The 72089-nt window shown below is 31.8% G+C and overlaps 2 protein-coding genes and 1 non-coding gene across 3 annotated transcripts; 2 read left to right on the forward strand and 1 right to left on the reverse strand.

Moving 5' to 3' along the window:
- The first annotated feature begins 15349 nt into the window (after positions 1-15349).
- Positions 15350-16767, forward strand: LOC139840274 (probable LRR receptor-like serine/threonine-protein kinase RPK1). The gene has a single exon (XM_071830537.1). It carries the CDS (start codon positions 15490-15492, stop codon positions 16672-16674), a length of 1185 nt encoding a protein of 394 aa, XP_071686638.1. The 5' UTR covers positions 15350-15489; the 3' UTR covers positions 16675-16767.
- A 192-nt stretch (positions 16768-16959) lies between these two features.
- TRNAT-CGU (transfer RNA threonine (anticodon CGU)) lies at positions 16960-17031 on the reverse strand. The gene has a single exon. It is a non-coding gene; the product is annotated as a tRNA-Thr (tRNA).
- Positions 17032-17070: 39 nt separating this feature from the next.
- LOC139843514 (ubiquinone biosynthesis protein COQ4 homolog, mitochondrial-like) lies at positions 17071-57671 on the forward strand. Its single transcript, XM_071833613.1, has 3 exons — positions 17071-17197; positions 17722-17932; positions 57030-57671. Exons 2-3 carry the CDS (start codon positions 17750-17752, stop codon positions 57522-57524), a joined length of 678 nt encoding a protein of 225 aa, XP_071689714.1. The 5' UTR covers positions 17071-17197; positions 17722-17749; the 3' UTR covers positions 57525-57671.
- The last annotated feature ends 14418 nt before the right edge of the window (positions 57672-72089 follow it).

Consider the following 72089-nt stretch of genomic DNA (forward strand, 5'->3'; position numbering starts at 1 on the left):
TATCGGAAAAAAAAATCCTTTATCCAATCGTACGAAATGGAATTCGTCATCAGTTCAAGTCACTCAGATTTCGAAATGGAATCCCATTCAAGCTCCGAAAGCAGTGTGACCGGAATAGATCAACCAATCAGTCATCGCCTATTCTGGACGAATTGGGGATGGGTTCGTAGCCTCCTCAATCATTGGAGACAAGAAGAAGGTGATCCCTTCCATCCACCACATTGCCCTCTTGACGAAGAACCTGAAGCACTTACCGGCGAACCTGTCCGAAACACCATGTTCTTGCTCATTTCCAGAGTATCTCATCACGATTATATATTACATCAAATTTTAGATTTTATTTATCCGCTCGTCCGAACCGACAATCACCCCGGTGTAATAGAAGAAGTCAACGACCTTCGCGCTCGGGTAGTGGCTTTGAAGAATGTGGTGCAGAGATTACAAACACCAGCAGCAGCATCAGCAGCATAACCAGTACCACCATCATCAACGCCAACAGTACCATTACCACCTCCAACCACAACCGTGTCGTAAACCTCAACTTCACAATCTGTCCCACGAGCATCAACGTCATACGCACCATAGATACCAAGGAGTACCAACAACAATAACTGACGAAGTATTAATTCATAACTTTATTGGAGAAACATTCCGCGGCAATTATGTAATCTCTAAAGTCTTAGAGATTATCTAATCTAGCCCTAACCATAAATCAGTTAAGCGAACCAAAATGATAGAAGGAAGAGTAGAAACCCTGACAAAAATGGTGTGTGATTAACAAGCTAAACTTGCTTTACCAACAGCATCAACAGTACCGTCAGCGTTACCAGCATCGTCAGTACAGTCAACATCCGAATCAACAACACCGATAACATCACAAACTCCGTCAGTTTAAGAATCACTGTGGACATCATTACGAATCAATAACGTGTACATTGTATCAACGAGTTATGAAGAATTAACTCATTCCCTCTGAAAAAATTATATGTATATTATATTATATATATATATATATATATATATATATATATATATATATATTTTGAAATAAATCTTTTCGTGCTAAGCTATTGTGTGTGAATCTTAACTACTCGGTTAATTCATATTACAAATATGCAATAATGTACGTCCTTCGGCCGCAACTTAACCAGCGTTAACTACAATCTCTGTCGCAATTCAACAAATTCCAATTCATAATAAATCAAGTATATATTTGATTTTACACTTTCATCATCGATGTACCCGAAACTTTTCAGATAACATCATTCGTACTTTGCGAAATTCACAAGAATTCCACGAACCGAACATCATACATCAACAAATAACGAAGTATTGATTCATAATTTCAATGTCATTAAAGAAATACTGCGTAAAAGTTATGTACTTTTTAAAGCCTTTAGAGATTATTCAATTCTAGTTTCAACCGTAAATCAAACGAGTTTAATTTAACATTAACTCATTAAATCTATGTTACATCTGAAGAAAATATACATATATATATTTTCATAAAGACTGTAATAAAATTCTTTTGTACAAAATAATAATTGTGAAATTTTTTTTAACGGGTAGGTAATACCCGAGAGATATATAAATTCACAAATAATATGTTACATTCTTCGAATCTGATTCAGCAAATCATCTATTATACTCCCTACTTTCACAACAATATACATTCTTTTATAGAAATCAAAACAACCATACTCATTCAAAATTTAATTACATATTCTGATTTTGAAATCTCAAAATTCAACTCGAGATATGACCAAAATCATCACTCTTAGATCCTTACATCTTTCACAAGCTATATTTTGACTTCAAAACTGTGTTAGAACATCAAATGTATGTTAACGATTACAATCTGTGTTCAAACCCTTCGAAAATTTTTGAAGACACTTCGAATGATGAGCAATCTAGATGATGATCCAACCACATGTTACCCACAGTTATGTACCCGAAAAACTCTTGAAACCAAAGTAAAAGTTTAAACAGCGTATCCGCGTCAGATTCTTTGGCATTTATTAGCAAAAATAACTTTGCGACTCCTATTCAAAGTAGCAAGTTTTGTCACAGCTCCAGCAAGTCAACTTCGACTTTTCAGTCAGACTAACCTTATTATAACCTTGAGATATACACCATCATTACTAGGGAACCTTTTACATTCCACCACATTATTAGCAGATGTACCAACAACTTCATTACCCTTTGACTTTAGCCTCTCCAAAAAGTCATTATAATTATTTATTGAAACCCCATCATTTACTCATTCGCATCTTGTAATGAGAATTGCCATACGAATCATTGGGAATTAGCAATCAGTATTTTGAAATCCAGTAACATGTCTACGCCAACAGTTATATGTGTATATATAACGTCTATCTTCTGGACTTAATTTGAATGTGAAGTTTCTGAAAAACACTCCGAACTAAGAATTGGTTCTCCGAAAATGGAAAAAATGCTGATGAAGCAGCAAAAACTATAAACGACTTTAAACGGTAAAAGCTGGATGATAATGATGAAGTGTGCTGGCAAAGCGCAGAAAAAGAGAAGTTTTGGAACTGAAAAACGGATTGAGCAAAGTAGGAAGGAGGCTGTGGACAAATTACAAAGACTGAACCTGACTTCAAAGGATCCAAATGATTCAGTACCTGCTGAAGTCATTAACGAATACCTTGCTCCTGACTCTAAACCCCTGCGGACAATATTCTTCATCATCCTCTGATATTAGAAATTCTAAAATATCATCATATCTTTCATTATAAATATCCTCCATATTTCTGAAGATATTTTCTTAATTTTTCTTATTTGAAATCATTTACCTCTTCGCACTATCTGTATTACATCATAAAAGAAACTATTTTAGTTTCTAAATTCTAAAACATTCAAGTTTAAAATAGGAATATTTTGAAGTAGTGTTGGGAACTGAAGCATGAATTAGTATAATATAATGACACTTGATCAACATGATTATATTACAGTAAGTCATGCTGAGTTTCTAAATGGAACGTGATGATTCACAGATCATAACATCATCATGTGCCATGTTATACGACTCTTGTATTCTATTTAACCTTTAAAATATCAAGAAAATATTTCTTGATGATTCGACCTTTTCCAAGGTATTCTAGTAATTTGACAAGTCAAGATCGTGCCATCACAATTTCCTTCCTAGAACATTAACAATGTTCATTCCGAAATTCATATCTGTGAATTCTGGACCATTAAAAGTGGTGCTTAATCACAAGAAGAAGAAACAAAAGGACAAAACTCCGAAATAGAAATTGGGGTATAAATTGCAGCAAATAAAAGAGAGCATTAACTGTGAATGATAATGATTATAGAAGACAGAAGCAGAGACTTTGAAATATAAGGGAACATATAAAGCCCAACGATAAACCAGAAATTATAAACCATATATCTCGATGCATATAGCAATATAAAGATACGGGAGAACTAGAAACACTATAAACCCAAGAGTATAGTAGAAGTAAATAGATTCTTCCGGCAGTATATGAAAAAGAAGAATGACCGATATGAAAGTTAGAAGTATATCGAGAATCAGAACTGGATGGAGCATATTGATGAATACTTTAAAATATGAGTTGAGGGAGAAAGAATAGAAGGTGATGAAACATGACTAGGAACTTAGAAATCAACAGATTTAACTCACACAATGGCGGAATAAGTGAATCAAACCCTCTAGTGAATAGGTTAAGTTTTTTTTGATTAATTTAGTCAAACCACAACTAAATCAAGTATGATTAGATAAACACCTAGAGCTATTATTCACCACCTGGGTGATTTGGACTGAGAGAGAATCGGAGGAGCTCACTAGATCTGAGTGTGTGTAACAAATGAGAGGCTTAACCTAAAATGAAGAACATAAGACTTTATATACCCCTGCTGTTGACTCACCCATACGATTCATTCATCACACGTACGAGTTGGCTTCATCAGCCGTACGGGTGATCACTCACTCGTGTCTTCTCATTTAGGTTGTAATTGTGACTTAGCTCAGCATCAACCGTGCGTATGAGCCTGTCAGCCGTACTAGTGAGGCTTCACTCGTACGTCTGACTAAGTCTAACATAGTCAAACATCTAAATCTCGTTCCTGCAGTTCCTGTAACCACATACAAACACGGATAGGATAATAACGAGCAATCATGGTGGCCTGTAAACTGTTGTACCTGCAATGGACGTGGGTAGATGTCTAGGGACTTGCATAAAATGCATCAACAGAAGGTGTGAGTTGTAAGGAAACGAAGGAGGTGAATTTATAAGAAAATCTCCGACAGAACAATAAAAATGGACGATCGCATTTAAAGCGGATCCTAATTCCCTTGATTACCGGAGAGTCAAATCTTATTAAGAAGATTTTCTTCAAATCCCTTGAAATATGGGAATCAATCATATCTACGTCAAATGATAAGATGAATCTACACTTACTCATTTCACTCTTCTATGTTAGCTTCATTCGTACTCTTCATATAAATGGATTGTTTATCCAAATTTTTCGCTGATGATAAAACTCTAATTTTCAGCCCGTATGCATCATGAAAACATACTTATTATCGTTCACGACCTTTCCACTCAAATTTCGAGACGAAATTTCTTTAACGGGTAGGTACTGTGACAACCCAGAAATTTCCAACCAAATTTAAACTTTAATCTTTATATGTTTCCGACACGATAAGCAATATTTGTTAAGTTAAATTTCAAGAATTTTAAACTATGTTCATACATTCATTCAACCTCGACCAAGTTCCAACGATTCACGAACCATTAAACGAATATGATTATATATGTATATGTGTATATATATTATAACTTAAAACGTAAACAAAATATTAGATTAAATACTTTATATGATTGTATCTGTTTCAAAATGTTTATCAATGGAATTAGAAGATAAGATCAAATGATTGAATTATCAGATATATTGAATTATGATTACAAGTCTCTGTTGAAAGACCCACGTTGATTTGAGAAATCTTTCCATTTTAACAATATTTGAAAAATGGTAAAGTGATTTATAAATAAGAACAAATTATCAATCACTGAGAACTAGACAAAGGATAGTGGAAGATTGAATCTCATAAAGACTCGATTGATCTATTTAGTTTCAAACGTACAAAAACGTTTTCAGTTTAAAAAGAACTTTATTATTAAAACGTATATAACTTTTATAAATATCTAGAACCACTTTTGACAACTCATTACTTAACTAGTATGATAAAGATAACGATATTTATATTTTATTTTATTAAATATATATAACGATTTAAATTAATATTATATATATTTATGCGCGGATTATACGTACATAGTTTTATACTTTTACTATACTTAAACTTTACCTTTACTTTATTTTAACTTTAATAATTCACTTTAATAATTCATACTTTAATGGTTCACTTTAATAATTCATACTTTAATAATTCACTTTAATAATTCATACTTTAATAATTCACTTTAATAATTCATACTTTAATAATTCACTTTAATAATTCATACTTTAATAATTCACTTTAATAATTCAAAAATCTATTATAAATAGAATTTAATAGGTTTTATTATTTCATAGAAACTTGAAAATATTTTTCTCTAAACTCTCTCAATCGATTTACATATATATATTTACTCCGTATTATTTCAAGATATTATTAGTATACATAAAATATTACGACGGAGTGCTGTCTGAGTGATTTCGAAATTGTTTTTCGAGTGGGATAGGATTAAGAAAATTATGGGTTATAACTATGGAGGTGATTGAGTATGGTTCATGGGTATGCTCGTGAGGTCAATATAGTGTTTATCATTTCCGTTGCGTCTACGTACCTTTCCTGCAATATTGAATCTCAATATTGATACGTGAGTACTCATAATTTAACTTTTACATACTAATAGTGTATCCCTGACTAGTGCTCGAGTATTTAGAATTATGCATGCTTGTACTTTTGATATTGCCCTTAGACAGGTTAGGTTGAATCTTGAATTAGTTACACTTGCGGTTGAGATAAGGTATAAGATATGCATGTCCTTGGAAAGCTAGCGAAAAATTAAGAACTTTTCCTTTAGATATCGAATGGTTTCGATGAACGGATTAGAAGTTATAATCAATTGAATTTTCGATATTTTTATTTAAAATGATTATTATAATCATCGTTTTTATCGTCGTTCTAGTTTTATCTTATTATTATCATTATTATTATCTTTATCAATAAAAGGGATTTATCATTAAAAATTATTATTTTTTTTATTTATTACTATCGTTATTATCATTAAAGTTATAATTAGTATTATTATTATTATTATTATTATTATTATTATTATTATTATTATTATTATTGGTATTATTATTATTATTATTATCATTATTAATATATATATCATTATTTAAAAATGGTTATTGTTATTGTTATTATTATTATTACTATATTATCATTAAGATAATTATAATTATTAGTATTATCATTAATAATGTTATAGTAACTATCATTATTAATATTAGTGTAATTAAAACAAATATTTGTAACACCTAATTATTTTGATTACTATTATTATCATTATTATAAACACGATATAAAAGACGATTAAAAGCTATTAAACGAAACGATTAGGAAATAATGGGTAAGAGTATCATGATAAAATTAAAATATTATAAGATATTGATTTAGATAAAATTATCGTTCTTATTATTTTTATCATTACTATTATTATTAAAAGTATCGTTAGTATTAAAACTATCATTTTAACAAAAATTATCATTTTAATAGAAATGTCATTGTTACTATAAAATATCATTATTATTATTATTTTAAATAGAATTATTATTTTAAAGATAATTTTAAAAATTATCGTAAATATTAAAGTTATCATAATTAGAATTATCGTTTTATCATAATGTCATCTTAGTAATTATAAATGTTGATATTTTTATAATAATAATTATTATTACAAAATAATACAACTTTTACTTACTATCATTATAGATATTATTTTCTCAAATAAATATGTGATACAAACATATTTTACTACGTGTAATAACTTTCTTTAATAATACCTATCATATTATCTTTATGATATTAAATGAACCCTATAAATTTTATTACTTAATATATATAAAAGTATATTTTATTATATAAATTTAATATAAAATTTTATTTATTAATAAATAAATTATATTATTTACTCTAATAAATCTTTTAAAAATATTTAAAAATATAAAACGACGATATTTAAACTATATATTAATCATGTATAGATTTTTGGAAATTATTTTGAGTCAAATTTACTTTTGTTGACTTTTGCATATTATTCTCGAGCATTAGGATTGTGGTACACTATGACTTGACCTAATTTGTTAGACAAATATTGACCAACACATAAATATATATAATTAATTTAGGTTCGTGAATCCGAGGCCAACCTTGCACTTGTTCAATGACGTTATATGTATTTTTACTACGAAATACAGTATGGTGAGTTTCATTTGCCTTTTTACCCTTTATATTTTTGGGACTGATAATACATGCGCTTTTATAAATGTTTGACGAAATAGACACAAGTAATTGAAACTACATTCTATGGTTGAATTATCGAAATCGAATATGTCCCTTTTTATTAAAGTCTGGTAATCTAAGAATTAGGGAACAGACACCCTAATTGACGCGAATCCTAAAGATAGATCTATTGGGCCTAACAAACCCCATCCAAAGTACCGGATGCTTTAGTACTTCGAAATTTATATCATGTCCGAAGGAGGATCCCGGAATGATAGGGGATATTCTTATATGTATCTAGTTAATGTCGGTTACCAGGTGTTCACCATATGAATGATTATTTTTGTCTCTATGCATGGGACGTATATTTATGAGAACTGGAAATGAAATTCTCGTGGTCTATTAAAATGATGGAAATAAATGATTATGATAAACTAATGAACTCACCAACCTTTTGGTTGACACTTTAAAGCATGTTTATTCTCAGGTGTTAAAGAAATCTTCCGCTGTGCATTTGCTCATTTTAAAGATATTACTTGGAGTCTTTCATAACATATTTAGAAGAACGTTGCATTCGAGTCATTGAGTTCATCAAAGATTATTATTAAATCAATTTATAGTTGGATAGTGAATATTATGAAATGGTATGCATGTCAGTCAATTTTCAATGTAAAGAAAGATTGTCTTTTAAAAACGAATGCAATGTTTGTAAAATGTATCATATAGAGGTCAAATACCTCGCAATGTAATCAACTATTGTGAATCATTTATAATGTATATGAACGGGTCCTTTCACTAGATATGGACAAAAACTATTACTCGCCCTAGTCATAACTTTTCAAAATTCATCGCCGATATTTTCAAGTACTCGATCACATCATTCCAAATCCAGATGCCACATCATCGTCTACCACAACCACGGATACTGATCCCACCAAAACTGAATCTTGGTTTCGCCTAGATGCCATTATTCTACAATGGATCTATAGCACTCATTAATTATCTCCTTCATATAATTCTTGAACGAGACTCTATCACTCAATTCACTTGGGAAAGACTGCAAGGTATATCTCAAGATAATAAGAACTCACGAGCCGTCCACTTGAAACACCAATTCACAAACATATTGGATAACTTTCCAAATGCATCCTCTTATTACCAGAAAAATCAAGTCTGTTGCTAACCAATTATCAAATGTTGATCCCGCTGTCAAGGATAATCGTATGTAGGGGTGTTTATCGATTCGGTCTTCGGTTTATTCGGTTCGGTTTTCTCGATTTTGAAACTATAAAAATAAAAACCAAAAATCAAACCGAAACTGAATTCAAATATTAAAACCGAAACTTGAATTTCGTTCGATTTCATTTAAAACCGAATTCGACTTTCAAATCGGTCTTTTTACTTTTTTTTCACCAGAAGAACAAAGATTAAAGTATTAAAATTTTCAAATATAATCCCAAACTAATATACATAATGAAACATATATACAAATTTACAAAATATAATAAGCTTATTGAATATCATAATAGATTATCATAATACAATACATATTATATCAAGAAAAAACAAAACAAAACAAAATCACTAGTTTAATGGAAAGACTTAAAGTAATTTATATCTTGGTTGTTATAGCATATACTTTTCCAATAAAATATATTGAAAAGAAGTTGTATGTTGATTTTATATATTCAACATACATATATATATATATATATATATATATATATATATATATATATATATATATATATATATATATATATATATATATATATATATTGACTTAAACATAAAAGTCGACTTGAAATTGTTACAGTTAGAAAAATATAGAGTGAAAGAAATTTGAAACAATATAAAAATAAAGATTTAAATAAGATTTCAAATCCGAGTAAACATAATTTGACTTGAAAAGTTAAGATATTTACTGAAATCACATCTCGTACATGCATATAATGATATTAATGAGTTGATATATTTTTAAGTATTGTATAAATTAGATTCAGTTTGATATTCGGTTAACCAAAGTCAAAAATTTCAAAATCGAAAATCTAACCGAAAAGAAGTGGCGGAGTCACATAGTGGATAGTGGGTGCAAGTGACACCACTCACTAGCCCAATAACTATACCTGAAAATTGAGACTCAAACACTCAAATTCGGGTCAAATGGGTTAAGTTTTCGGGTCAATTGGGTCTTGAGAAAAATTAGGCCTAACAATGTAAGTCAAAACTTAAAAAAGGATTCAAATGGGTTTCTCTCCAACCTATTAAGTCCTGCACAAAAAATGAATGAATGGGTCTAATGGGTATCAATACTCAAAGATCAATAAATAGAAATTGGTTTAATGGGTTTTGTGAATTGGTCAAATGGGTCGAACATAAAAAGTTTCATCCGTCAAAAATTTATAAAGCATTCATGTTTATATCATTTATTATGTATATTAATGTTTCTTATGTATATTTAATAAATAATAATAACAAAAATAATGTAATAAATATAAAAAAGCGATGTAACCCGTTTGACCCATTTTATCCAATTGAACTGTTACCCGTTTTGACCCGTTACCCAAATCGACCCAACCTGACCCATTTTGACCCGTTTAAAAAATTGACCCGTTTGACCTATGATCCATTTCATCCCAAAACCATTTTGACCCGTTACCCAAACCGACCCAACCTGACTCATTTTCCAGGCATACCAATAACCTTTAAGCCCAACACAAATTTCTAGCTTTATATTTGGTTTTATATAAAGTGACCCCACATATTTTAACTCATGACCCCATAAATTTCTACAACCCAAATCCAACCGCCAAGCATATTTTTTAAAGCCCAATTACATGAGATGTGATTTCCCCTTGCTAATAGATAATTAGGTAGGCACAAATTACAGATAAGATGAATTATTTATTTATTATTATTACATATACCTCAAATTAATTAATCTATAAATAATAATAAAATTTTATAATGATGATGTAATTATTAGGCTAATTCATTTGTTAAGAAAAATCAAAAAAAAAAAACTAAGCATGGTGGGTGATTTCATTAATTTAAATAATTTTGAATTAAAATTAAATCATATTAATTAATTATTATTATTAAATCTTATTAATAATTATTTTAATTAATAAAATTTAAATAATTTTGAATTATTTTAATTAATTATTTTGAATTGAGTACGAGAAAGTATAAAAGCTAGGCAGAAGGAAACAATTCTAAATTTATATTTTAATTTACTTATTTAAAATAAAATGACAACCAGTACTATCTCTTATGATTGGATGTGGATTGTTTAATATGCATTTTAGGTGTTTGATGAAATATTCAGCTGACGAGTTTCTTAGTCAGACTATGTGGTTCCACGGGTCATTAAATTAAATGACTTTAGCATTTACGTTCACTTAATACCTAAAACATATTATTAAACTGTTTCATGTAAATAAACTCGTGGTTCCACATGTTATTTCACTAGTGTTTATTGTATAATCTCATAGAGTCATATGCTCGGCAACTATTATTTTTTATATCTAACTACGAATTATTTAATATATATTTCAAATTAAAATATTACTATCACAACTATATTCAATATCATTTAATTATATCATGTGTATCTAGATGCAAAGCACATAAGGAAGGACTATATATATATATATATATATATGAAAAAAAGTAAAAAACTATCATCCGATGAGAGAAGAACCTTCAAGTCCAAATATTTTTGACAAATCTGATATGCGAAACCAATGAATGATGAATGAAAGATGAATATGTGAACAAATGTCTTCTTAATGCCATTGAAAAAAAAATCATAGGAGACAATTGTGTTAGAAGATAAATTGAATTTTTTGCACTTGGAATTAATCATAGTTTGTCAATTAAATTTTCATGACTCGGTATATTCTAGTTTTATTATGTGACACCACTCATTCAAATTCCTGGCTTTTCCACTGCCGAAAAGACAACTTCAAATTCAGTTTTGGCTTTGCTCGATTCAAAAACCATATAAAAAAATCGGTTTGGTTTTTCTCGACTTGGTTTCGATTCGATATTTAATTAAACGGTTTCAAACCATATATTGAATACCCCTAATCGTATGGCCCTACAATAATTGCCGGTTAAACGATAACTATAATGAGGTTTGGGCTATCCTCTAAAGTACTAAACTTCTTCCCGCCTTTTATGAAGCCAAATCAATATTAATCCTTGAAGAATCCAAAAAGCAAAAACACGCATCTCATGCATCTCAAACATCCAACAACCACCAAAATGCACTTATGACTTCTACCGTTTCACTACCAACACAACAACATTCCCCTACTTGATACTCAAACAACAAAATCTATGGTTCAACAGAGGACGAAGCAACAACAGTTGTGGTCGTTAGCTCTATAACTGAGGTTTTCCCTCTCGATATTGAACGCATCCTCATTGCGCTTATAGCCCATGGGTCTGGCCGTCTGGCAACAACAGCCACAATGGGCTCCTGCACCCTGTCCTTACCCTACCACTTTGTGGATATAACCCAATAACGCATCAAAGGACAAAACACATAGAACTAGATATTCATTTTTTATGATAAAAGGTCGCATGTGGTCACGTGGGTGTTCTTCACGTCCCTACTCGTTTTCACTAGTTGACATTTCACCAAAAGGTTACCTTGAATATCGTTTGAAAAATTTAGGTCCGGTATTTGTCTTCATTCTACTTTGGTTGTGACTGAGGGAAGATTATAGTATATGTATATAAGATAGTCAAACAGTATTGTATATCCTATCCATAAGTAGTGGATAGTTTGGAAAGTATGTTATAAATTAGCCAGAATAAATGTTAACCGTATAATCATCTATTTATGTGTATATATACGATCATAGTTCTGAAATACAAGCATATTTGACTCTCTCTTTCATCTAGAATGTAAAGGAATTTCTAATGGCGAAACTACAACCGACGATAAACAAAAAGATTGTGACGATAAATTCATACGTAATAAACTTAGACGACTTGTATCGGTGGTAAGACACGACGTGTCTTGCCGATCTGGAGGGGAAGAAACGCAAGAAACAGGCGTATCAAGCCGTCACTTGCAGGAGTTTCCAAGCTTCGCGTTTGAATGAGACGAGGAAGGAGACGGATGTCACTTACACGTGGCATTCATTGATTGTTTTTTTTTTACCGTTGCAGACTAAAAAAAAATATTGTTTGTATTTAATTTTGATTTTCTATATATATGTACACGGATGATACATTTTAATCTCACACACTCCACATTTTCCTTCTTATTTTCTTATCAAAATACATACAATCTACTAATTTAATTAGTTCACAATGGATAAAACTTTCAAAATGCTAGAGTTTCTTGTGGATGATTAGGATGATGAAAAGATTGTTAGTTTTGTTAATAGTCTAGCGCAAGAAGAAGTCGATGGAGAGGCAAGCAGTCGAGTCCCTCGAACCCGGGTTATATTAATAGGGATCGTGAAGATACGGCTATAAGGTTATACAATGATTATTTTGCGGAGTCACTGATGTTTCCTGAAAATTATTTTAAACGACGTTTTCGAATGAGTCGTGAGTCATTTCTTCGAATTGTTGAAGGTATATCTAATTTTAATAGTGCCGTTATTCTTGATTATTTTATGTATTTTCAGGAACGTCCCGATGCAACGGGCCGTCAAAGTTTGACAATTCTCCAAAAATGCACAGCGGCCATATGTCAAATGGCATATGGAACAACTCCTGATTTGTTTGATGAATATATAAAAATTGGGGAGAAAACGGTTGCGTTATGTCTTGAAAATTTTTGTCAATGCGTATTTCATTTGTTTGCTAGACAGTATAGGCGAAAACCAACTGCCGAAGATATTGCTAGACTTTATAATTTTCATGCACAAAAACATGGTTTACCGGGTATGTTAGGTAGTATTGATTGTATGCATTGGGAGTGAAAGAATTGTCCTATTGCTTGGCAAGGACAATACACCAGAGGTGATCAAAAAAGGCCTTCTGTTATGCTTGAATCAGTCGCCTCACAAGATTTGTGGATATGGCATACATTCTTTGGTATGACATGTTCGAACAACGACATTAACGTTTTAAATTTTTCTCCATTGTTTAACACTATAAAAGATGGAACTGCTCCACCTTCACCATTTGAAGTAAACGGGCGTCGCCACGAAAGAGGGTACTTAGGTGATGGTATATACCCAGATTAGGCTATATTGGTAAAAGTGCCTCATAATCCAACTGACGAACTTCGTAAAAAATTTAAATGGTTTCAAGAAAGTGCAAGGAAAGATATTGAACGTGCATTTGGAGTATTACATGGTAGATTTGCAATGTTAAAAACCCCGACGAGAACTATTGACTTCAACAAAATTAGAAGACATATGTATGCTTGTATTGTATTACATTACATGATTCAAGAAAATAAAGGTTTTGTGATTGAACGGTGAGAAGAAAGAATGATACAAAGGAACCCACCAGGTCGGTTAGAAAGGAATTTGAGGGATCGAGATGCAAGGATTAAGGAAATAAAATATAAGCAAGTTCACAAACAGTTGAAGGCAGATTTAACCGAGCACGTTTGGAACTTATCACATTACTTTCGTACTGCTAATAATGAGTAATTTGTTATGTATTTTCTAGTTTCGTTTAGGAATTTTAAAGTTATGTAATTTTTCGTTTTAGTAATTTAAATTAATGTATATTATGTTTATTTATATTTATGAATTGTTTTTCTATTTTAAAGGTTTTGCCGTTTATTTCATTAATTCCTAAACGATTATATTAATTTCTAAAAAAAAGAACAACAACATACTTTCCTAAAAACGATTAATTTAATTCCTAACGGCTATCTTCAACAAATACATTCATCAATCTTCGTAATCGCGAATATCGTATTGCTTCTATGGCTGAGATTCAGGTACAACTTCATATTCACTTGCCTCAATGGCGTAGCTCTCATCAATTCATTCGGTGTAAAGCGTAATTGGTTGATTACGTAACAAGGCTCGCCCAATCACACCAAAACAATCGTGATCTTCTTCAAGTAGCGAGACAGGACCATTGGGTTTTTTGAAAAACCATACTTGTTTGAACATGTAAGGTATGTCATGCTGGAGCAACTCAAGCAGCTTCAAATAATTAGGACACTCACGCACATCTATGTAATAATCTCGTGTTTCGTACGGGGTATAATTCATCAATTCCTGATCAAATTCACCTCCGTAATGAATTTTAACGCAAACATTCAACGGGCTCATTTCGAAGTGTGTGTGTTATGATTTGAGAGTTTTAGAAGAGATGAAGTGTGTGTTATGATTTGAGAAGAGTGGTTGTATATATATGTGGGTAAAAACTAGCCTTTTTTTAAAAAAAAAAAAGAAAAAAGAAAAAACGGTTCAATAATATAGCCGTTATAATTTAAAAATATTTTTAAAATATAAATATAAGCATATAATAATAAAAATAATATAATATAAATATAAATAAATAAAACAGAAAAGGAAAACTAAAATGTCACTTCAGCATTCCACTAAAAGTAACATCAAAAAAGAAATATCACCACTACTTCACTCAAAAAAGAAACACGTCATACTCATTTAAAAAGTGTAAAAAAACGAGTGACACCACAATAAAGGCGTCTTATAAGTTGAAGTCAATTTGTTTAACGGTAAGCGTTTTTAAGTGAAATAAGGTAAGTCTAGTCAAAAGTCGTCTACTGTCGCCGACTTGTTCACCGCAATTAACACGTGTCGCATATTCTATGGTTAATGTAGCTGCCATTGTTGACTTTAATTATCCACGTACACCGGGCTTCCTATAACACAACCAATCAAAATAAGTACTCCTGTAAATGCAAATTTAAACGCGTGAAGAAATCAAACATTCAAATCCATGTAAGCCCGTTTTCAAAAACTTTCAATTTCGAACAAAAAAAGTCTTGATTTTGAATTCTGGGTATCAATTTTCTCGGGTGAAAACTGATGGGTTTATTTGCGTTGTTCAATCTTTTACCCGTTTCTACGGTTTCGGGTCATATCGAATTACCGCAACAATCACGGCGGATGCTTGTTGATTCGGGGTCGAAAGATGGGAATAAAACTGGTTTCAGCTCATTTGAATTGATATTAATTATAGTTGTATCACTAATTGTTTTAATTCTTATAGCTTTGATCGTTGTTTACTTTTGTTTTCGAAAACTTAAACGGAATTCATCACGAGTTAACGGAGTTCCGTCACCACGTCGTTCGGGCACCGAACGTCTCGTGATCTTTAGAGAGCTCGGTGTACCGTTAACTTTTGACTCCGTTATTCAAGCTACCGGAAACTTCACTATGAAATATTGTATTGGTAGTGGCGGTTTCGGGTCAACTTATCGGGCAGAAATAAATCCGGGCACGACAGTTGCCGTGAAACGGCTGACCGTAGAAATGTGTCAAGGGGTCCCACAATTCAATGCAGAAATTCGTAGTTTAGGCCGAATTAAACATCCGAATCTTATAACATTGATCGGATATTGTGCTAGTGAATCAGAAATGTTATTAGTTTATAATTATATTTCTGGTGGTAGTTTGGAGGATTTTATTAGGTTAAACAAAAATCGAGTTACCGGGGTGAAAGTAGTTACTAAAATTGCTGCTGAAGTGGCAGGCGCGTTGGCATTTTTACACGACGATTGTAGTCCACGTATACTTCATCGAGACGTTAAGCCGAGTAATATCTTACTAGATAATAATTATAATGCTTATTTGTCGGATTTTGGGTTGTCACGCTTGCTCGAGGGGTTCGAGACACACGTGACAACCGGGGTTGCGGGGACATTTGGTTATGTGGCGCCCGAATATGCTTTAGCATGTAGGGCGTCGTATAAGGCAGATGTGTATAGTTATGGGGTGATGTTACTTGAATTGATATCAGATAAGCGGGCTTTGGACATGTCTTTTTCGGGTCAAGAGAATGGTTTTACGATTGTGACGTGGGCGACTATGCTATGGGAAGAGGGGCGGATGGATGAGGTGTTTGCGGATGGATTGTGGGCCTCGGGGCCGGAAAATGTGTTGCCGGAGTTGTTACAATTGGGATTGAGTTGTACGATGGAATCGGCTCCCAAAAGGCCTACCATGAGGCAAGTTGTAAGAAAATTGAGGCAAATACAATGTTGTTTTTGATTGTTGACTTTGTCAAATGTATAGTTTGATTTTTTTTCAAGGTAACGAAATGTATGGTTCAAGTTGTCCATTATGTTATCTACTTTTTATGTTCATACTATGTATCCGTATGAGTTAGAGTATCGTTTTACAGTGAAAGTGAATGGAAGTTTCTGAGTGTCCAGCAGACCTTTGAATGTACTTTTCCAAGTGATCAAAATGATTACAAATTCCACATAAATGATATACTACGTGCTGTATAACTACTTGACATCTAAAAAAACGAATTTTTAAAACTGATATTAAAGCCCCCGGTGAGGATCGAACTCACGACCTTTCCCTTACGAAGGGAACGCACTACCACTATGCTACGGAGGCACATGTTTGTAACTCTTATTAATTTAAATTACTTATATAAATCTACAAGTGTTCTATGACCACGTTTTCAGCTTTGCAATCCAATTTTGTTATTACTCCGTACTATTTTTACCCGTGTACTTTCTTCGACGATTTATGCGACTTCCGTTTCTTCGATTCTATTCGGGTATGTATATGATTACTCGTTTCGTTATATAAACTAATGTTTAATGATCTTCTGTAACTGCAAATTTGAATTCTTTTAATGAAACCTTTTTCGCTTTATTTTTGTTTTATGTATTAAATGCCAAGTGTTTGATGAAATTCCCCAATGAGATTGTTTAAGTTTCTCAAGCATAGATTCCCACAAAAGCATCCAATTGATGCGTTGTTGCACATTTGATCTCTATTTAAAATAAAAAAAAAAAAATTAATTTGATTGTGATATTTAATACTGCCTACTATGTTAAGGGTTCGGTAAGGGATTGTTTGGGTAAGCTTATTGTCAGAGCTTATGTGCTTATAAAAATTCGAAAAAGCCACTCAAAGCCAGCTTACTGGCTTTTCGCACGTAAGCTTTCGATCGTCATTTATGTTGTTTTTTTTAATGTTAAATGTCTTAATATGTGTCTAGTTTAACTAACACTGTATTAATTCTTGGTAAAAACTAAACGGTAACGGGTCATCGATTATGTTATGCTTTTGAAACAGATCTTAGTTGAAGTTTTTAGCATACATCATGTTAGAAGGGGCTCGAGTTCGACTTAGAGGTTGGCAGCAGGCTGCAGTTGCTGTTGGGTCTGCAGTTGGTGCATTAGTAGATCCAAGACGAGCTGATTTGATAGCTGCTTTGGGGGAGACAACTGGGAAACCTGCTTTCGAGAGAGTACTTGAAAGAATGAAAAAGAGTCCTGAAGGCAGAGTATGACCCTTTCGCTAATTCTGTTATTTGAATGTTAATTTCAGTATTTATTGTAGTTGAAACTAATGGCTGGGCGGGTTACATGTCCTGGTTGAAATTGATCAATTTTTGGTACAGATCAAATGGACAGTGTTTGGTTGAATTGCAAACACGTTATATGTCTTATATCGGTAATAAATGTGTTGCATATGGTTACAAAGACAATACTATCATAGGAGTAAGCTTCTATTTTTTGAATGAAATGATATAGAAGGTTGTATTGTATGGCATAATAGCATATAAATACATTTTGGATGACTTATAATCCGTTTCACATTTCTCTTTTAGTTAATTATCTTGGCATGCTTGAGACATAATGGTAACCTAAACCGATCATGTGTAAGTAAATAGGTTGAAATTGCCTGCTGGTATTTGTCAGTGTTGTCTTGTTTTAATCCTTGAAATAGGTAAGACCTATGGTCAACTTGAAATGCCCCGTCCTAATCCATCTGGACGAAGTCATCATCATTTGATCCCAGAGCGATGATCGACTCCAAGTAACGTCCTTAAAATGAGCAAATGCACAGCGGAAGGTTTCTTTCATACCTGAGAATAAACATGCTTTCAAGTGTCAACCAAAAGGTTGGTGAGTTCATAAGTTTATCATAAATAATCATTTCATAATTCTAATAAACCACAAGATTTCATATTTTCATTTCTCATAAACATACATCCCATGCATAGAGACAAAAATATCATTCATATGGATTGAACACCTGGTAACCGACATTCACAATATACATATACGAATATCCCCATCATTCCGGGATCCTCCTTCGGACATGATATAAATTTCGAAGTACTAAAGCATCCGGTACTTTGGATGGGGCTTGTTGGGCCCGATAGATCTATCTTTAGAGTTCGCGTCAATTAGGGTGTATGTTCCCTAATTCTTAGATTACCAGACTTAATAAAAAGGGGCATATTCGATTTCGATCATTCAACCATATAATGTAGTTTCGATTACTTGTGTCTATTTCGTAAAATATTTATAAAAACATCGCATGTATTCTCAGTCCCAAAAATATATATTGCAAAAGCATTTAAAAAGGGATTAATGAAACTCACGCATATAAATATTGTAAAACAGTTAATAAAACAGTGCATGTATTTTCAGCCCAAAAATGTAATGAGTAAAAGGGAATAAATAAACTCACCTAATGTATTTTGTAGTAAAAATACATATGACTATATTGAACAAGTGTAGGGTTTGCCTCGGATTCACGAACCTATATCATTCATATGTATATTAATACATGTATTCGTAATCAAATAAATTTATATATTATATCTTAAATTATATATCTTATATATAAATTTGTATATATTTAAAATAGTTAATTTTATATAGTTTAATATTATATTAAAAATACATAATTTGTAATATGTAAATACTTATATAAATAATCTTAATATATATAATTATATGATATGAAATGTTAGGGTAGTTGTAACAAATATACTCTTTTATGGAAAATATTTATTTGTTATGATAATATTGTTAATATAAAAGTAATAATGATAATAATAATAATAACTTTAATACTAATACTTATGTTCATACTAAATATAATAATACTCATAATATTTATTTTAATTATAATAATGTAAACTAAATTAGTAAAAATCATGATAATAATAACTAACATAATAATAATAATAATAATAATAATAATAATAATAATAATAATAATAATAATAATAATAATAATAATAATGATAATTATAATAATAATAATAATTATAAGGAGTTACATATATTTATACTTAATATTTTTAATGATCGTGACCATACTTATAATTATCCTAATATCTTAATAATATTATTATATTATCATTTTTATTATAATAGTTATAGCCATATAATATCGTTTTAAATTCTTATCATTAATCCATTTTGTATTATACCTATCATGATATTGTATTAGTAACCATATTAACCACAATTTTAGTACTTTATTAATACTTAATCATAATAATAATAATAATAATAATTATAGTAATATGAATAATACTACCTTTAGAGTAGTCATCTTCAAAAAAAAAAATGTCAGTGCTCAGGCTTGAACCCAAGACCTCTCATGTAACACCAACACACCCCAAATAATCGTTTAGTGGCCTGCGGCCCAATACCTCAGTCCAATTGTGTAATCCAATAACTAAATAAAAGAAGTCCACTTTTAAAAAAAAATGATTTGTTGGGCAATAATAATATAAACAGCTTAAGCCCAAAAGTCTCGATGGCCTGCCTTATCATACGGTCCCCTATCATTTATCATTATAATTTTTATTTTTTTTATTCACAGCTCAGCTTCGTTTTCCCCAAAATCCTACGAGCTCCCAAATTTTCCAAGATCCCGTTCAATAATCAAGTCACAAGATCAATTGAAATTGTTTCCTAAACCCTCGATTAAGAAGTCTGTGAGGGAAATCAAGACTAAGATCAACAACAGCTCCGATTTTGTTAATAACAGAGGCGATGGTGATGATGGATCTGTAAGTCAGAAATTGAAATTCAAATCCATCTTATCAAATGTTTATCTGTTTAATTATTTATTATTATATTATTATTATATTTTTTATATGAACATGATATAGATGAAGGATAATGGTATTGGTAGTAATAGATGATTGTTTGTTTGATGGCGAGTCACAACAGAAACAGAGTAGTAGCAACTGAATGATGACGTATAGTTGGGGTATTGTCAAGCATTAACAAAGATAGTAAATATGGTTCTAACCTATATAATGATGGGTTGATAATGGTTTCTTGGTTTGGCTCGATTGAACAGAAAAATAGAAAGTAATTATGGTGTTAGTAATTTAATGGGTTCCGGTGGTTTGCAGGGGTGGTGATTGACAAGGTGAGGGTGTTGGAGACGACAGGTGGGGTGGTTCGATGATGATGGTTTTTGGTTTCTTTTTGGGTTTTGCCTGATTAATACGAAAAGTAAAAGATATTGATGCTCATTAGTCGGCTAAAATGAAGTCTGACCTTTTAATGAATTTGGATAGAACCCACAAACAGAAGTTGCTGAATAATCTTAATAATTGTTTCTTTATTCTCTTCTGTTATACTTTTCGAATAGCAGTAGTTGAGCAGTTGCAGCCAGGCGACTAGGAGCAGCTAAAACAGAATCAAATAGCAGTAGGAGAACGGGCTGTTATGGTGCTTGTGATATAAAGCGAAAGGTAAATAAGCATATAGCTGTAGCAGTAATCACATATATTAGTAATTGAGTTTTGATGATGGTTTACATGATTATCATGGTAGTGGTTGTTTGCTATGGTTTGAAGTGGTGATCGAAGTTTTATGAAGAAGAAGATGTAATCTTTTGTTGTGTCGGTGAATTAAGGAGTGAAATGAAGCAGAGAAGGCAAGTAGAGGAATGAGGAAAAGGAGAAAAGTGATGATTGATATTCATTATCCTCTTGGTATATGAATTTTTATGTATATAATTAGATAGAGGGTAGGTTGATTAAATGAATAACTAGGGAAACAATAATTCAAAGTTATCAATCATGCACAGTTATAATTTACTTTTCATATTAAATTAGAAATGTGTAATATGTGACGTTACTTATTAATAGTTATTAGTGATTAGTTATAGTCCTTGGCAAAAAGTCATAATGGTTGATGTCCTATATATACATGTATGTACGGTTATGTATGTGGTGTGGTGGAATTGCATCAATAGAATAATTAAAATATTTCCCACTCAATTTGGTTTTTCACCTGGTCAGTATCCCACTAAGTTTAAATCATAACATAATCAAAGTGGCATCAAGTTTAAACGGTATTTTGCATACGATGATTATTTGTTAAGGTGGTCAAATTTCAAGACAATTTCTTGAACATGCATACTATGTGGTACAAGTAACAAACATATTGTTAATTACACAATTTACTTTCTACAATGTTTACCAACGAATTAATGAAAGGAGAAGGGAGGTGGGTGTTCTCTATCTAAACCCATTGATATATATATACATATATAATATATAATATATAATAATTATAATATTAATGATAGTAATAATAATATTTTAATTAATCATATTATCGAGGATTGAAAGGAAATAGTATCAAACACACTAGCACGTGAAATTCTCGAATAGTAAAGCCACCAGTTAATATCTATCGACTTTTATTTAAAATCAAGGGTATTATATGGTTTATTATTTTACAATTTAGTTCTTACAATTAATTAATATATTATTTCAAATTATGTTTCAACTTAATATATATATAAATGTATATGTATCTATTTATAAGTAGTTGTTCGTGAATCGTCGGAACGGGTCGAAGGTCAAATGGTTTCTTAAACTAGTTTAAAAATTTTGAAATTCAATTTAATAGACTTTGCTTATCATGTCGAAACCATATAAAGATTAAGTTTAAATTTGATCGGAAATTTTTGGGTCGTCACAGTACCTGCCCGTTAAAGAAATTTCGTCCCGAAATTTGAGTGAGGTCGTCATGGCTAACAATAAATATGTTTCCCTGACGAATATGAGCTGATAAATAGAGTTTTATCATTATTGAATAATAAAAATAATTCGATTATTCGAAGAGCACGAATGAAGCTATCACAAAAGAGTGAAATGAATAAATGAAGTTTCGTTTTAACTTTTGACGTTGTCTTGGTTGAATTCCGGAATTCAAGGGATATAAAGAAAATCTTCGAAATCTAAAAGATTTGATTCTTCGACGAATAAGGAAAATAAAATTTCTATAATTAAATACGGTGATCTGCCTCGATTACTCTGTCTGATATTTCCATTATAAATTAAACTTTTTCCGTTCCATTATTCTCACCATTCCTATACTTTCTTTCTTAGTTCATACATCCAAAAGATTGTGAAAATGCTTAATCCATTTCTAATCCTTGATATTTTTCTAATTATCATTTCTGTCATCCCTCTTTTCAATCTTTCCACCAGAAAAATCTGTTTACTTCTATTATTACCTTGGGGTGATACTATTCTTAATTCTACCGTGTCCTTATATTGCTATTCATATTAATATCCATGGTTTGTAACCTATGTGTTGTTATTGGGCTTTATATTTTCTCTTATATTTTGGATCTCTTTACCTTTTTATTATCCTCTCGACCTTTAGTAAAGCGAGCAACGGTCCAGAATCCGTAAGTACGGAGTTTTCGAATGAACTTAATGTTCTAGCCAAGAAAGAACGTAATCGTACGATTTGATTAGTCAAATTATCAGAATCATTGAGAATAGAACTATCAAGAATATACTTTCTTGATATGTTCAGAAGTTAATCAGAATGAAAGAGTTATGTAACATGACACATGATGACGTTATAATCTGTGAATTATCATGTTCCATTTAAAAACTCAGCATGACTTATTGTAATATAATCACGTTGATCAAATGTCATTATATTATACTAACTCATGCATCAGTTCCCAACATTACTTCAATAACATTCATATTTTAAGCTCGGTAGTTTATAGAATATAGAAACTAATAGTTTCTATATGATGTAACACTGATAGCACGAAGAGATTAATGATTTCAGATAAGAATAGTTATGAAAATATCTTCAGAAATATGGAAGATATTTATAATGAAAGATACGATGATATCTTGAAATTTCTAATATCGAAGGATGGTGAAGGAAATTTGTCCGCAAGAGTTTGGAGTCAGAAGTAAGGTATTCGCTAAAGATTTAATCAGAAACAGAATCATCAGGATTCTTAATGTACAAGTTTAGTCCTTTTGATTTGTTCAGAGACTCCTTCGTGATTTCGCATAATCTGCTTTTTGGTACTATTTTTCTTTTCTTTCTATTGAGCGTTTCCAACACTCCATTCTTTTGTGACAACCCGGAAATTCCTAACCAAATTTAAACTTTAATCTTTATATGTTTCCGACACGATAAGCAATATTTGTTAAGTTAAATTTCAAGAATTTTAAACTATGTTCATACATTCATTCAACCTCGACCAAGTTCCAACGATTCACGAACCATTATACGAATATGATTATATATGTATATGTGTATATATATTATAACTTGAAACGTAAACAAAATATTAGATTAAATACTTTATATGATTGTATCTGTTTCAAAATGTTTATCAATGGAATTAGAAGATAAGATCAAATGATTGAATTATCAGATATATTGAATTATGATTACAAGTTTCTTTTGAAAGGCCCACGTTGATTTGAGAAATCTTTCCATTTTAACAATATTCGAAAAATGGTAAAGTGATTTATAAATAAGAACAAATTGTCAATCATTGAGAACTAGACAAAGGATAGTGGAAGATTGAATCTCATAAAGACTCGATTGATCTATTTAGTTTCAAACGTACAAAAACGTTTTCAGTTTAAAAAGAACTTTATTATTAAAACGTATATAACTTTTATAAATATCTAGAACTACTTTTGACAACTCATTACTTAACTAGTATGATAAAGATAACGATATTTATATTTTATTTTATTAAATATATATAACGATTTAAATTAATATTATATATATTTATATGCGTATTATACGTACATAGTTTTATACTTTTACTATACTTAAACTTTACCTTTACTTTATTTTTACTTTACTTTAACTTTAATAATTCACTTTAATAATTCATACTTTAATAATTCACTTTAATAATTCATACTTTAATAATTCATACTTTAATAATTCACTTTAATAATTTATACTTTAATAATTCACTTTAATAATTCATACTTTAATAATTCACTTTAATAATTCAAAAATCTATTATAAATAGAATTCAATAGGTTTCATTATTTCATAGAAACTTGAAAATATTTTTCTCTAAACTCTCTCAATCAATTTACATATATATATTTACTCCGTATTATTTCAAGATATTATTAGTATACATAAAATATTACGACGGAGTGCTGTCCGAGTGATTTCGAAATTGTTTTTCGAGTAGGATAGGATTAAGGAAATTATGGGTTATAGCTATGGAGGTGATTGAGTATGGTTCATGGGTATGCTCGTGAGGTCAATATAGTGTTTATCATTACCGTTGCGTCTACGAACCTTTCCTGCAATATTGAATCTCAATATTGATACGTGAGTTGTAGTGACCCGAACTTTTCCATGTTTATATATATTAATTGAGATTGATGTTTACATGATTAAATGTTTCCAACATGTTAAGCAATCAAACTTGTTAAGACTTGATTAATTGAAATAGGTTTCATATAGACAATTGACCACCCAAGTTGACCGGTGATTCACGAACGTTAAAACTTGTAAAAAAACTATATGATGACATATATATGGTTATATATATAGTTAACATGATATTATGATAAGTAAACATATCATTAATTATATTAACAATGAACTACATATGTAAAAACAAGACTACTAACTTAATGATTTTGAAACGAGACATATATGTAACGTTTATCGTTGTAACGACATTTAATGTATATATATCATATTAAGAGATATTCGTACATCATAATATCATGATAATATAATAATTTAAAATCTCTTTTGATATTATAAACATTGGGTTAACAACATTTAACAAGATCGTTAACCTAAAGGTTTCAAAACAACACTTACATGTAACGACTAACGATGACTTAACGACTCAGTTAAAATGTATATACATGTAGTGTTTTAATATGTATTTATACACTTTTGAAAGACTTCAATACACTTATCAAAATACTTCTACTTAACAAAAATGCTTACAATTACATTCTCGTTCAGTTTCATCAACAATTCTACTCGTATGCACCCGTATTCCTACTCGTACAATACACAGCTTTTAGATGTATGTACTATTGGTATATACACTCCAATGATCAGCTCTTAGCAGCCCATGTGAGTCACCTAACACATGTGGGAACCATCATTTGGCAACTAGCATGAAATATCTCATAAGATTACAAAAATATGAGTAATCATTCATGACTTATTTACATGAAAACAAAATTACATATCCTTTATATCTAATCCATACACCAACGACCAAAAACACCTACAAACACTTTCATTCTTCAATTTTCTTCATCTAATTGAACTCTCTCAAGTTCTATCTTCAAGTTCTAAGTGTTCTTCATAAATTCCAAAAGTTCTAGTTTCATAAAATCAAGAATACTTTCAAGTTTGCTAGCTCACTTCCAATCTTGTAAGGTGATCATCCAACCTCAAGAAATCTTTGTTTCTTACAGTAGGTTATCATTCTAATACAAGGTAATAATCATATTCAAACTTTGGTTCAATTTCTATAACTATAACAATCTTATTTCAAGTGATGATCTTACTTGAACTTGTTTTCGTGTCATGATTTTGCTTCAAGAACTTTGAGCCATCCAAGGATCCATTGAAGCTAGATCCATTTTTCTCTTTTCCAGTAGGTTCATCCAAGGAACTTAAGGTAGTAATGATGTTCATAACATCATTCGATTCATACATATAAAGCTATCTTATTCGAAGGTTTAAACTTGTAATCACTAGAACATAGTTTAGTTAATTCTAAACTTGTTCGCAAACAAAAGTTAATCCTTCTAACTTGACTTTTAAAATCAACTAAACACATGTTCTATATCTATATGATATGCTAACTTAATGATTTAAAACCTGGAAACACGAAAAACACCGTAAAACCGGATTTACGCCGTCGTAGTAACACCGCGGGCTGTTTTGGGTTAGTTAACTAAAAACTATGATAAACTTTGATTTAAAAGTTGTTATTCTGAGAAAATGATTTTTATTATGAACATGAAACTATATCCAAAAATTATGGTTAAACTCAAAGTGGAAGTATGTTTTCTAAAATGGTCATCTAGACGTCGTTCTTTCGACTGAAATGACTACCTTTACAAAAACGACTTGTAACTTATTTTTCCGACTAGAAACCTATACTTTTTTTGTTTAGATTCATAAAATATAGTTCAATATGAAACCATAGCAATTTGATTCACTCAAAACGGATTTAAAATGAAGAAGTTATGGGTAAAACAAGATTGGATAATTTTTCTCATTTTAGCTACGTGAAAATTGGTAACAAATCTATTCCAACCATAACTTAATCAACTTGTATTATATATTATGTAATCTTGAGATACCATAGACACGTATACAATGTTTCGACCTATCATGTCGACACATCTATATATATTTCGGAACAACCATAGACACTCTATATGTGAATGTTGGAGTTAGCTATACAGGGTTGAGGTTGATTCCAAAATATATATAGTTTGAGTTGTGATCAATACTGAGATACGTATACACTGGGTCGTGGATTGATTCAAGATAATATTTATCGATTTATTTCTGTACATCTAACTGTGGACAACTAGTTGTAGGTTACTAACGAGGACAGCTGACTTAATAAACTTAAAACATCAAAATATATTAAAAGTGTTGTAAATATATTTTGAACATACTTTGATATATATGTATATATTGTTATAGGTTCGTGAATCAACCAGTGGCCAAGTCTTACTTCCCGACGAAGTAAAAATCTGTGAAAGTGAGTTATAGTCCCACTTTTAAAATCTAATATTTTTGGGATGAGAATACATGCAGGTTTTATAAATGATTTACAAAATAGACACAAGTACGTGAAACTACATTCTATGGTTGAATTATCGAAATCGAATATGCCCCTTTTTATTAAGTCTGGTAATCTAAGAATTAGGGAACAGACACCCTAATTGACGCGAATCCTAAAGATAGATCTATTGGGCCTAACAAACCCCATCCAAAGTACCGGATGCTTTAGTACTTCGAAATTATATCATATCCGAAGGGTGTCCCGGAATGATGGGGATATTCTTATATATGCATCTTGTTATTGTCGGTTACCAGGTGTTCACCATATGAATGATTTTTATCTCTATGTATGGGATGTGTATTGAAATATGAAATCTTGTGGTCTATTATTATGATTTGGTATATATAGGTTAAACCTATAACTCACCAACATTTTTGTTGACGTTTTAAGCATGTTTATTCTCAGGTGATTATTAAGAGCTTCCGCTGTCGCATACTTAAATAAGGACGAGATTTGGAGTCCATGCTTGTATGATATTGTGTAAAAACTGCATTCAAGAAACTTATTTTGTTGTAACATATTTGTATTGTAAACCATTATGTAATGGTCGTGTGTAAACAGGATATTTTAGATTATCATTATTTGATAATCTACGTAAAGCTTTTTAAACCTTTATTGATGAAATAAAGGTTATGGTTTGTTTTAAAATGAATGCAGTCTTTGAAAAACGTCTCATATAGAGGTCAAAACCTCGCAACGAAATCAATTAATATGGAACGTTTTTAATCAATAAGAACGGGACATTTCAGTTGGTATCCGAGCGTTGGTCTTAGAGAACCAGAAAATTTGCATTAGTGTGTCTTATCGAGTTTGTTAGGATGCATTAGTGATTCTGGACTTCGACCGTGTTTTCTTTAAAAATGATTGCTTAACATTTTTGTTGGAAACTATATATTTTTAACATATGAATATTATGTGATATATTAATCTCTTAACGTGTTTGATATTATGTGATAGATGTCTACCTCTAGAACAAGTCCCATTGACTCACCTAATAATAATGAAGAGTCAAATGTAAATTGGAATGATTCGTGGACTGATTCACAAGTTCCCGAAGAGGAACCGGAAGAAGAGTCGGAACCGGAAGAAGAATCAGAACCGGAAGAAGAATCGGAACCGGAAGAAGAATCGGAACCGGTGGGGGAAATAATAAAACGGTTAAGTAAAAGAGAATCCTCAACCAACCGACCAAGGTTAATTATGGTCAATGGTGTTTCTGCCAAGGAAGCAAAATATTGGGAGGATTTCCAATTCTCCGATGAATCGGATTCCGACGAGAATTCCGATGATGTTATAGAAATTACCCCAACTGAATTTAAAAAGGCAAAAGAAAATAATAAGGGAAAGGGCATAAAAATAGAGAAATCTAATTCCAACCCCGATGAACTTTATATGTATCGTCAACCCCCAAAGTCCTTAAGTTGTAACAATGACCCGGGAACCTCTAAACCACCAGGTTTTTCTAAACCAATGTGGAAAATTACGGCTCGTATTAGGGGAACATCATATATCCCTAGAAACTTGGCAAAACGAACCAAAACCGAAGAAGAAGAAACAAGCGAGTCGGAATAAGATAGTTGTATTCGTGTGGTGTAATATATGTAATATAGTGTGCTTATGCTTTATGATATATGTAAAAATTGCTTGTATTAATAAGTATTTTTTTTTTATGAATCTAACTCTTGTCTATTTTACAGTATAAAAACACAAAATGGATAGACAACCCAATATTTTAAGAGACCTACCCGGAGACATGATTGATGAAATCTTGTCTAGAGTCGGTCAGAATTCCTCGGCACAACTATTTAAGGCGAGATCAGTTTGTAAGACATTCGAAGAACGTTCCAAGAATGATTTGGTTTATAAAAGGCTTTCGTTCGGAAGATGGGGGATATCACATTGGGAAATCCATAAGTTACGATGTGTTTACTTTGACGCATATATTGCGGGGAACCCAAATGCTATTTTACGCAACGGGTTAAGAAATTATTTTGACTCAGTATATCCAAATATAGGACTTCGTGATTTAGAAAAAGCGGCTAACATGCAACATAAAGAAGCATGTTATGCTTACGGGTTAGTAATGTTCGCTTCTCACCAAAGTGAGAACAAGAACATCGGGCTACAACTATTAAACAAAACGTTCCCTCAAGTGACGGAGTCGGTAATTGGGGTAAGAAATGAGGTTTTTAGGTTATTACGAGACTGTTGGTCATTACGTAACCCTCGTCCCTTTGACGACGTTACAACACGCTGTCTTATCAACGGCCATAACGGTTATGTTCCACAAGACCAAGGATGGGAAGTAGTCCTAGTAAAACCAGAATGCATGACTTGTTTCTGGACGTATGAATTACGTGTCTTTATTGCCTTTGCTGAACGACTTGTGTACTAGCTAGAATTATCTTCACAACTATCTTGTATCAAAGTTATTGTGTGCTATATTTCATGCTTTATGTAAAATAAGCGGTATTGTAAGTTTGTAAAATATTGTATAAAAGTTTGAACGCGAAATATTATTATAATCAGTTTTTCATATAGAATTGTAGTAGTTGAATTGTATATTAGCTACTAAGTATGAACTTAACGGGTAGGTACTACCCGAATTTAAACTTATAAAACGCTAATATGAAGAAAAAGCTTTTATAAATGAGTTCATATTATGCTATGAAATACTATTAACTACTCTTAATATTCTGTATGATTAACTTGTTCCATTTGACTATTTTGAAGGAAATGGCACCGACTACTCGACACACCGTGAATATGAATGAAGAGGAATTCCGTACTTTTCTAGCTTCAAACATAGCCGCAGTACAGGCTGCGCTATATACCAACAATAACCTTGGATCTGGCAGTACAGGAAATCGTGTAGGATGCACCTACAAAGAATTCACTGCTTGCAAACCTTTGGAATTTGATGGAACCGAAGGACCGATCGGATTGAAACGGTGGACCGAGAAGGTTGAATCGGTGTTTGCCATAAGTAAGTGTACTGAAGAGGACAAAGTGAAGTACGCTACGCATACCTTCACAGGTTCTGCGTTAACATGGTGGAATACCTATCTAGAGCAAGTGGGACAAGATGATGCGTACGCACTACCGTGGTCAGCATTCAAGCACTTGATGAATGAGAAGTACCGTCCCAGAACCGAGGTCAATAAGCTCAAGACAGAACTTAGAGGGTTACGAACCCAAGGCTTTGATATTACCACGTACGAAAGACGATTCACAGAATTGTGCCTATTGTGTCCGGGAGCGTTCGAAGATGAGGAAGAGAAGATCGACGCGTTTGTGAAAGGATTACCGGAAAGAATCCAAGAAGATATAAGTTCACACGAGCCCGCCTCCATACAACAGGCATGTAGAATGGCTCACAAACTAGTGAACCAGATTGAAGAAAGAATTAAAGAACAGACTGCTGAAGAGGCCAATGTGAAGCAAGTCAAAAGAAAGTGGGAGGAAAACGGTGATAAGAATCGCCAATACAGCAACAACAGCAATTACAACAATAATCGCAACAATTATCCCAACAATCGCAACTACAACAAACGGCCCAACAACAACAACAACAACAACAGCAACTACAACATTCATCCTAACAACAATAATAACCGCAACAACAACAACAATCAGAAGCAGCTATGCCAAAGGTGTGAAAAGAATCACTCGGGGTTCTGCACCAAATTTTGCAACAAGTGTAAAAGAAATGGTCATAGCGCGGCGAAGTGTGAGGTCTACGGACCAGGGGTTAATAGAACGAAAGGAACAAATGGTGTCGGAACGAGTAATGGCGGAGCAAGTAGTGTCGGAGCAAGTTATGCCAATGTAGTTTGTTATAAGTGTGGAAAACCGGGCCACATTATTAGAAATTGCCCGAACCAGGAGAACACGAATGGACAAGGTCGTGGAAGAGTTTTCAATATTAATGCGGCAGAGGCACAGGAAGACCCGGAGCTTGTTACGGGTACGTTTCTTATTGACAATAAATCTGCTTACGTTTTATTTGATTCGGGTGCGGATAGAAGCTATATGAGTAGAGATTTTTGTGCTAAATTAAGTTGTCCATTGACGCCTTTGGATAGTAAATTTTTACTCGAATTAGCAAATGGTAAATTAATTTCAGCAGATAATATATGTCGGAATCGAGAAATTAAACTGGTTAGCGAAACATTTAAGATTGATTTGATACCAGTAGAGTTAGGGAGTTTTGATGTGATAATCGGTATGGACTGGTTGAAAGAAGTGAAAGCAGAGATCGTCTGTTACAAAAATGCAATTCGCATTATACGAGAAAAAGGAAAACCCTTAATGGTGTACGGAGAAAAGGGCAACACGAAGCTACATCTTATTAGTAATTTGAAGGCACAAAAACTAATAAGAAAAGGTTGCTATGCTGTTCTAGCACACGTCGAGAAAGTACAAACTGAAGAAAAGAGCATCAATGATGTTCCCATTGCAAAAGAATTTCCCGATGTATTTCCGAAAGAATTACCGGGATTACCCCCACATCGATCCGTTGAATTTCAAATAGATCTTGTACCAGGAGCTGCACCAATAGCTCGTGCTCCTTACAGACTTGCACCCAGCGAGATGAAAGAACTGCAAAGCCAATTACAAGAACTTTTAGAGCGTGGTTTCATTCGACCAAGCACATCACCGTGGGGAGCTCCTGTTTTGTTTGTCAAGAAGAAAGATGGTACATTCAGGTTGTGTATCGACTACCGAGAGTTGAACAAACTTACCATCAAGAACCGCTACCCACTACCGAGAATCGACGACTTATTTGATCAACTACAAGGCTCGTCTGTTTATTCAAAGATTGACTTACGTTCCGGGTATCATCAAATGCGGGTGAAAGAAGATGATATTCCAAAGACTGCTTTCAGAACACGTTACGGTCATTACGAGTTTATGGTCATGCCGTTTGGTTTAACTAATGCACCAGCTGTGTTCATGGACCTTATGAACCGAGTGTGTGGACCATACCTTGACAAGTTTGTCATTGTTTTCATTGATGACATACTTATTTACTCAAAGAATGACCAAGAACACGGTGAGCATTTGAGAAAGGTGTTAGAAGTATTGAGGAAGGAAGAATTGTACGCTAAGTTTTCAAAGTGTGCATTTTGGTTGGAAGAAGTTCAATTCCTCGGTCACATAGTGAACAAAGAAGGTATTAAGGTGGATCCGGCAAAGATAGAAACTGTTGAAAAGTGGGAAACCCCGAAAACTCCGAAACACATACGCCAGTTTTTAGGACTAGCTGGTTACTACAGAAGGTTCATCCAAGACTTTTCCAGAATAGCAAAACCCTTGACTGCATTAACGCATAAAGGGAAGAAATTTGAATGGAATGATGAACAAGAGAAAGCGTTTCAGTTATTGAAGAAAAAGCTAACTACGGCACCTATATTGTCATTGCCTGAAGGGAATGATGATTTTGTGATTTATTGTGACGCATCAAAGCAAGGTCTCGGTTGTGTATTAATGCAACGAACGAAGGTGATTGCTTATGCGTCTAGACAATTGAAGATTCACGAACAAAATTATACGACGCATGATTTGGAATTAGGCGCGGTTGTTTTTGCATTAAAGACTTGGAGGCACTACTTATATGGGGTCAAAAGTATTATATATACCGACCACAAAAGTCTTCAACACATATTTAATCAGAAACAACTGAATATGAGGCAGCGTAGGTGGATTGAATTATTGAATGATTACGATTTTGAGATTCGTTACCACCCGGGGAAGGCAAATGTGGTAGCCGATGCCTTGAGCAGGAAGGATAGAGAACCCATTCGAGTAAAATCTATGAATATAATGATTCATAATAACATTACTACTCAAATAAAGGAGGCGCAACAAGGAGTTTTAAAAGAGGGAAATTTAAAGGATGAAATACCCAAAGGATCGGAGAAACATCTTAATATTCGGGAAGACGGAACCCGGTATAGGGCTGAAAGGATTTGGGTACCAAAATTTGGAGATATGAGAGAAATGGTACTTAGAGAAGCTCATAAAACCAGATACTCAATACATCCTGGAACGGGGAAGATGTACAAGGATCTCAAGAAACATTTTTGGTGGCCGGGTATGAAAGCCGATGTTGCTAAATACGTAGGAGAATGTTTGACGTGTTCTAAGGTCAAAGCTGAGCATCAAAAACCATCAGGTCTACTTCAACAACCCGAAATCCCGGAATGGAAATGGGAAAACATTACCATGGATTTCATCACTAAATTGCCAAGGACTGCAAGTGGTTTTGATACTATTTGGGTAATAGTTGATCGTCTCACCAAATCAGCACACTTCCTACCAATAAGAGAAGATGACAAGATGGAGAAGTTAGCACGACTGTATTTGAAGGAAGTCGTCTCCAGACATGGAATACCAATCTCTATTATCTCTGATAGGGATGGCAGATTTATTTCAAGATTCTGGCAGACATTACAGCAAGCATTAGGAACTCGTCTAGACATGAGTACTGCCTATCATCCACAAACTGATGGGCAGAGCGAAAGGACGATACAAACGCTTGAAGACATGCTACGAGCATGTGTTATTGATTTCGGAAACAGTTGGGATCGACATCTACCGTTAGCAGAATTTTCCTACAACAACAGCTACCATTCAAGCATTGAGATGGCGCCGTTTGAAGCACTTTATGGTAGAAAGTGCAGGTCTCCGATTTGTTGGAGTGAGGTGGGGGATAGACAGATTACGGGTCCGGAGATTATACAAGAAACTACCGAGAAGATCATCCAAATTCAACAACGGTTGAAAACCGCCCAAAGTCGACAAAAGAGCTACGCTGACATTAAAAGAAAAGATATAGAATTTGAAATTGGAGAGATGGTCATGCTTAAAGTTTCACCTTGGAAAGGCGTTGTTCGATTTGGTAAACGAGGGAAATTAAATCCAAGGTATATTGGACCATTCAAGATTATTGATCGTGTCGGACCAGTAGCTTACCGACTTGAGTTACCTCAACAACTCGCGGCTGTACATAACACTTTCCACGTCTCGAATTTGAAGAAATGTTTTGCTAAAGAAGATCTCACTATTCCGTTAGATGAAATCCAAATCAACGAAAAACTCCAATTCATCGAAGAACCCGTCGAAATAATGGATCGTGAGGTTAAAAGACTTAAGCAAAACAAGATACCAATTGTTAAGGTTCGATGGAATGCTCGTAGAGGACCCGAGTTCACCTGGGAGCGTGAAGATCAGATGAAGAAGAAATACCCGCATCTATTTCCAGAAGATTCGTCAACACCTTCAACAGCTTAAAATTTCGGGACGAAATTTATTTAACGGGTAGGTACTGTAGTGACCCGAACTTTTCCATGTTTATATATATTAATTGAGATTGATGTTTACATGATTAAATGTTTCCAACATGTTAAGCAATCAAACTTGTTAAGACTTGATTAATTGAAATAGGTTTCATATAGACAATTGACCACCCAAGTTGACCGGTGATTCACGAACGTTAAAACTTGTAAAAAAACTATATGATGACATATATATGGTTGTATATATAGTTAACATGATATTATGATAAGTAAACATATCATTAATTATATTAACAATGAACTACATATGTAAAAACAAGACTACTAACTTAATGATTTTGAAACGAGACATATATGTAACGTTTATCGTTGTAACGACATTTAATGTATATATATCATATTAAGAGATATTCGTACATCATAATATCATGATAATATAATAATTTAAAATCTCTTTTGATATTATAAACATTGGGTTAACAACATTTAACAAGATCGTTAACCTAAAGGTTTCAAAACAACACTTACATGTAACGACTAACGATGACTTAACGACTCAGTTAAAATGTATATACATGTAGTGTTTTAATATGTATTTATACACTTTTGAAAGACTTCAATACACTTATCAAAATACTTCTACTTAACAAAAATGCTTACAATTACATTCTCGTTCAGTTTCATCAACAATTCTACTCGTATGCACCCGTATTCCTACTCGTACAATACACAGCTTTTAGATGTATGTACTATTGGTATATACACTCCAATGATCAGCTCTTAGCAGCCCATGTGAGTCACCTAACACATGTGGGAACCATCATTTGGCAACTAGCATGAAATATCTCATAAGATTACAAAAATATGAGTAATCATTCATGACTTATTTACATGAAAACAAAATTACATATCCTTTATATCTAATCCATACACCAACGACCAAAAACACCTACAAACACTTTCATTCTTCAATTTTCTTCATCTAATTGAACTCTCTCAAGTTCTATCTTCAAGTTCTAAGTGTTCTTCATAAATTCCAAAAGTTCTAGTTTCATAAAATCAAGAATACTTTCAAGTTTGCTAGCTCACTTCCAATCTTGTAAGGTGATCATCCAACCTCAAGAAATCTTTGTTTCTTACAGTAGGTTATCATTCTAATACAAGGTAATAATCATATTCAAACTTTGGTTCAATTTCTATAACTATAACAATCTTATTTCAAGTGATGATCTTACTTGAACTTGTTTTCGTGTCATGATTTTGCTTCAAGAACTTTGAGCCATCCAAGGATCCATTGAAGCTAGATCCATTTTTCTCTTTTCCAGTAGGTTCATCCAAGGAACTTAAGGTAGTAATGATGTTCATAACATCATTCGATTCATACATATAAAGCTATCTTATTCGAAGGTTTAAACTTGTAATCACTAGAACATAGTTTAGTTAATTCTAAACTTGTTCGCAAACAAAAGTTAATCCTTCTAACTTGACTTTTAAAATCAACTAAACACATGTTCTATATCTATATGATATGCTAACTTAATGATTTAAAACCTGGAAACACGAAAAACACCGTAAAACCGGATTTACGCCGTCGTAGTAACACCGCGGGCTGTTTTGGGTTAGTTAACTAAAAACTATGATAAACTTTGATTTAAAAGTTGTTATTCTGAGAAAATGATTTTTATTATGAACATGAAACTATATCCAAAAATTATGGTTAAACTCAAAGTGGAAGTATGTTTTCTAAAATGGTCATCTAGACGTCGTTCTTTCGACTGAAATGACTACCTTTACAAAAACGACTTGTAACTTATTTTTCCGACTAGAAACCTATACTTTTTTTGTTTAGATTCATAAAATAGAGTTCAATATGAAACCATAGCAATTTGATTCACTCAAAACGGATTTAAAATGAAGAAGTTATGGGTAAAACAAGATTGGATAATTTTTCTCATTTTAGCTACGTGAAAATTGGTAACAAATCTATTCCAACCATAACTTAATCAACTTGTATTATATATTATGTAATCTTGAGATACCATAGACACGTATACAATGTTTCGACCTATCATGTCGACACATCTATATATATTTCGGAACAACCATAGACACTCTATATGTGAATGTTGGAGTTAGCTATACAGGGTTGAGGTTGATTCCAAAATATATATAGTTTGAGTTGTGATCAATACTGAGATACGTATACACTGGGTCGTGGATTGATTCAAGATAATATTTATCGATTTATTTCTGTACATCTAACTGTGGACAACTAGTTGTAGGTTACTAACGAGGACAGCTGACTTAATAAACTTAAAACATCAAAATATATTAAAAGTGTTGTAAATATATTTTGAACATACTTTGATATATATGTATATATTGTTATAGGTTCGTGAATCAACCAGTGGCCAAGTCTTACTTCCCGACGAAGTAAAAATCTGTGAAAGTGAGTTATAGTCCCACTTTTAAAATCTAATATTTTTGGGATGAGAATACATGCAGGTTTTATAAATGATTTACAAAATAGACACAAGTACGTGAAACTACATTCTATGGTTGAATTATCGAAATCGAATATGCCCCTTTTTATTAAGTCTGGTAATCTAAGAATTAGGGAACAGACACCCTAATTGACGCGAATCCTAAAGATAGATCTATTGGGCCTAACAAACCCCATCCAAAGTACCGGATGCTTTAGTACTTCGAAATTATATCATATCCGAAGGGTGTCCCGGAATGATGGGGATATTCTTATATATGCATCTTGTTATTGTCGGTTACCAGGTGTTCACCATATGAATGATTTTTATCTCTATGTATGGGATGTGTATTGAAATATGAAATCTTGTGGTCTATTATTATGATTTGGTATATATAGGTTAAACCTATAACTCACCAACATTTTTGTTGACGTTTTAAGCATGTTTATTCTCAGGTGATTATTAAGAGCTTCCGCTGTCGCATACTTAAATAAGGACGAGATTTGGAGTCCATGCTTGTATGATATTGTGTAAAAACTGCATTCAAGAAACTTATTTTGTTGTAACATATTTGTATTGTAAACCATTATGTAATGGTCGTGTGTAAACAGGATATTTTAGATTATCATTATTTGATAATCTACGTAAAGCTTTTTAAACCTTTATTGATGAAATAAAGGTTATGGTTTGTTTTAAAATGAATGCAGTCTTTGAAAAACGTCTCATATAGAGGTCAAAACCTCGCAACGAAATCAATTAATATGGAACGTTTTTAATCAATAAGAACGGGACATTTCATGAGTACTCATAATTTAACTTTTACATACTAATAGTGTATCCCTGACTAGTGCTCGAGTATTTAGGATTATGCATGCTTGTACTTTTGATATTGCCCTTAGACAGGTTAGGTTTAATCTTGAATTAGTTACACTTGCGGTTGAGATAAGGTATAAGATATGCATGTCCTTGGAAAGCTAGCGAAAAATTAAGAACTTTTCCTTTAGATATCGAATGGTTTCGATGAATGGATTAGAAGTTATAATCAATTGAATTTTCGATATTTTTATTAAAAATGATTATTATTATCGTCATTTTTATCGTCGTTCTAGTTTTATCTTATTATTATCATTATTATTATCTTTATCAATAAAAGGGATTTATCATTAAAAATTGTTATTTTTTTTTATTATTACTATCATTATTATTGTTAAAGTTATAATTAGTATTATTATTATTATCCAATTATTATTATTATTATTATTATTAGTATTATTATTATTATTATTATCATTATTAATATATATATCATTATTTAAAAATGATTATTGTTATTGTTATTATTATTATTATTACTATATTATCATTAAGATAATTATTTGTATTATCGTTAATAATGTTATAGTAACTATCATTATTAATATTAGTGTAATTAAAATAAATATTTGTAACACCTAATTAATTTGATTACTATTATTATCATTATTATGAACACGATATAAAAGACGATTAAAAGCTATTAAACGAAACGATTAGGAAATAATGAGTAAGAGTATCATGATGAAATTAAAATATTGTAAGATATTGATTTAGATAAAATTATCGTTCTTATTATTTTTATCATTACTATTATTATTAAAAGTATCGTTAGTAGTAAAACTATAATTTTAACAAAAATTATCATTTTAATAGAAATGTCATTGATACTATAAAATATCATTATTATTATTATTTTAAATAGAATTATTATTTTAAAGATAATATTAAAAATTATCGTAAATATTAAAGTTATCATAATTAGAATTATCGTTTTATCATAATGTCATCTTAGTAATTATAAATATTGATATTTTTATAATAATAATTATTATTACAAAATAATACAACTTTTACTTACTATCATTATAGATATTATTTTATCAAATAAATATGTGATACAAACATATTTTACTACGTATAATAACTTACTTTAATAATACCTATCATATTATCTTTATGATATCAAATGAACCCTATAAATTTTATTACTTAATATATATAAAAGTATATTTTATTATATAAATTTAATATAAAATTTTATTTATTAATAAATAAATTATATTATTTACTCTAATAAATCTTTTAAAAATATTTAAAAATATAAAACGACGATATTTAAACTATATATTAATCATGTATAGATTTTTGGAAATTATTTTGAGTCAAATTTACTTTTGTTGACTTTTGCATATTAGTCTCGAGCATTAGGATTGTGGTACACTATGACTTGACCTAATTTGTTAGACAAATATTGACCAACACATAAATATATATAATTAATTTAGGTTCGTGAATCCGAGGCCAACCTTGCACTTGTTCAATGACGTTATATGTATTTTTACTACAAAATACAATATGGTGAGTTTCATTACTCCCCTTTTACTCTTTACATGTTTGGACTGAGAATACATGCAAATGTTTTATTAACTGTTTTACAATAATTAGATGCGTGAGTTTCATTAATCCCTTTTTAAATGCTTTTGCAATATATATTTTTGGGACTGAGAATACATGCGCTGCTTTTATAAATATTTTACGAAATAGACACAAGTAATCGAAACTACATTCTATGGTTGAATTATCGAAATCGAATATGCCCCTTTTTATTAAGTCTGGTAATCTAAGAATTAGGGAACAGACACCCTAATTGACGCGAACTCTAAAGATAGATCTATTGGGCCTAACAAACCCCATCCAAAGTACCGGATGCTTTAGTACTTCGAAATTTATATCATGTCCGAAGGAGGATCCCGGAATGATAGGGGATATTCTTATATGTATCTAGTTAATGTCGGTTACCTGGTGTTCACCATATGAATGATTATTTTTGTCTCTATGCATGGGACGTATATTTATGAGAACTGGAAATGAAATTCTTGTGGTCTATTAAAATGATGAAAATAAATGATTATGATAAACTAATGAACTCACCAACCTTTTGGTTGACACTTTAAAGCATGTTTATTCTCAGGTGTTAAAGAAATCTTCCGTTGTGCATTTGCTCATTTTAAAGATATTACTTGGAGTCTTTCATAGCATATTTCGAAGAACGTTGCATTCGAGTCATTGAGTTCATCAAAGATTATTATTAAATCAATTTATAGTTGGATAGTGGATATTATGAAATGGTATGCATGCCTGTCAATTTTCAATGTAAAGAAAGTTTGTCTTTTAAAAACGAATGCAATGTTTGTAAAATGTATCATATAGAGGTCAAATATCTCGCAATGTAATCAACTATTGTGAATCGTTTATAATGTATATGAACGGGTCCTTTCAGTTGGTATCAGAGCGATGGTCTTAGCGAACCAGGTCTGCATTAGTGTGTCTAACTGATAAGTCGATATGATGCATTAGTGAGTCTGGACTTTGACCGTGTCTGCATGTCAAAAGTTTTGCTTATCATTTTGTGTCGAAAATTAACTACTTATCATCCTCAGGAAATTACCTGCTTATCATTTTTAGTCTAAGACACGTCTTGCTGCATTGATTGCATGAATAGTGTATAGACAAAAATTCATATCTTAGCATATCTGCTAAATCATATCTTATCGTATCTGTTACTTTAAACTTTGCCTGACATATCCCGCAAAGTCCTCCGTAATCTACGAAATCTTTTGATCTATATATATATATATATATATATATATATATATATATATATATATATATTCTATGTAATTAGAATAACATCCGTTAGCCAAAATCATTTCATATATATAAAAAAAATCCTTTATCCAATCGTACGAAATGGAATTCGTCATCAGTTCAAGTCACTCAGATTCCGAAATGGAATCCCATTCAAGCTCCGAAAGTAGTGTGACCTGAATAGATCAACCAATCAGTCATCACCTATTCTGGATGAATTGGGGATGAGTTCGTAGCCTCCTCAATCATTGGAGACAAGAAGAAGGTGATCCCTTCCATCCACCACATTGCCCTCTTGACGAAGAACCTGAAGCACTTACCGGCGAACCTGTCCGAAACTCCATTTTCTTGCTCATTTCCAGAGTATCTCGTCACGATTATATATTACATCAAATTTTAGATTTTATTTATCCGCTCGTCCGAACCGACAATCACCCCGGTGTAATAGAAGAAGTCAACGAGCTTCGCGCTCGGGTAGTAGCTTTGGAGAATATGGTGCAGAGATTACAAACACCAGCAGCAGCATCAGCAGCATAACCAGTACCACCATCATCAACGCCAATAGTACCATTACCACCTCCAACCACAACCGCGTCGTAAACCTCAACTTCACAATCTGTCCCACGAGCATCAACGTCATACGCACCATAGATACCAAGGAGTACCAACAACAATAACTGATGAAGTATTAATTCATAACTTCATTGGAGAAACATTCCACGGCGATTATGTAATCTCTGAAGTCTTAGAGATTATCTAATCTAGCCCTAACCATAAATCAGTTAAGCGAACCAAAATGATAGAAGGAAGAGTAGAAACTCTGACAAAAATGGTGTGTGATTAACAAGCTAAACTTGCTTTACCAACAGCATCAACAGTACCGTCAGCATTACCAGCATCGTCAGTACAGTCAACATCCGAATCAACAACACCGATAACATCAGAGACTCCGCCAGTTCAAGAATCAATGTGGACATCATTACGAATCAATAACGTGTATATTGTATCAACGAGTTATGTAGAATTAACTCATTCCCTCTGAAGAAATTATATGTATATTATATATATATATATATATATATATATATATATATATATATATATATATATATATATATATATATATATATATTTGAAATAAATCTTTCCGTGCTGAGCTATTGTGTGTGAATCTTAACTACTCGGTTAATTCATATTACAAATATGCAATAATGTACGTCCTTCGGCCGCAACTTAACCAGCGTTAACTACAATCTCTGTCGCAATTCAACAAATTTTAATTCATAATAAATTAAGTATATATTTGATTTTACACTTTCATCATCGATGTACCCGAAACTTTTCAGATAACATCATTCGTACTTTGCGAAATTCACAAGAATTCCACGAACCGAACATCATACATCAACAAATAACGAAGTATTGATTCATAATTTCAATGTCATTAAAGAAATACTGCGTAAAAGTTATGTACTTTTTAAAGCCTTTAGGGATTATTCAATTCTAGTTTCAACCGTAAATCAAATGAGTTTAATTTAACATTAACTCATTAAATCTATGTTACATCTGAAGAAAATATACATATATATATTTTCATAAAGACTGTAATAAATTTTTTTTGTACAAAATATTAATTGTGAAATTTTTTTTAACGGGTAGGTAATACCCGAGAGATATATAAATTCACAATTAATATGTTACATTCTTCGAATCTGATTCAGCAAATCATCCATTATACTCCCTACTTTCACAACAATATACATTCTTTTATAGAAATCAAAACAACCATACTCATTCAAAATTTAATTACATATTCTGATTTTGAAATCTTAAAATTCAACTTGAGATATGACCAAAATTATTTCTCTTAGATCCTTACATCTTTCACAAGCTATATTTTGACTTCAAAACTGTGTTAGAACATCAAATGTATGTTAACGATTACAATCTGTGTTCAAACCCTTCGAAAATTTCTGAAGACACTTCGAATGATGAGCAATCGAGATGATGATCTAACCACATGTTACCCACAGTTATGTACCCGAAAAACTCTTGAAACCAAAGTAAAAGTTTAAACAACGTATCCGCGTCAGATTCTTTGGCATTTATTAGCAAAAATAACTTTGCGATCCTATTCAAAGTAGCCAGTTTTGTCACAGCTCCAGCAAGTCAACTTCGACTTTTCAGTCAGACTAACCTTATTATAACCTTGAGATATACACCATCGTTACCAGGGAACCTTTTACATTCCACCACATTATTAGCAGATGTACCAACAACTTCATTACCCTTTGACTTTAGCCTCTCCAAAAAGTCATTATAATTATTCATTGAAACCCCATCATTTACTCATTCGCATCTTGTAATGAGAATTGCCATACGAATCATTGGGAATTAGCAATCAGTATTTTGAAATCTTGCAGCATGTCTACGCCAACAGTTATATGTGTATATATAACGTCTCTCTTCTGGACTTAATTTGAATGTGAAGTTTCTGAAAAACACTCCGAACTACGAATTGGTTCTCCGAAAATGGAAAAAAATGCTGATGAAGCAGCAAAAACTATAAACGACTTTAAACGGTAAAAGCTGGATGATAATGATGAAGTGTGCTGGAAAAGCGCAGAAAAAGAGAAGTTTTGGAACTGAAAAACGGATTGAGCAAAGTAGGAAGGAGGCTGTGGACAAATTACAAAGACTGAACCTGACTTCAAAGGATCCAAATGATTCAGTACCTGCTGAAGTCATTAACGAATACCTTGCTCCTGACTCTAAACCCCTGCGGACAATATTCTTCATCATCCTCTGATATTAGAAATTCTAAAATATCATCATATCTTTCATTATAAATATCCTCCATATTTCTGAAGATATTTTCTTAATTTTTCTTATTTGAAATCATTTACCTCTTCGCGCTATCTGTATTACATCATAAAAGAAACTATTTTAGTTTCTAAATTCTGAAACATTCAAGTTTAAAATAGGAATATTTTGAAGTAGTGTTGGGAACTGAAGCATCAATTAGTATAATATAATGACACTTGATCAATGTGATTATATTACAGTAAGTCATGCTGAGTTTCTAAATGGAACGTGATGATTCACAGATCATAACATCATCATGTGCCATGTTATACGACTCTTGTATTCTATTTAATCTCTAAAATATCAAGAAAATATTTCTTGATGATTCGGCCTTTTTCAAGGTATTCTAGTAATTTGACAAGTCAAGGTCGTGCCATCACAATTTCCTTTCTAGAACATTAACAATGTTCATTCCGAAATTCATATCTGTGAATTCGGGACCATTACAAGCGGTGCTTAATCGCAAGAAGAAGAAACGAAAGGACAAAACTCCGAAATAGAAATTGGGGTATAAATTGCAGCAAATAAAAGAGAGCATTAACTGTGAATGATAATTATTATAGAAGACAGAAGCAGAGACTTTGAAATATAAGGGAACATATAAAGCCCAATGACAAACCAGAAATTATAAACCATATATATCGATGCATATAGCAATATAAAGACACGGGAGAACTAGAAACACTATAAATCCAAGAGTATAGTAGAAGTAAATAGATTCTTCCGGCGGTAGATGAAAAAGAAGAATGACCGATATGAAAGTTAGAAGTATATCGAGAATCAGAACTGGATGGAGCATATTGATGAATACTTTAAAATATGAGTTGAGGGGGAAAGAATAGAAGGTGATGAACCATGACTAGGAACTTAGAAATCAATAGATTTAACTCACACAATGGCGAAATAAGTGAATCAAACCCTCTAGTGAATAGGTTAAGTTTTTTTTTTTTGATTAATTTAGTCAAACCACAACTAAATCAAGTGTGATTAGATCAACACCTAGAGCTATTATCCACCACCTGGGTGATTTGGACTGAGAGAGAATCGGAGGAGCTCACTAGATCTGAGTGTGTGTAACAAATGAGAGGCTTAACCTAAAATGAAGAGCATAAGACTTTATATACCCCTGCTGTTGACTCACCCATACGATTCATTCATCACACGTACGAGTTGGCTTCATCAGCCGTACGGGTGATCACTCACTCATGTCTTCTCATTTAGGTTGTAATTGTGACTTAGCTCAGCATCAACCGTGCATATGAGCCTGTCAGCCGTACTAGTGAGGCTTCACTCTTCGGTATGACTAAGTCTAACATAGTCAAACATCTAAATCTCGTTCCTGCAGTTCCTGTAACCACATATAATTACGGATAGGATAATAACGAGCAATCATGGTGGCCTGTAAACTGTTGTACCTGCAATGGACGTGGGTAGAGGTCTAGGGACTTGCATAAAATGCATCAAAAGAAGGTGTGAGTTGTAAGGAAACGAAGGAGGTGGATTTATAAGAAAATCTATGACAGAATAATTAAAATGGACGATCGCATTTAAAGCGGATCCTAATTCCCTTGATTACCGGAGAGTCAAATCTTATTAAGAAGATTTTCTTCAAATTCCTTGAAATCTGGGAATCAATCATATCTAAGTCAAATGATAAGATGAATCTACACTTACTCATTTCACTCTTCTATGTTAGCTTCATTCGTACTCTTCATATAAATGGATTGTTTATCCAAATTATTCGCTGATGATAAAACTCTAATTTTTAGCCTGTATGCATCATGAAAACATACTTATTATCATTCACGACCTTTCCACTCAAATTTCGGGACGAAATTTCTTTAACGGGTAGGTACTGTGACAACCCGGAAATTTCCAACCAAATTTAAACTTTAATCTTTATATGTTTCCGACACGATAAGCAATATTTGTTAAGTTAAATTTCAAGAATTTTAAACTATGTTCATACATTCATTCAACCTCGACCAAGTTCCAACGATTCACGAACCATTAAACGAATATGATTATATATGTATATGTGTATATATATAGTATAACTTGAAACGTAAACAAAATATTAGATTAAATACTTTATATGATTGTATCTGTTTCAAAATGTTTATCAATGGAATTAGAAGATAAGATCAAATGATTGAATTATCAGATATATTGAATTATGATTACAAGTTTCTGTTGAAAGGCCCACGTTGATTTGAGAAATCTTTCCATTTTAACAATATTCGGAAAATGGTAAAGTAATTTATAAATAAGAACAAATTGTCAATCATTGAGAACTAGACAAAGGATAGTGGAAGATTGAATCTCATAAAGACTCGATTGATCTATTTAGTTTCAAACGTACAAAAACGTTTTCAGTTTAAAAAGAACTTTATTATTAAAATGTATATAACTTTTATAAATATCTAGAACCACTTTTGACAACTCATTACTTAACTAGTATGATAAAGATAACGATATTTATATTTTATTTTATTAAATATATATAACGATTTAAATTAATATTATATATATTTATACGCGTATTATACGTACATAGTTTTATACTTTTACTATACTTAAACTTTACCTTTACTTTATTTTTACTTTACTTTAACTTTAATAATTCACTTTAATAATTCATACTTTAATAATTCATACTTTAATAATTCACTTTAATAATTCATACTTTAATAATTCACTTTAATAATTCATACTTTAATAATTCACTTTAATAATTCATACTTTAATAATTCACTTTAATAATTCAAAAATCTATTATAAATAGAATTCAATAGGTTTCATTATTTCATAGAAACTTGAAAATATTTTTCTCTAAACTCTCTCAATCAATTTACATATATATATTTACTCCGTATTATTTCAAGATATTATTAGTATACATAAAATATTACGACGGAGTGCTGTCCGAGTGATTTCGAAATTGTTTTTCGAGTAGGATAGGATTAAGGAAATTATGGGTTATAGCTATGGAGGTGATTGAGTATGGTTCATGGGTATGCTCGTGAGGTCAATATAGTGTTTATCATTACCGTTGCGTCTACGAACCTTTCCTGCAATATCGAATCTCAATATTGATACGTGAGTACTCATAATTTAACTTTTACATACTAATAGTGTATCCCTGACTAGTGCTCGAGTATTTAGGATTATGCATGCTTGTACTTTTGATATTGCCCTTAGACAGGTTAGGTTTAATCTTGAATTAGTTACACTTGCGGTTGAGATAAGGTATAAGATATGCATGTCCTTGGAAAGCTAGCGAAAAATTAAGAACTTTTCCTTTAGATATCGAATGGTTTCGATGAATGGATTAGAAGTTATAATCAATTGAATTTTTGATATTTTTATTAAAAATGATTATTATTATCGTCGTTTTTATCGTCGTTCTAGTTTTATCTTATTATTATCATTATTATTATCTTTAACAATAAAAGGGATTTATCATTAAAAATTGTTATTTTTTTATTATTATTACTATCATTATTATTGTTAAAGTTATAATTAGTATTATTATTAATATCCAATTATTATTATTATTATTATTATTATTATTATTATTATTATTATTATTATTATTATTATTATTATTATTATTATTATTATTAGTATTATTATTATTATTATTATTATTATCATTATTAATATATATATATATCATTATTTAAAAATGATTATTGTTATTGTTATTATTATTATTACTATATTATCATTAAGATAATTATTAGTATTATCGTTAATAATGTTATAGTAACTATCATTATTAATATTAGTGTAATTAAAATAAATATTTGTAACACCTAATTAATTTGATTACTATTATTATCATTATTATGAACACGATATAAAAGACGATTAAAAGCTATTAAACGAAACGATTAGGAAATAATGAGTAAGAGTATCATGATGAAATTAAAATATTATAAGATATTGATTTAGATAAAATTATCGTTCTTATTATTTTTATCATTACTATTATTATTAAAAGTATCGTTAGTAGTAAAACTATAATTTTAACAAAAATTATCATTTTAATAGAAATGTCATTGATACTATAAAATATCATTATTATTATTATTTTAAATAGAATTATTATTTTAAAGATAATTTTTAAAATTATCGTAAATATTAATGTTATCATAATTAGAATTATCGTTTTATCATAATGTTATCTTAGTAATTATAAATATTGATATTTTTATAATAATAATTATTATTACAAAATAATACAACTTTTACTTACTATCATTATAGATATTATTTTATCAAATAAATATGTGATACAAACATATTTTACTACGTATAATAACTTACTTTAATAATACCTATCATATTATCTTTATGATATCAAATGAACCCTATAAATTTTATTACTTAATATATATAAAAGTATATTTTATTATATAAATTTAATATAAAATTTTATTTATTAATAAATAAATTATATTATTTACTCTAATAAATCTTTTAAAAATATTTAAAAATATAAAACGACGATATTTAAACTATATATTAATCATGTATAGATTTTTAGAAATTATTTTGAGTCAAATTTACTTTTGTTGACTTTTGCATATTAGTCTCGAGCATTAGGATTGTGGTACACTATGACTTGACCTAATTTGTTAGACAAATATTGACCAACACATAAATATATATAATTAATTTAGGTTCGTGAATCCGAGGCCAACCTTGCACTTGTTCAATGACGTTATATGTATTTTTACTACGAAATACAGTATGGTGAGTTTCATTACTCCTCTTTTACTCTTTACATTTTTGGGCTGAGAATACATGCAAATGTTTTATTAACTGTTTTACAATAATTAGATGCGTGAGTTTCATTAATCCCTTTTTAAATGCTTTTGCAATATATATTTTTGGGACTGAGAATACATGCGTTGCTTTTATAAATATTTTACGAAATAGACACAAGTAATCGAAACTACATTCTATGGTTGAATTATCGAAATCGAATATGCCCCTTTTTATTAAGTCTGGTAATCTAAGAATTAGGGAACAGACACCCTAATTGACGCGAACTCTAAAGATAGATCTATTGGGCCTAACAAACCCCATCCAAAGTACCAGATGCTTTAGTACTTCGAAATTTATATCATGTCCGAAGGAGGATCCCGGAATGATAGAGGATATTCTTATATGTATCTAGTTAATGTCGGTTACCAGGTGTTCACCATATGAATGATTATTTTTGTCTCTATGCATGGGACGTATATTTTTGAGAACTGGAAATGAAATTCTTGTGGTCTATTAAAATGATGAAAATAAATGATTATGATAAACTAATGAACTCACCAACCTTTTAGTTGACACTTTAAAGCATGTTTATTCTCAGGTGTTAAAGAAATCTTTCGCTGTGCATTTGCTCATTTTAAAGATATTACTTGGAGTCTTTCATAGCATATTTCGAAGAACATTGCATTCGAGTCATTGAGTTCATCAAAGATTATTATTAAATCAATTTATAGTTGGATAGTGGATATTATGAAATGGTATGCATGCCTGTCAATTTTCAATGTAAAGAAAGTTTGTCTTTTAAAAACGAATGCAATGTTTGTAAAATGTATCATATAGAGGTCAAATATCTCGCAATGTAATCAACTATTGTGAATCGTTTATAATGTATATGAACGGGTCCTTTCATCTTTATCATCAAACTTTAGACTGTTAAGGCAGTCTTCAGTTTTTACTGCTTCATCAGCCTTTTCAAAAATTCAGAAACCTGATTCATAGGCTAGATATTTTTCATATTTTCAGAATGAAAGCTCATAATTTTAAGAAATGAATGGTATATGTGTACATATAACTTTCGATAAAGAATGCTGCGAGGTTCAAAATACTGATTGCTGATTCTCGGTAATTGGTTTGGCAATTATTACAAGATGCCGATGAGTTCATGATAAGACTTCAACATATAAGTATAGTGATTTGTTGAAGATTTTTAAGTCAAAGAGCAACAAGGTTGCTGGTACATCTACTGGTAATGTGGTGGAATATAAGAGGTTCTCCGGTATGATGATGAAGGGGCAAATGTATTTATCAAAGTTATAATAAGACTTATTCGAATCAAAAGTTGAAATTGATTTGCTGAAGCTGTGACAAAATTGGCTACTTTGGAGAGGGATTGCAAAGTGATTTTTCGATAATAACAACGCCAAAGGAGCTAATAAAGATACGTGTTAAAAGTTTACTCAAGTTCCGAGAGTTTTCAGGTGCATAACTATATGCATCAAATTTTTTTTTTTCTTCCGTAGATGAAGTGCGGTTGGTTCATCCTCTCGATTGAGGTGTTTTCAAGTATCATGAAAGGTTTGAACGCAAATCGTAATTGTCAAGATACAAATGAGGTTTGAGATGAAATCAAGTGGCAACTTGTAGAATTGTTTAGTTTCATATGTTATAATTAAGATTTTAATTCATTTTAATTGTCCAATCTTGGTAGTCCACAGTTTGCAGTCCACAGTCACTAACTCAATAATTCATATATAGTTTATAATATACGAACTAATTAATACGTATCGTGACCCGTGTACATGTCTCAGACTCGATCACAACTCAAAGTATATATATTATTATAGAATCAACCTCAACCCTGTATAGAGAACTCGATCATTACTGCATATAGAGTGTCTATGGTTATTCTAAATAATATATATATATGCGTCGATATGATATGTCAAAACCTTGTATACGTGTCTCGATATTTAAAGTGCGTAAAATAAATACAGAAATTAAATGACGATAAATAAAATTGCGAGAATATAAATTGCGATAATTAAATTGCGATAAATAAAATGTAATCAGTTAGCTAAGAACAATTAGCTAGGAACAGTTAGCGTGGATTCTTAACAAAATTTCTCATAGTTAATTTGTTTGTTTCTAACAAATTTTATTTTATCAAATGTTTTCTTCATTATGCCACTTGTTGAATTCTAATAGATCAAAATTCAAATATGAAATTGAATGGAAATGGTTATTCTGCGGTGAACGGATACGTATATCTGTGGATGCAAGTAGGATAGTAAATGACTATTGAATCAAACTGGAAGAATGTACAGTGTAATTTATTAATGTGAAATCTAAATATTTCTAGAGTATTACCTACCCGTTAAAATATTTTCACCATTAACAGTCTGTACCAAAAGAATTTTTAATTACAATCTTTATGAAAACATATATTCATATATATTTTCTTCAGATGTAACCATGGATTTGATGAGTCAATATGATATTAAACTCATTTGGTTTTCGGTTGGAATTAGAATGAATAATCTCGAAAACTTTAGAGATTACATACTCACCATGAAGAACGAAGATAATTGATGTAGGACGATACGTAGAACGATGATTATACTCGAGGTACAGAATGAGATGTTGAGGCATGTGTTGTTGTGGTTTGTGTTGTTGCTGGTGGTACAGTTGATGCCGTTGATGTTGTTGAAGCTGGTACATTTTGCACCATATTTTTCAAAGCTATAACTTGAGCGCGAAGCTCTTTGACTTCTGCTATTACTCCGAGATGATTGTCGGTTCGGAACAAGCGAATGAATAAGGTTTTGAATCTGACTTGTGATATAGTCGTGGCGAGATACTCTGAAAATGATAGAGAAAATGGTGTTTCGAATAGGTTCGCTGGTAAGTGCTTCAGGTTCTTCACTAAAAGGTGAATTCGGTTGGTGAAAAGGATCATCTTATTCGCGTCTCCATTGATTAAGTCGACTACGAACTCATCAGATGAATTGGGAATGGCTGATTGATTGATTCATTCTGGTGACACTGCTTTCGGAGCTTGAGTGAAACTCTATGTCGGAATAGCTGTCGGAATAACTATCGGAATAGTTATCAGAATCGAAGGGACTCGAACTGGTTGAGGGACTCATCTCGTACGATTAGATGAAGTATTTTTGATAAGGAATAGAATAGGATGTAGATTAGTACCCTGCAATACATAATTTACATATGCATATATAATACTAAAATCCGATAAGTTATGGAGGAATCTACGAAAACTGTCAGGCAAAGGTAACAATAACAGATACGCTAAGATATGAATTTATCTATACACTGTCTATGCAATAGAGGCAGTAAGACGTGTCTAGACTTTAAGGATAATAAGCAAATAATTTTCGACACTAATGATGAGTAAAACTTTTGACATGCAGACACGGTCGAAGTCCAGACTCACTAATGCATCCTAACGACTTATCAGTTAGACACACTAAGGCAGACCTGGTTTGCTAAGACCATCGCTCTGATACCAACTGAAATGCCCCGTCCTAATCCATCTGGATGAAGTCATCATCATTTGATCCCAGAGTGATGATCGACTCCAAGTAACGTCCTTAAAATGAGCAAATGCACAGCGGAAGGTTTCTTTCATACCTGAGAATAAACATGCTTTCAAGTGTCAACCAAAAGGTTGGTGAGTTCATAAGTTTATCATAAATAATCATTTCATAATTCTAATAGACCACAAGATTTCATATTTCCATTTCTCATAAACATACGACCCATGCATAGAGACAAAAATATCATTCATATGGATTGAACACCTGGTAACCGACATTCACAATATACATATAAGAATATCCCCATCATTCCGGGATCCTCCTTCGGACATGATATAAATTTCGAAGTACTAAAGCATCCGGTACTTTGGATGGGGCTTGTTGGGCCCGATAGATCTATCTTTAGAGTTCGCGTCAATTAGGGTGTCTGTTCCCTAATTCTTAGATTACCAGACTTAATAAAAAGGGGTATATTCGATTTCAATAATTCAACCATATAATGTAGTTCAATTACTTGTGTCTATTTCGTAAAACAGTTATAAAAACATCGCATGTATTCTCAGTCCCAAAAATATATATTGCAAAAGCATTTAAAAAGAGATTAATGAAACTCACGCATATAAATATTGTAAAACAGTTCATAAAACAGTGCATGTATTCTCAGCCCAAAAATGTAATGAGTAAAAGGGAAAAAATAAACTCACCTAATGTATTTTGTAGTAAAAATACATATGACTATATTGAACAAGTGTAGGGTTTGCCTCGGATTCACGAACCTATATCATTCATATGTATATTAATACATGTATTCGTAATCAAATAAATTTATATATTATATCTTAAATTATATATCTTATATATTAAATTTGTATATATTTAAAATAGTTAATTTTATATAGTTTAATATTATATTAAAAATACATAATTTGTAATATGTAAATACTTATATAAATAATCTTAATATATATAATTATATGATATGAAATGTTAGGGTAGTTGTAACAAATATACTCTTTTATGGAAAATATTTATTTGTTATGATAATATTGTTAATATAAAAGTAATAATGATAATGATAATAATAACTTTAATACTAATACTTATGTTCATACTAAATATAATAATACTCATAATATTTATTTTAATTATAATAATGTAAACTAAATTAGTAAAAATCATGATAATAATAATAATAATAATAATAATAATAATAATAATAATAATAATAATAATAATAATAATAATAATAATAATAATAATTATTATTATAAGGAGTTACATATATTTATACTTAATATTTTTAATGATCGTGACCATACTTATAATTATCCTAATATCTTAATAATATTATTATATTATCATTTTTATTATAATAGTTATAGCCATATAATATCGTTTTAAATTCTTATCATTAATCCATTTTGTATTATACCTATCATGATATTGTATTAGTAACCATATTAACCACAATTTTAGTACTTTATTAATACTTAATCATAATAATAATAATAATTATAGTAATATGAATAATACTACCTTTAGAGTAGTCATCTTCAAAAAAAATGTCATTGCTCAGGCTTGAACCAAAGACGTCTCGTGTAACACCAACACACCCCAAATAATCGTTTAGTGGACTGCGGCCCAATACCTCAGTCTAATTGTGTAATCCAATAACTAAATAAAAGAAGTCCACTTTTAAAAAAAAATGATTTGTTGGGCAATAATAATATAAACAGCTTAAGCCCAAAAGTCTCGATGGCCTGCCTTATCATACGGTCCCCTATAATTTATCATTATTATTTTTATTTTTTTTTATTCACAGCTCAGCTTCGTTTTCCCCAAAATCCTACGAGCTCCCAAATTTTCCAAGATCCCGTTCAATAATCAAGTCACAAGATCAATTGAAATTGTTTCCTAAACCCTCGATTAAGAAGTCTGTGAGGGAAATCAAGACTAAGATCAACAACAGCTCCGATTTTGTTAATAACAGAGGCGATGGTGATGATGGATCTGTAAGTCAGAAATTGAAATTCAAATCCATCTTATCAAATGTTTATCTGTTTAATTATTTATTATTATATTATTATTATATTTTTTTTATATGAACATGATATAGATGAAGGATAATGGTATTGGTAGTAATAGATGATTGTTTGTTTGATGGCGAGTTACAACAGAAACAGAGTAGTAGCAACTGAATGATGACGTATAGTTGGGGTATTGTCAAGCATTAACAAATATAGTAAATATGGTTCTAACCTATATAATGATGGGTTGATAATGGTTTCTTGGTTTGGCTCGATTGAACAGAAAAACAGAAAGTAATTATGGTGTTAGTAATTTAATGGGTTCCGGTGGTTTGCAGGGGTGGTGATTGACAAGGTGAGGGTGTTGGAGATGACAGGTGGGGTGGTTCGATGATGATGGTTTTTGGTTTCTTTTTGGGTTTTGCCTGATTAATACGAAAAGTAAAAGATATTGATGCTCATTAGTCGGTTAAAATGAAGTCTGACCTTTTAATGAATTTGGATAGAACCCACAAACAGAAGTTGCTGAATAATCTTAATAATTGTTTCTTTATTCTCTTCTGTTATACTTTTCGAATAGCAGTAGTTGAGCAGTTGCAGCCAGGCGACTAGGAGCAGCTAAAACAGAATCAAATAGCAGTAGGAGAACGGGCTGTTATGGTGCTTGTGATATAAAGCGAAAGGTAAATAAGCATATAGCTATAGCAGTAATCACATATATTAGTAATTGAGTTTTGATGATGGTTTACATGATTATCATGGTAGTGGTTGTTTGCTATGGTTTGAAGTGGTGATCGAAGTTTTATGAAGAAGAAGATGTAATCTTTTGTTGTGTCGGTGAATTAAGGAGTGAAATGAAGTAGAGAAGGCAAGTAGAGGAATGAGGAAAAGGAGAAAAGTGATGATTGATATTCATTCTCCTCTTGGTATATGAATTTTTATGTATATAATTAGATAGAGGGTAGGTTGATTAAATGAATAACTAGGGAAACAATAATTCAAAGTTATCAATCATGCACAGTTATAATTTACTTTTCATATTAAATTAGAAATGTGTAATATGTGACGTTACTTATTAATAGTTATTAGTGATTAGTTATAGTTCTTGGCAAAAAGTCATAATGGTTGATGTCCTATATATACATGTATGTACGGTTATGTATGTGGTGTGGTGGAATTGCATCAATAGAATAATTAAAATATTTCCCACTCAATTTGGTTTTTCACCTGGTCAGTATCCCACTAAGTTTAAATCATAACATAATCAAAGTGGCATTAAGTTTAAACGGTATTTTGCATACGATGATTATTTGTTCAGGTGGTCAAATTTCAAGACAATTTCTTGAACATGCATACTATGTGGTACAAGTAACAAACATATTGTTAATTACACAATTTACTTTCTACAATGTTTACCAACGAATTAATGAAAGGAGAAGGGAGGTGGGTGTTCTCTATCTAAACCCATCGATATATATATATACATATATAATATATAATATATAATAATTATAATATTAATGATAGTAATAATAATATTTTAATTAATCATATTATCGAGGATTGAAAGGAAATAGTATCAAACACACTAACACGTGAAATTCTCGAATAGTAAAGCCACCAGTTAATATCTATCGACTTTTATTTAAAATCAAGGGTATTATATGGTTTATTATTTTACAATTTAGTTCTTACAATTAATTAATATATTATTTCAAATTATGTTTCAACTTAATATATATATAAATGTATATGTATCTATTTATAAGTAGTTGTTCGTGAATCGTCGGAACGGGTCGAAGGTCAAATAGTTTCTTAAACTCGTTTAAAAATTTTGAAATTCAATTTAATAGACTTTGCTTATCATGTCGAAACCATATAAAGATTAAGTTTAAATTTGGTCGGAAATTTCCGGGTCGTCACACAACTAAGTATTCATAACTTACAAGATGTATGTGGCTATGTTTGTATTGAATATCCCTCATTGTTCACGTGACATACCAGAGAAACTTAGAGTAGGAGAACAAACATATAGTTACGGAGGTTAAAACACTTAAGTATGTTTTGAACGACTTATCTGTGACTGTTCGCTTTTCACATATATTTTAGGCAAACCCACTTGACCCGTCAGCAATTGGTTCAACTAAAATTTGACTAATATACACAGAAACACTTTGAATTGCGCCACATACAGTTCGAATCATGTGTGTGACCCATTCTCTTTGATTAGTTTTTTTATTGACATCAAGGGCGGAGCTTTCTTAGGGCAGGAGTGGGCCCTCGCCCCTCCAAAAGTTTGAGTAGATAGTGGGGATTTGTTGCCCTCTGAGTTACGGACGTTTGGGCTTATGAATCAACTAAAACGGAGTTCGTATGAAAGAGATATGACCAAAATAGTGAAAGCTCGCATAATTTGCGCGTTGCCACCGTTTTGGTTATATCTTTTTCAAACGGACTCGGATTAAGTTGTTTTAAAAGCTCAAACGCTCATAACTCAAAGGAGCACAAATTTCATTTTGATTGTTACATGAAATTGAGAGCCACGGGTCTTAGAGAGGCCCTTCCTCTAGACGATATCACCAACATACTCAAAATTAATATTCTTCACTAAAATCATTTGATATCTCGATCTAATATTTCATATTCGGCCCCTCCAAAACATTTGTTCAAGCTCCACCACTGATTGACATGTTATAAATATAACATGAACCAAAACCCATGTATAAGTTATTGGGTTGAAATTGCCATCTCTAATCCTATCAATTGTTTATATTCCAGGCAATACTATTGGATTGTCCTCGTGTCATATCTAAAAGCGTTGGGCACGCTTGGGACCTACCTGAGAACACATTTGGTGCAGTATATGCAAACTTTATGGGATCAAGAAACTTCTCACCTGATGATAGACCACCAGTTAGGTTCATGGAAACAGACGAACTTGCATACGTAGCAACGCGTGCACGCGAAGTTCATAATTTCTGGCATACTCTTTTTGGCCTTCCAACAAATTTGATCGGTGAATCTGCCTTAAAAGTAATCGAATTTGAGCAAATGTTGCTTCCAATGTGCTTCTTGTCTGTTATAGGAGGAACTGCAAGGTTTAGTGACAAACAACGATCGTTATTTTATCAGCATTACTTCCCTTGGGCAGTTCGGGCGGGTATGAAATCGACCGACCTAATGTGTGTGTATTACGAGAAGCATTTTCATGAAGATTTAGATGAAGTGAGATGGAAATGGGGTATTATACCCGCTCCTAACATCAAGCGTTAATACGATTTTTTTTTGCGTTTTAGGAATGAACTTGTCTTATTGTACTGATTTAGATTTGATCTTTTTTGTTTTTAGTTTTATTGCTTCATATTGCTTGTTCATGCTGATAATATAAATATATAGGTCTCAATGTGCATTTCCCTAATTAACCACAATGTATAATTTAAAGTTTTTAGTAACAAAGTTATTTTTTATATTCCAAAAGCAGGTATCGCTTATATTTGTTTTGATTCTTTAGTCTTATAAAAACAGTTTTGATCAAGTTTCTGTCTGCTTATGCATGCTTATATGTAACAGCATACATAAAGTGGTTGGAATCGTTAAGGGAGTTATATTTTTTAATTATTTAAATTTGTAGTATTAATTTATTTGATTACAAATTAAAAAGATTATAGTAAATCATAATAGAAGTATGTTATAATCAAATAATATTAATATATAAAATATATTTTCAAGAATCGTTGAAAGTGACAGAAGGTGAAACGGACTTCAGATTCTAAGATAACAATATAACTGTAAATTTAACAACTTTTTGAATCTTGATTTTTTATATTTCAAAAAATGGCATTGAGGATACAGTAGTACTATATATATACCGGTCAGCATCTAAAAATTAACACCATATCCCTCTCTAAACGTAAATTCATACAATCATATTTCACAACTCTTTCTTCTCCATTTAAGTTTCTTTTACTTGTTATCAACCTTCATCCCGAAGGGTTTTTGTTGAAAATGAAGAATCGAAAGTTTAATCTCTTGAATCCCACTATCGAATCAGTCGAAGAATCCGATTTCGAGATGGAAAGAGTAATCAAATTCATCGAAGAACGTGGAATTCAAGAAACGACTCGTTGTTTAAAACTCAGCGAACATGAAGTCATCAACATTGCATCAACATATATTAACAATGTGAGATCCCGTCTCGAAAACCTCCAGGAGATGTTAATTAGGTGCGAAGCACAACAGAAAATGAAGAATATCAATGAAGAAGTAAATGAATCGAGTACTCGTATGGCGGAGGATCAATCGAAGAATATCGACCAAGAATCAGGGAATGATCAAGAAACTGTTCATGTTCAAGAAGTTAATGAACCGGGGACTAGTAGTGTGGTGGATCATCGAGCGGTTGACTTGTTGACCAGTAACAGATTGCGTGATATTATAGGTGTTAGAGAGTATGTACTCGAACAGATGATCAAAGTGGTTGAAATGATGGGAATCGAGAATTCGGATTGTTTTGTTGGGCTAAAAAAATTTGAAGTGATTAAGAAAGTAACAGAGTATGTGAACTCAAAGAAATCAAGAATTGAAGCTGTAAAGAATATCATGTCTAGAGAATTAAACGTGATCCACAAGGAAAAACGAAAAGATGTCGTGACGGGCGAGGTTGTAGCGGGGACAATTGCACGCTGGAGTAACAACAAGCAACCGCATTTTGTAACGGAGGTTAAAATTGATGATAAATCTGCTGATGCTAAAGAAAGAAATGAAAAAGAGTGTGTTAAAAATGAAGAAGAAACTGTTAACAAATCTGTTGATGAATTAGTATTGGGGACTAACGGTGAAAAAGATAGTGTTAAAAATGAAGATGAAATTGTTAACAAATCTGTCAATGAATTAGTATTGGGGACTAACGGTGAAAAAGGGAGTGTTAGAAATGAAGAAGAAACTGTTAACAAGTCTGTTGATGAATTAGTATTGGGGACTAACGGTGAAAAGGAGAGTGTTAAAAATGAAGATGAAATTGTTAACAAATCTGTTGATGAATTAGTATTGGGGACTAACGGTGAAAAAGGGTGTGTTAGATATGAAGAAGAAATTGTTAAAAAATCTTTTGAACAGTTAGTATTGGGGACTAACGGTGAAAAGTTAATGAGAGTTAGTGCAGTGGATAATAAGCGAACGGGAAGACAAGGTTATGGGATAGGGAAGGGAAGGCGGCCCCCACTGCCGGCGGTTATTGGGGTAGAACACGGATTTGGAAGGGCTTATGTTATTCGTCAGCGTATGCTTAAGCAACAGCAGCAGCAGATTATTGGTGCGAAACCGGATTCATCAGCCAGTGACCATAGTCCCGTGCAACCAGAATCTGTACCTGTAGCCGAACCTGAGTCTGTTCCTGTAGCCGAACCTGAATCTGTTACCGTAGCTGAACCTGAAGCGGTTCCTGTTGCTGAACCTAAACCGGTTCCTGTTCCTAAAGATGGACCCCTTGCGATGTACTTTAAGAATGCAAAGCATGTGCGTAGCCGACGTAGACGTTAGTGTGCCATAGAAAATGTAAAATCGTTGTTATCGATCTAACCATGGCTTGATTTGGATTTGTGTAATCGAAAACTTGATAACAGAGGAGTAGCATGTAGTGTTCAATTCAAAGTTTAGTTTTTTCTGTTCTATTAGTGCCCATTTGTTCCTGGCGTTTATGATTTTGAATCAATAGTTATGCATGTATGATCTATAATTAGAAGCCAGGTAATTAGACGTATGCATTGGTACAACTGAATGTGCATATGTATTATGGAATTGACTGTCGATTATGGGTTGGTTTGACTTGTGGGTATCCACCTATGCCCAAAAAAACCTGATAGATTGTGTGATGTATGGCAACTTAATTACTAACTTATAACAGCATTGCTTGCTAGTAATATGAAGAAAAAAAATACACACGACTGAGAGTTAATAACACTGTATAAATAAGTCGAGTGTCCCTAGTTAGTGTTAGTATAGTCCTTAATCATAAAGTTACTCTGAATCACTAGATGGTTGACTTATGGATTTCACAAAATTGTAACTCAGCATAAGTTTTGAAGGTGGGATTACATTCTTCATTCATCATATGCATTTTAAGGGGTTGTGGGATGAGAACGCCCAAAAAGCCCTCAACGGAGGGGCGTTGATGATTAGGTTCTAAGGGAGCGTTTTGCAATTTTTGACCAGCAAGAAAAGGGTCTTTCATACACTTTTTTTGTGTTATTCTTGTCTTTCCCGTCACCTTTCATCCAACTTGAGTCATCTCTTACAATCTTTTCCTACAATTTTCACCGCTACATCCTGTTTTTTTTACCACATTACAGTCATATATACCATCTAAAAGCTTCTTAAAATTGTTGCCACATCATAGTTATTCCATCTAAAGCATCTAAAAAATTTAATCACGTTACGATCACCATTGCAAGTGATATTATGGAATTTGACCTCAACTTATAAGTTGATAATATATGAATTTATCGTCACAATTTTTTGGTTGTCTTGTTGTTTGTCAATTACAATTGCCTTTACATTTTACGTACTCACTTATTCAAAAATACACGTAGTGAGTAGATGTTTGAGAATCTCTAAACGAAACATAAGTTCAATTTCTACCCGCTATGTGAAAACTTGGACTTAAAATAGACGCAGGTTCAATCCCCACTCGCAACAAGAATTTACACCTCTTGTTACAGGGTCAAGATGTCTATGCCAAATGTACACCTTTTTTGGACTTAAATTAACCACTAAATCAACATCCTCCAATCAATAACCAGGACCAAAGCATTACGAGTCAAATTTTATATTAACCCAACTATAAAAATACGGATTAATATACAAATAAAAATAAATAATAAATAAAAGTTTTTTAAGAAGAAGAAATAACTGTAAAAGAGGGGTCTGTAATGTAAATCTGTTGGTTGGAGGGTGTTGATACTTGATTAACTATTTTAGAAGGTTTATATTGACAAAGCTATTATAAATACCACAATGTCTTTACCCAATGACGATGTGGGATGATTTACTGAATAAAATATGGATTGGAGGAATTATAGTTGTATTGGGGTAAAGGTGTAATTGGTGTAATTTCGAATAATTAGAATTAGAGTAGGAGTATTATTCGATTATTACGCCTAAATAAACGGAGATTAACTCTATAAATACCAATAAAATACAAACAAATTCCACATACTTGCATTTAATCTTCCGTACGATCAAAACTTTTGGCTTAAGGTAACTTCTGTTTTTAACTGATTAATTCTATTTAGTTTTTAGTTCGATAGATATTTGACAATATATGAATAATAATTATAATTAGTAGTTTTTAACGTTACTTTGGTTAGATTTTGCATAAACTGTTGGTACGTACGTAATACAATCTTGCTCTTAACTTTAGGTTTAAGAATGGCACATGTTGTCAAATCCGTTGATGAACAAAAACTCAACCAATCGGTTTCTAATGTTCTAAAACTCGAAGAATCAACCGAGGAGAGTTCGAAGATCTCAAGTGGTCACATGAGTAAAAAACTGGGAGGATCACAAGGATACGGGAGAGGGAACTCAAGTCGGCCGCCTCTCCCGGCGGTTATTGGTGTAGAACATGGGTTTGGGAGAGCTTATGTTGTTCGTCAACGTATGCTTAAGCAACAACAAGTAGAACAACAACAACAAAGTATTGGCGCGAAGCAAGATTCATCAAGTAATGATGAAAAGCCCGTTCATGTTTCTGCTCCAGTTCCCGTTGTTGTCCCTAAACCTGAACCTGTTGTTGATGGACCTCTTGCGATGTACTTTAAAAGCGCAAAGACCAAACCATCAAGAAAAAATAGACGTTAAATTAGTTTGCCATTAAAAACCTTTATTGCTTGTGTATACAAACTATCTAGGATTTATTTGGGCTCTTTAATTTTTCGTTTTCTAATATTGTCTTTATATTGAATATTGATATTGAATTGATGATTAATAATTAAAGATTGTAAGTTGCAAATAAACACTATGTATTGATGTATTGATGATCGAAAAATCTGTTAACAATTGATATGCGAAAATATTAATCAAAGGAAGTAAACTAGATTGATAAGAAGTAAACTGGATTGATTATTATTGAATTGATGAACTAAAAGGAAATAAACTTTTAGGACTACATTTTTACTTAGGTTAGTTTTTTATACAAATGCAAAGGAAATCTATTTAAACATACATCTATACAACAGCTAATTCTATTCAAGGGTATGGTTACAAGTCACTTTTGGAACTACTTTAACTTTTATTGAATGTTGATGTTGAGTGGTATCCGTTGAATGCTTATTCCTTTAACCATCTTGTGACATTCTATAAGTGTAAGTCATGAAGATGACTTTCTCTGATCCATAGTCAAATTACCATACAAGGTAAGGTTCATTTTGTTTCTTTATGTTTTATATTTTAACAAAATCCTCTTCCTCAATACATGCAGCCCAATAAGTTGTAAATAAACACCCCCTAAGCCTTTAAGGCTATACAAGTCAACTTATCCAAGTTAAATTATGCATGTATGTCTATATATAATGACACAATCAGGAAGAGAACTTTGTAGTGAAACTGCATAGTACTTGAATGGCCTCATCACAAAAGAAAAGATAAATGGAAATGCAGGCAGGGCTAGCTTGCTTCTTTTCCTTCCAGCACAACTTATGTGTGAATAAAACGAAAGAAATGATTCCACTTTTACGAAATTTTCAGTTCTTTATCCTTCACATTTCTTTGCGGCTCGAGGGGAGAGAATAGAAGTAAGAATTTCCCGTTCAGTCGGTAATGAATCAATACGCATGGCTACTCTCTTCCATTGGAAGGCAAGTATTGGCTCATACAGCTTAAGAAAAACTGGAAGGATTTGCCCATAAACGGATAATTGTAAGTGAAAGGACCCGTCCTAATCCACCTGGACGAAGTCATCAACATTTGGTCCCATTGCGATGATCGGCTCCAAGTAATGTCCTTATATTGAGCAAATGCACAGCGGAAGACTTAATTCGTACCTGAGAATAAACATGCTTTAAAGTGTCAACCAAAAGGTTGGTGAGTTCATAGGTTTATCATAACAATCATTTCAATATGTTAATAGACCACAAGATTTCATAATCATAAACATAATACACTCGCAAGTGTATGTAAAGCATTCTAAGTGGTTGAGCACTTGGTAACCATACTTAACATTTAATCAACGTCGCATATTCCCTTTATTATGAAATCTCACTACACCGTACCATGTGTAGTCACCAAAACGAAGTACTGTGCAACCGTTGAATACTGGTCGTCCAGTCCGGTTGGGGTTGTCAGGCCCGATAGATCTATCAACAGGATTCGCGTTTACAATACCCATGTAAATAGTAGTTACCAAGCTACAGGGAAATATGCCAGTGGTACAACTCAACGTAGAATATATTTTTAAGTACTTGTGTCTATTTTGTAAACATTTATAAAAGCAGCGCATGTATTCTCAGCCCAAAAATATATATTGCAAAAGCAATTAAAAAGGGAGCAAATGAAACTCACTTTTGCCTTGAAGGTATTTAATTCGACTTGGTCTTCGATAGATATCACGAACCTAACCATATATATAATATATCAACATATTTTCTTTTTAAGTAATCGTTACATATATATATATACTTTTAATACTTTTAATATTTTCTTAGTCCGTAGTTAGCAGTCCGTAGTTAGTGGTCCACAATTAGTTGCTTAAATAAAATAAATAAAGACCCCATCGTATTCGTATTGATCAGAATTAATCTCGACCCATGGTACCATGTTGTCAAATGACGTGTTGCGTACATAAAGTACCGTGTTGTCAAATGACGTGTTGCGTACAATCATGAGGTCTTATGATTAATCTTCTCGTGTTGTTTACGGGTGGTCCTGAAATATATAAAATCAAATCATAAGTAATTATATATAAAATATCATATTAATTAGAAAAGATATGATTAATTTACTTTTTCTCCAAATATTTTCGTAGCTAAACTAGCTTCGGATACCCAATCTTGTTTTAGTCGTAGTTTCTTCATTACAACTCCGTTTTTGTTGGTTCAACTTGCCACTTCCTTGGATCGAGTCAAATTTTAAGAATATGAACTGAAAATACCTTAGTTTGTATTCGAAATCATAGGTTATAGGTCAAACTTTGGTGAAACTTATGAAAGTGATCATTTTCCATCATAAAAACAACATTTAATGATCATTTTTCTAAAAATGCTTACACTTTGAGTTAAACCATGAAATTTTTATGTGTTAACAAATTCATAATAAATATCATTTTTCCAGAACATGAACTTCCAATTCAAAGTTCAAGATAGTTTTTAATTATCCAACCCAAAACAGCCCCCGGTTGCACTCCGACGACGTAGATTCAGTTTTTAAGATGTTCTTTGTAAAACCAAGTTATATCTTTTTAGGTTAGCATATCATTATGATATATTACAGGTCTTGAAGTGTTTTAAAAATCAAGTTAGAAGGATCTATTTAGTTTGCGAACAAGTTTGAAATCATTCAAACTATGTTCTTGTTGTTAAAATTTTATACCACAAAATAAGATAGCTATATGAATATGAATTGAATAAGATTTTGAACAAGGTTACTACCTCAAGTTACTTGGACAAAGTTACTGCAAAAAATAAGAAATAATCTTGGAATCAAAGAGTGGTAGAGTTAGATCAAAAGGTTGGAAGTAAACTTCTTCAAATGGGTGGTTATTTTAATATGTTCTTGAAAGAGTTTTCTTATGGTGTTTAAGGCTTATAATTGAAGCTAAATGATGGGGAAAATGCTTGGAGATGATCAAGTATGAAGTTAAGAGTATTTTGAGAGAGAAATGAGGGTGTAGGTATGAGAAAATGAAGTGAAGAAATGGTGTTCATTTATAAAAACGTTTTTAGTTTATAAAGAAAGAAAAGGATTCATAATTTTGTTTTCTTACTAATAATTCATACTACTTGACAAATCCTAGTTACCTCATATCTAGGACAGTAATAATGTTGATTAGGATGTTGATTTGATGTGTATATACCAATAGTAAATACGTATAGAAGCTGGGTATGATACAGGTACATATACCCTAGATATACGTATAGAAATCTTGAGGAAACGGAACGAGAATTTAATTATAGCTATCTTTTGTGAATATACTTATATTGTTTTATGTATTTAAGTCCTTAAAAAGTGATTAAATACATTATATATACGATACATGTATAAGCATTATAGATTATAAGTATATATATCAAAGAATGTTACGTATAGTTATCGTTTTGAAAACTTAAGTTAGTAGTTTCAAAATATACTTATAACTCATTGTCATTAGTACACAATGAGATGTTAAACCATCCTTAGATCATGTTAAATATATATAAATACATATATATACACAAACATATAATTATCGTATGTTATATAGTTCGTGATATCATCGGTCATATTGGACGGTCAAACGTTGTGTAAAACTCTTTTCAAAAACACAAGTCTCAACAATTTGGATTGCTTATCATGTTGGTATGGTTTAATTTATGTAAATATTAATCTCATAAGTATAATTTGGTCGGAAAATTCCGGGTCATTACAGTAAGGGACCTAAAAACCCAAGCAGATGCCATAGGCTTTCTCAGGCAGCGTATACTGACTTCTTCCTTTGCCTCACTTTCCCTATAGGACTTCGAGCCACTTCACCGATGCCATCAAAATCTCTAAAATCAGCCTTCCTTGACTACTTGTATTTCTTCTACTAGTTCCGGTGGAAACCCTGATCAGGCGGGTGGCCTAGCTAACCCCTTTCTTCGTGCTTACGAAAGATCGCTTCGCTTGTCATTAAACACATCACATGAAATCACCCAACAGATAGAATTCGGAAAGAGTCGAGGCAAAGATACTACAACAATATCACACACATTAAGACACCTACGGTGTAGAGAATGATCATGTCTTACACTTTTATACAAGAAAAATGATAATCCTAAAAACGAACATATATTTCATAGCATTATCCCTCAAGAAAGACAAGCTTTTAGTTGCAATTTTTCTATTTACAAGTGATATTCGTTTAAATAATAAAAGGTGAAGACAAAAGACAGATTCGACGAATTAAAGACGTAAACGACCAAAAAGCTAAAAAGTACAAAGTACAATCAAAGTGGTTCAAATTATTGATGAGAAACGTCAAAAAATTACAGAGAGTACAAGCCGTGAAACACAAAGTACAAGATATTAAATTGTACGAAAAGGCGTTCGAAAATCCGGAACCAAGACATGAATCAACTTTCAACGCTCGACGCAACGGACCAAAAATTACAAGTCAACTATGCACAAGAATATAATATTATATATAATTAATTATATATATATTATATATTATTTTAATCAAAGCAGCCCACGTTGAATTCATTTGGTGAGCTGGATTCCAGACCTCCGCACTCGCGGAGCTTTAATGAAGGAAATATCCGCACTCGCGGAGATCTACAGTGAAATGTGGGGCTATAAAAGGTCGCGCATTCTGATCGATTTTAGGCACTCTTTTTCAATCTCTCTCTCACGATATATATATATATATATATATATATATATATATATATATATATATATATATATATATATATATATATATATATATAATTTATAATTTTAATTTTAATTTAAGTTTAATAATAATAAGGTTATAGTGGCGAATGTTGTAAGTGTGTAAGTCGAAATTCTGTCCGTGTAACGCTACGCTATTATTAATCATTGTAAGTTATGTTCAAGCTTTTTAAATTAATGTCTCGTAGCTAAGTTATTATCATGCTTATTTAAATCGAAGTAATCGTGATGTTGGGCTAAATATTAAAGACTGGGTAATTGGGCTTTGTACCATAATTGGGGTTTGAACAAAAGAACGACACTTGTGGAAATTAGACTATTTAATTGAATGATAGTTCGTTAATTTAATATAAAGATTTACAATTGGACGTAATTATAAATAACCACATACACTCGATCGGACACGATGGACGGGATATTTATAAGTACTAATAATTGTTCATTTAACCGGACACGGGAATGGATTAATAGTTAATGGACTCATTAAAACAGGAGTGAATTATGTACAAGGACACTTGGCGTAATTATTAACAAAGTATTAAAACCTTGTTAAAGTTTAAGTCCCCAATTAGTTGGAATATTTGACTTCGGATATAAGGATAATTTGACGAGGACACTCGCACTTTATATTTATGACTGATGGACTGTTATAGACAAAAACCAGATGGACATATCGAATAATCCATGACAAAGGACAATTAACCCATGGTAATAAACTAAAATCAATACATCAAACATCATGATTACGGAAGTTTAAATAAGCATAATTTCTTTATTTCATATTTTATCGCATTTTTATTTACTGTCATTTTATTTATTGCACTTTTAATTATCGTACTTTTTAATTATCGCAATTTTATTTATCGCACTTTAATTATTGTCATTTACTTTACGCTTTAAATTAAGTTTTATTTATTTTTAATATTTTACATTAGGTTTTAACTGCGACTAAAGTTTTAAAATCGACAAACCGGTCATTAAACGGTAAAAACCCCCTTTTATAATAATAATAATAATAATACTACTTATATATATTTATATATTTACAAATATAGTTTTAAAAATATAGCATTAAACTTGGCTAGCTCCCTGTGGAACGAATCGAGCTTACTAAAAACTACACTACTGTACGATTAGGTACACTGCATATAAGTGTTGTAGCAAGGTTTAGGTATATCCACTCTTTAAATAAATAAATAACTTGTGTAAAATTGTATCGTATTTAATAGTATTTCGTAGTAAAAATATAACTATTTCGTATACACCTCTACGCACATCAAGTATTTTTGGCGCCGCTGCCGGGGAACTTCATAAACGCCGAAAGCAAAACGCTATATAAAAAAAATATTAAGTCGTAATCTATTTCTGTAAAAATATACGTTTTAAATATTAAAAATACAAGAAAAAGAAAAATATATCTATATTTTTAAGTTTAGTTAAATTAAAAAGTTTATTTTTTTTATTTATTGTGAAAAGTTATAAAAAAGTAATAAGTTATATTTATATTTTATATATATTAAAAACAGAAAAATTAAAAAGTAAAAAAATAAAAAATAACTGAACCTACACAAATTCGACCTGCACCTCAGCTGAGTCTGTATCCTCCGCACTCGCGGAGCTTTTTGCCAGCTGGGATCCGCACTCGCGGAGCCTTCTGACAGGCTGAACCTTGTACGCATTTATTACACAATTATGTTTAAATTAATTATTATTATTATTAATTAAACCTAATTAGGGTTTATATTTAATATTAATTAGTTTTAGTTTAATTAATTTTGTATTTTAAGTTGTAAGTTTTATTTAGTTTTAAAAAAATTAATACTTTTATAAAATAATAATATAAAAATAATATTTTTGCAAAAATTGTATTTTTTAAGTTTTATTTTTAAATTTTGTATCTTTTTAATCGTTTATTCGTAATATTTATATTTTTCGTTCGTAATTAGTTTTAAACTTAGTATTTTGCCGTAGTATTTCTAGATCTTTAAGTTTTGCCATAAAATCCCTTAAGTACTTTTTCTTTAGATTAAGATTTAGACGCTTTAGAATTGTACGACATCGCTTATCGCTTTAGTATTAAATAGAATTTAGTGCCTTTTTAAGACTTTCCGTTTTGGATATAGAATTCCTTTTAAGCTTTAAATCCTTTAGACGCAACTTTTAATTTTTAATTTTTAGACTTTTTAAGTTTCGACGCGCTATTTTCTTATTATTTTTCGACGCTTATTTTTCGACGCTTATTTTTTGACGTTTTTCGACGCGCTCTTTTTTTTCTTATTTCTCGATGCTCTAGTTTTTAGGACATAGAATTTTCTATTTCTTCTCTAAAATTTCAAAACGAAAAAATTATTTTAAGCGGTTAAATTGTTAGACATCCAAAATTTTCTGGTTCGTAGTAATAGTTGGATTTGTTAGTGGCGAGTTGTGGGCTTCCGATTTAAAGGGTCCTGGCTACCTGCTGCATCTATTGACTATTCAAAACGTGGGCAAAATCAGAAAAGTCTATTAATTTGATAGCTTATATAATTTTTATCTTTTATGACTAATAGGATATTCAGTGAATGCACCGAGCAAAATGTTCACCACCTTTCATACGTTCACCACCTGTAACCAGATCAAGACATCTAGCCAATATTGTCGCCGTTGATTTTTCTTTAGAATCGTCATCCAGTCGACCAAGTACTCCAATTCAAATTTCCGATAATCCATTTTTTGAACCCGACCTCACAATTGAGAACCCGGAGGATATTCAGGGACAATTCAGAGATCCTGAACCACTAATCATTCCTACTGAATCACAAATCACTCATCCAGAGATTGTCGAGGAAGAAACCATTAAGTCATAATCCTCTAGTGATTCAGATTCAACAAATTCAATCATGGAAAATCTGGAACCTCTAAGTATGGAAGACCGAATGAGAGCTAAACGCATTGGCCAAGGTCACGCAATTACTCAACCAGATATTAATGCGCCAGATTATGAAATTAAAGGACAAATCCTACACATGGTAACTAATCAAAGCCAATTTAGTGGTGCGCCGAAGGAAGATCCAAACGAACATCTTCGTACCTTTAATAGGATCTGTACTCTATTTAAAATCAGAGAAGTTGAGGATGAACAGATCTATCTCATGTTATTTCCCTGGAATTTAAAGGGAGAAGCCAAAGATTAGTTAGAATCGTTACCTGAAGGGGCGGTTGATACATGGGACGTTTTAGTTGAAAATTTTCTTAAACAATTCTTTCCGGCATCTAAAGCAGTGAGACTTCAAGGAGAAATTGTTACGTTTACGCAAAAGCCAAATGAAACTCTATATGAGGCATGAACAAGATTTGGAAAGTTGTTAAGAGGATGTCCGCAACATGGTTTAGACACTTATCAAATAGTACAAATATTTTACCAAGGATGCGACATCACTACAAGAAAAGACATCGATATAGCAGCTGGTGGTTCCATTATGAAGAAAACCGCAACTGAAACTTACAAAATTATTGATAGCACTGCTTCCCACTCACATGAGTGGCACTAAGAAAAAGATATCGTTAGATCATCTAAAGCAGCTAGAGCCGATTCTAGCCATGACTTTAATCCATTTTTGCAAAGATAGATGCTGTCGAGAGACGAATGGAAAAGATGACTAAAGATATTCACTCAATATGAATTAGTTGTGAGCAGTGTGGAGGACTACATTTGACAAAAGATTGTCTCAGCATTGAACAAACAATGGAACAAAGAGTGAATGTTTCATATATAAACCAAAGGCCTGGAAATAATTATCAGAATAATTATCAACCACCAAGACCAATTTATAATCAAAACCAGAATTATAACCGAAATGTTCCATACAACAACCAACAAGGTCCTATCAATCAACAAGTATCCAATAACACTTACAATCAGCAAAGACCTATTTTTCAAAATAAACCACCACAAACCGATGATAAAAAGCCAAATTTAGAAGATATGATGTCAAAGCTAGTTGAATCTCAAACTCAATTTTTCACATCTCAGAAACAAACAAATGAACAAAATGCTCAAGCATTTAGAAATTAACAAGCTTCTATTCAAAATTTGGAACAAGAAGTAAGCAACCTAGCAAGGTTAATAGGTGAAAGAAAATCGGGAAGTCTACCTAGTGATACAAATTCTAACCCCCAGAATGAAACGGCTAAAGCCATTACCACGAGAAGTGGTATTACACTTAAACCACCTGAAATACCTGTAATTTCTGATGACGCTATTCCTACTCCACAAGAACCACAATCTGAACAAGAGAAAGAAACAGAACCGGTAGTTGAAAAGGTTAATGAAGATAACACAGTTAAGGCTAAACCTTATGTTAAACCATACCAACCACCACTTCCTTACCCGAGTAAAATGAGAAAAGAAAGACTTGAAGCCGAGCAATACAAATTCTTGGATATGTTTAAACAAATAAATGTAAATATTTCTTTCATTGATGTGATTTCAGGAATGCCCAGATATGCTAAATTCTTGAAAGATCTAATCACAAATAGAAAGAAAATGGAAGAACTCTCGGCTGTTACTATGAATGCTAATTATTCTGCAGTACTGTTAAATAAGATACCAGAAAAATTATCAGATCCAGGAAGTTTCACAATTCCATGTTTTCTGGGTAGTCTTAGTTCAATAGAAGCATTGGCAGATTTAGGTGCTAGTATAAATCTAATGCCGTATTCACTATATGCTAAACTAGACCTTGGAGAATTGAAATCAACAAGAATAAGCATACAACTAGTCGATCGATCAGTAAAATATCCTAGAGGGATAATGGAAAACATGCTAGTTAAAGTTGGTACTTTAGTATTTCCAGTAGATTTTGTTATTCTGGACATGGAAGAAGATTCTCGAGTTCCTCTCATATTAGGAAGACCATTCTTAAACACGGCTAAAGCAATAATAGAAGTGTTCGGTAAGAAACTGACCTTAAGTATAGAGGACGAGAGTGTTACCTTTTCTGTTGATAGAGCCATGCAACAACCGCAATCTGCAGATGATACATGTTGTCACACCCCCAAATAGGGTATGGGGTATTTGTGACTAATTATATCAAATCACAGTTGTATAAACGAGAACGACTCTATATGAGACGTTTTATTGAGTTTTGCAGCGGAAGATAAATAGATTACATTGTATTTAATAAACAACGCATTAAATGTCTTTAATTGATATGATATGTAATGAAGACTCCA

Source organism: Rutidosis leptorrhynchoides, chromosome 4 (assembly GCF_046630445.1).
Source record: "Rutidosis leptorrhynchoides isolate AG116_Rl617_1_P2 chromosome 4, CSIRO_AGI_Rlap_v1, whole genome shotgun sequence".
Lineage (NCBI taxonomy): Eukaryota > Viridiplantae > Streptophyta > Magnoliopsida > Asterales > Asteraceae > Rutidosis > Rutidosis leptorrhynchoides.

What these genes read in the sequence shown, in the direction of transcription:
- LOC139840274 (XM_071830537.1), top strand. Translation starts at nt 15,490, where the DNA reads ATGGGTTTATTTGCGTTGTTCAATCTTTTACCCGTTTCTACGGTTTCG.
- LOC139843514 (XM_071833613.1), top strand. Translation starts at nt 17,750, where the DNA reads ATGTTAGAAGGGGCTCGAGTTCGACTTAGAGGTTGGCAGCAGGCTGCA. An exon ending in AAAAGAGTCCTGAAGGCAGA is followed by an intron (nt 17,933 to 57,029) that starts GTATGACCCTTT and finishes TTTATATTCCAG; the next exon opens with GCAATACTATTGGATTGTCC.